Here is a 70,314-nt window from a genome sequence, read left to right on the forward strand (position 1 = left end):
CCACCTGTGCTTTCTGCATTGCCTTTCCTTCTGACCTCATTGTCTGCACACACAGGAGCATCTGTGTACAGGCCAACACTTTAACACAGGCCATAGGCCACAAAAGCCCATGCCATAATAATTTGCAATCAAGCCACATATAACTGCTGCTAAATCATCTTCCTTTGAGGATTCGGCAAGCAAATATTTCAAACGGCTATTACTGTGATGCTCCTGACTTTTTAACATTCTCAGAAACTTCTGCCCTAAGGTACGTTTTGAAAGAAGACATGAACACAATGCTTCCAGATGCCAGCCAGTTCCACCCCACCCTTTCCTACATCTTTCATTGACCACACCCTTTGATTTTCTTATCCCTCTCCAAAAAGTTTGGAACTGTATAGGAACTGTTTTTAGACGTTTTAATTCCTTTATCACTTGCGTGTTTGTAGCCCCGCGCTCCTGTGGCTGGAAAGGCGGGGTTATAAATTTAATAATGTGCAATATATTCGTTGCTAAGCCTTCAAGGTGCCCCCATATCTCTCTTCCACGCGACAGAGCACACCTGCTGCATTCCTACAGGTAAAGGGTAGCTTTTCTTTTCTTTTTAAAAAGGAAACCCGTCACGTGTGAAGGCGCCTCAACCATGCGCAAGGCGAGGAGACCACAGAAAACAAAGAATGCCCAGCGGCCCTGGTTTCCTTCCTTCCCTCCCTGGTCTTTTTCGCTCACCTGGGCAGCAGGTGCAACCAAAAAAAAAGACCCGAGCCGCGAAATATGCCCAAGAGGGCAGAACTACGCATGCGGGAAGGAGAAAAGCGCGCGCCGCTGCCGTTGTGCGCGGATGGGGTCGGGTACCAATGGGCTTCGAGCGAGAGGGCGCACGAGCGCACGCGCCGCCTCTGGCTGACTTTAACTAAGTAGACCAAGCGCAGGCGCGCGTGCGCGCAGGTGCCGCAAGAGCGCGTTCGGGGAGGGAAAGGAGGAGGCGGGGGCGGGAGCTTAGGCGTTGCCTGGCAGCGGAGGGTATATAAGCTGCAGCCCGGCCGTTGCTTTTGCTTGTTCGACGCCATCTGGTCTGTCGCTTGGATAGACTTGTGAGTGGGGCGAGGTGGGGCGGGGGGGTGTGTTGCGGCTGGAGAGGGAGCTTTAGGGTGGGCCACCTGGGGGGTGGTCTGGATTTTCCAGTCGACCACGGTGGGGTGGGGTAGAGTGGGGATGCTGGGAGGGGGAAGGGACGCCCTATAGAGAATGCTAGCTGGGTGGGTGGGGGCTGCAAGGCAGGGCGAATGGGGATTATTGCTTAATTTAAAAATCGATGCTCTTGACATTTATTTGCCTGTTAATGCATTTACATCCTCTGTATTCAGTGCTTTTAAATTGGTTGTTGCCTTCTGAAGACTTTTATTCTTTCTTTACTTACCTGTGTGTGGGTTTTTTGCACTCCTATTTCTTTCTCAAGGTGCACATGGTTCTGCTTCGGCACCTCACAAACAACCCTGTGAGGTAGGTTGCTGGGGGGAAAGAGTCCCCCCCCCCCACCTAAAGTGAGTAGCTGAACCTCCATTAGGACACCTGCTCTCTTAGGTCCCTAATCTGGCACTCTAACCCCTGAAAACCACACTAGTGGGCTGAGGTATCGAAAAGGTGGCTTAGGGATCTTTCCAGTTAAGAAATAGACTGTGGCTGGGTAACTAAAATGGAGGTGGATGGAGAGAAGATGTCTGAGAGAACTGCGCTATGTTGGGGGTTGACCCCAGAAGATGTGTGTCTTCAGAGAAGGGGTGATGTTTTGGGGTGGGGTGGATTGTATGTGTGGTTATCTCGGGAAGTAGCCTTCAAGAGCTAGAGCATTAGGAGAGCTCAGAAGGATGAGTCAACCACCTAGCAACATGATGCTTCTTTCTGCAGTGCTATGAAACATATAGCAGGAGGCTGCTGCTGGTGGGGGGTGGGGGACAGGACAGGCCTGTAGACAGGACTCTTCCCTAAATGGCTTTAGGGCATAGATTGTGGAGGGTGCTGTTGTAGTGTACTGGTTTGGGGACTTGGAGGACAGGAGGTGTGGGGCAAGGGGAAGCTCAGCTAGCGTGCTGTAGCGGTGAGAGTGTTTCACTAAGACATGGCAGGAACCAGGTTCAAACCCGCGCTCAGTCCACTGTATTGGGTGCCCTTGGGTCAGTCACCACCTCTCAGTCTAAGCCTACCTCACAGGGTTGTTGTGTGGGTGAAATGGGGAAGGAGAACCATGCACACCACCTTGAGCTCCTTAGAAGAAACAATAGTATATAAACCTAATAAACACAAACACACCTACCTCACAAGGTTGTTTGGGGGCTTAAATTTGGGCAGGGTGGGAGGAGGAGGGGAGCTATGTGTGCCACTTCAATCTCCTTGGAGGAAAGGTTGGGATATAAAGGGGAATAAATTTCGGGGTTGCAGGTTTGCTTGATGCTCAAATGCAGCAGTTTGGAGAGAGAATTTTGCCCTTGATGGGTGCATGGCAAGGGTGCTGTAAGGAAGCTTTAGGGCTTGCTTTGAAAATATTTGCAGTGGCAAGAATGCTGGATACCAAGGAAGCTTCCCCCATAGTGAGGCGCCAGGAGGGAAGCTTCAGCTACTGCTAGAGAAGGCACTGAACAACTGAGAGTAGGAGATGATGATGCATTTTGTAGTGCTCTGCCTCTGTACCATGGATCTCTCTAGAAATGCAACTGCGTCAGAAAAACCACTGAAGAGTCAAGCCTGGACCATTCCATTTTGAGGACTGTTAGATGAGCAGTTCCTGCCTTTTTACTTCATCAATGGAAGAAGCATCTCCCTTACTGTGTTTTTTTAAAAACTGGAATTTAATGAAAATTCTGTCCCACCTACTCCCTTCTGTAGATATAAGACCAGGCTTCTATCTTTTTTAAAAAACTGCTCATTCCCTTTGAGGAATAATATCACACCATTTTTATTGTATGTACTGGTATTTTGCATAAATCAAAATATAAGAAGTTGTAGAGATTTGTTCTGCTGTATCAATTCCAGATGAGAGAAGGAACTGGCTGATGTTTATATACATTGCCTTTACCCTGGCTGGGTAGTTTTCAATACCTAGGGATTTTTGCAGAGGTGAGGAAGCAAAGACCCCTGTTACCTAGCGATCGAGTTGGTTTCTTCCAGATCAACTGCTAATTGTATGGATCCGTCCTGTTCATGTGACTGTCGCATCACATCGGTGAGATTAGGAAACAGTGATGTCTGCGTGCAGCCAAGCACGCTCCAGCGAGCAGCAGTTGAAAGATGGCCAGGATTCTCCCTCGGGGATTTCAGAAACTGAAAAGCTACTTCCTCACAAATAATGCTATGGTTAAAAGGGAAATTAATCTGACTCTTATTTTTGGTAGGAACTAGGCTGCAGAACCGTGTGCTCATTGGAAGAAAGAGATTCTGCAAATATGCTGCACCATTATAAATTGATCCAGTGCCCTGTTGGCAGAATATAAAGCATTTTTTTATTCTACACTTTTTATATGTTGATAGCCTGTTTAAAAAATCTACTTTCTTGCAACTGTAGCTCTAAATTTAACTGCACACAATGTCTACTTAAAACTGCAATCATAATGAAATACTGAGACATTGGAAATGAGGCCATGAATATGTTGCAAGCCTGCATTATTGACTACAGCAGGAAAATAGATGGACCTTCGGTAGAGGTGATCTACAGATCAAGTATATAGTCTTTCCGTGAAGGAGGTTGTAAGTCTCAATTGCTAATATGAGCAGACAGCTAACTGTTAACTTGCTCCAGGCTCCCCACAAACAATAAGGAGGGAAACATGCCTTAGACTAAGGGCTAAATAAAGCAAGACTTCCCGTCTCTTGTCACTGGAGGTCAAATGCAAACTGTTTGTTCCAGGAATGCAGGAGGGAGATAAGAGCCCATTTTCTAACTGAAAATCTGGATCCTGGTTGTTAGCATGGGTACACTGCAATGGGTGCCATAGGTTTATACTGAGAAATCTATAGCATGATTAGAACTGTGAAACTAGCTCTAGGTCTGACTAAGACCATTGGAATCTATGAGCTTTGGCACATCTAACTGCATAGGAGTAGGGTGTGGGCACTTCTCTGCTGCACCATTACAGTCTCAAGGTCATAGCGTCTGCAGCCAGGACGTGATGGTTGTAAAATGCTCAGGGGCTGTGAGTATGTGTCTGCTGACGCTGCTCTGGGCTGTGGTTGCTGCTTAATGTACTCTTGGATGGGTTTGGGACTCTGCTGTTCGCCACAGAGCGTCACTGCAGCAATTAGATTCCTGCAGTAGGATGGGGATGTCCTCACTTTTGTGACGGACTCTTGCTTCTGTCGTGATGTACTAGGTGCACGTATGGAAGGCCAAAATGGTAATGAAGCAATAGAAGAAACTTAATATATCTGATTGATACTCATTTTGTCAAACACCTGTGACTGTCTAAGTTCCAAGCTGTTGAATTCATGGAAGCTGCGTAAACCGGAAGATCCAAGAACACCAAATAACGGTGGCAAAATATTGATGCTTATGCCAATGTCGTTTTCACAGCAGTGCTGCAAAAGTGCTATTGCTATGTTCCCCTTTTTACCGTACACCATTGTGAAAATGCGTTGGCAAATCTGCAATGGGTTGCAAAATTCTGTAGGGCTGCCTGCCAAGGAATCGAAAAGTGTCTCTGTACCGAGCAATTTAGAAATAATACGCTTGAGAGGCTGCAGACCTGAGCTGTTCTGAAACAAAATGGCTCCTGTTCTTCCAGTTGCGGTTGCCAAGATATTTATTGTTTGGCATGCAACATTTTTAACAAACTCAGTGAAAATGCAGGATTTTAAAATAAAATATCAATTGACTAAGATCTTTGCTTCTTTCTTTCCTTGGTTTGATTCATTTTAATATCTCCTTGTATGGGAAGCACTTGGTTGGCAAAAGAGGTACCATTTCCAAGTATTGCTAGTGGAGCTGAAAGTCTGGCAAGCAGTGTTGCTAGAAAGAATTGATGGTGGCTGTAGCAGGGAAGGTTGGAAAACCCCCACTTTAACGTGTTACCGGCATCATCTGCATTTTTGAAAAGTCATCCAGTAACCATCTTTATACAAATGAGAGATAATATATGACTGAGGTGATCCTGCTCAAGGTCGAAGTGGTGAGATATACAAATGTGATACTGGTTTTGTGTTGCAAAGCCACTATAACTCAGTGGGAGAAAATAATACTGGAACCCCAGGATGGTAAGAGAATGTATTCTCTCATTTGCCTTTTTGTATTTTATGGTTATTTTCCTACATGCCGTTGGTAGACGCCTAGGTTAAAATGACCAAGGGAAGCAACTTGTTCTGCTTGCAACAAACCATATAATCATGGTTATATAAACCTGTAGCTTAGGCTCAATACAGATGGGGCCAACAGGATATAAAGCAAACTTGCAGAGTCATCCTGCTAAATGCAAACGAAGGGGCTCAGGAACACAAATGTAGATGGTCATGCTTATGTAACTGTCTTCAACTGTGAAGCTGTGCTCTCTTGATTCATATATAACCTTGGCTATCATATGCTTTCTGGTCTGGGCAGGAGCACTGTGCAAATAGCTGTCCTTGTTTGTCTAGCATTCTGCTATGCCCTCCAGGGCAAAATTTCTCCACTTATTCTTGGTTTATGCACAGGCTGCTGAAGCAAAAAAGAAGATTGAAAGCTGAAAAGACCTTGATAGGCAACTGATACAATCAACTCTGTGTCGTATGGCTATTGCCATTCTGGCATATAAGCAGTATATACATAAAATATATGTTGCATTGTTGAAGTTATAACAAAAAGCCATTTCACAATCTTCAGAATTATCAATGAGCTGCTGTAATAAGGCATTTTTCTGTTGCTACTCTTCATCTTCAGGGATGTGTTTGACAATGTTTTCCCAATATCTGCTCAGTAGGGTAGAACTGGACTGTGGTCCTTCTGAAGATGGCTCCAAAAATCTATTGTTTCAATCTGAATTCTGATAATCCCTCTAAATAACATTTATTATTATTATTTTGCTACCAGTGTAGGAACTTTCAGACTAACATTTCAGACTAACACTTCCAGGAAAGCAAGTTACTTGGAGAACATTTGAAGGTGCACTTCTAAAAATTGCCAGACATTCTTATCTCCCCACTACCTCCATGCTCTTTGTTCTTATAACCACTTTTGGGCCAGCAGTCCCTGATTCATATTAAAAACAGAGTTTTGAATGGGTGGTGAAAAAACAGAAATGCTGGGGAGCAAAGGAATCTTTGATAATAGCTGCAGCAAGTTTAGCCGAGCAGAAGTTAACCAGCCTCCTGAAATCCTCTTTCAGTATTTCTAGGTAGAGAAACGGTAGATAGGTCAGCCAGCAGAATGAATCGCAGTTGCTCACCGCCACCGGATTGTGGCGGCACATCAGTTAGTGTCAAAGTTTTCAGGTAAGCAAATTTATTGAAGGGGTTCTGATGAACTTTTAAATACCGGCAGCCTTCTCCGTGAGTTGGTAAAGCCAATGTAACTAGAGGTAAGATATACAGTGGTAAAAATAACAGTAACGCCTGCAGGTCCACAATATATGGTTTGAAAGTCACCCTGTTCTAAGTCTGTTAAACTTCATTTGTAAATGAAGTTCAACAATGGGTAAGGCAAACTCCAGAACCTCAATGAAACCCATTTAAGATAACATTTCTCCAAGTGAGATTCTCCCAAGCAGATGCAAGTTATTTAGGAACTTTCTTTAGCATGTAGTGTGTGCTTACTGAAATTTGGTTAAGCAAGCATGTTGTATCTGGATATGAAAAAAAATTATTCAATATTTTCACTGTTCTCCATATTGAAGGCTTGTTTACATGTTCAGAAGCACCCAAAGTTGTTGTTCGGGTTAGTGATCCTAGGCGACCAGCCCTCTTTAACGTAGCCAGGAATACTGGAATGTTTTGGAATTGCTCTCATGTATCCTGGCTTTTGCTACGGCAAGGATTCAGCTACTTTACATAGAAGCATAGCAAAATGAATCTCACTCCGGAGAAAACTGTGTTCTGGTTAACCTTGACTTGGAGGCTCCCTTCAGTCTTAAAATATTTGGCACCCCTCCAGGTTTTCAGTCCACAAGGCTATTTTGCCTTGTGATGGTATGTATTGTTACTTTCTGGGGTTCCCCACTTGGCTGTCCTGTGTAATGTGGTCTTACAGGAGCTGCATCATGACACAATTAGTGAAGCTGTTTGCCATTTCCAAGCCTTTGGGGCATGTAGCCTGGCAGAAGTAGCTTAGCAGGCAGCAATTTTAAGATCTTATTCCGGGATGCTTGGTTTAATCCAAGAACAAAACAAAGCTACTGGCAAATTAAGGAGTGGACAATCTTTCAGAGATATGTACAGTCATACATTGGATCTTTAACACCTTGCAACTCAAACATTTTGGCTCCCGAATGCCGCAAACCCGGAAGTGAGTGTTCCTGTTTGCAAACATTTTTTGGAAGCCGAACGTCTGACGTGACTTCTGCGGCTTCCGATTGAGTGCAGGAAGCTCCTGCAGCCAATCAGAAGCTGCACCTTGGTTGTCGAACATTTTCGTAAATCAAACAGACTTCCAGAACGGATTCTGTTCGACAACCAAGGTACGACTGTATACTAAATCGGAAGTTTACATTAATTTCGTTGTTCTTTCCCTGGAATGAGCAGACAAGCTTCCTAATTACACAGTAAATCCCATTTTGAAACTCAGGTTGCCTGGCCCAAAGCAAACCATGTAATATGCATTGCTCACCAGAAATAATTCCTGTAATGAGTGTGTTGTAGCTGTGCATTTTATCTGGAGTAGACCCATTGAAAGTAATAAACCCAGGTTACTTAAACTTAGTTTGATACAACACATTAGTTCTTATAGTCAAGTGAAGGGATTGGATCTGCAAAGTTAGGGTCTGAATAAATATAATGGAAATGGAGCTCATTTTTCCTGCGTGGTAAGCCAAGCTTTCTCCTATCTTTGTAATAAAGGAATACTAGTAGTGTGAATGCTGATTAGTCATCAGTCTTTCCCCTGTGCTTTAGACGGCTATCTTTTTAAAACATCATGTGTAGGGATTAAAATATATATATCAATATGAGCAGCTGCTAAGCTGACTCTGGAATTAATGGAAGTGAAGGGGTTTCATGATGTCACAGGAGCCATCACAGCATTGCTGTGTACAGCCAGCATCTGGTCCAAACTTGAAGCTCAAGTTCCTGAACTCAACCCTGGAGCAGAAATTAATAGAACAAAATGTTTGTGGCATACTCCTTTTGCCCCACGCCTTTCCCCTTGGAAAATCCAATCTTTAGTGGTGAATTGAAACAATCGGCAATTGGGGTTTCTGCAGATTGCCATTTGTTCCACTGTATTGCTAAACAGCGAATTTTCCGGGAGAAACTGGTGGGGCAAGACAAAACCACTCAGACCCATGTCTGGAAAGTGTGGGACAAGTGGAAGAGCACTCAGACCCCCAGGCACAGGACAAGCAGAGGTGTGCACAAGCCTAGAGTTTGTATGTAGACCAGTATCTGGAAATTCTCTTGAGCAAGTAGCGGGTCTCTTCCTCCTTTTGTTGCAACCATGTGCAATGGATTTGAGTCACATGTCACAGTGTAGATCATTGTAAATCAAGGTTGCTGGGAAGGAGACAGATACATAGGACAATATGAAGTCCATCCTTGTTAGAAAAGTCCTGAAGTTAAATCTTTGTGGGTTGTATAAATCATCTAACCGTTGAATAAAGAATGTTGCGGTGTGAGAGGGGAAACGGGAATAATGAATATCCTTGGGTTAACCCACATGGAAGTTTGATGGCCCCTTAAAGAATCTTGGAAATGGTAGTCTAGGGAGGGGGCTGATTATTACTGGCATCTCCTACTGTAGACTTCTAGTTCTGGGGAGTGAGAATGACTTAAACCAATTAAAATCTGTTGAGCCAATATGATCTTTAGTTGCCTCTGTCCAAGCCAGCATGCTTACTCCTTTCTGATGCTTCCAGGCTCGAAATAAGTGAAGGGTCTCCTCCAAAAATCTCTCCAGAGCCGACAGCTACCCCCGAGGCAGAACCACCTACCCCCGTGCCAGAACCAGGTACCCCCGAGCCAGAACCAGAAGCTCCGCCTCCTCCGCCTCCACCACCTCCGAAACGTATGGCTGAATTTCATGTTGGGATCAATGGGTAAGGATTTTTCAAAAGGAGTATTTGCTTGCTGGTTTTTTTTTGTTGTAACACAGTATAATACAGTGGGCAGCTAGCTCAGTGAAGAAACTGACAGGAGTTTCTTACCAGGGATTGTTAGGAAAGGGATTGAAGATAAAACTGCCAGCATCCTAGTGCTGTTACAATAATCTGTGATGGGGCTGCACTTGGAACACTGTACTGTGTAAAGTTCTGGTTGCTGTACCTCAAAAAGGATATTGGAGAGATGGAAAAGGGCCACCAAAATAATATAGGCTGGAACAACTCCTCTGTGAGGAAAAGTTACAAAATCTGGAGGGTTTTTTTCAGTTTAGAAAAAAGGCAAGTAAACAGAGGGACATGATGGAAATTATAAAATTATGCCTGGGTGTGGGGAAAGTGGATAGAGATAAGGTTTTTTTAACCGTCCCTCATAATAACCAAACCCAGGAACATTTAATGAGCCTGAATGTTCGATGATTCAGGACAGACCAAAGGAAGTTTTTCACACAGTACAATGTGTGCCAATGCATAGTTATAAATTATGAAGCTTTCTGCCACAAAAATGTAATAATGACCACCAATGGGGTTCAATGGGGGTTTAGACTTACTAATTCATGGGATAGAAAGCTATCGGTGGCTATTAGTCACAGTAGCAGTGCATTAGCTCCAATATTATTGGTGATAGGTCTCTGAATACCATTTTTAGGGAGTTGGAAGGATTGGATCATGATTTCCAAACTTTGTGCTTTCAAGGAATCTTTCTTCCTACACTAGTCTGCTTGAGGAGCTTCGTACATGTCCACCACAGAACCCTTGCATGTTGCAGAGGATTTTTGGGCCTGCTCTTGGACAAGTGTGATCAAACATCAGGCTTGTTGGACCCACGACAATGATGAGGTTCACTGTGCAGAATCATGTGCAAAATGGTGGCTTGAAAGCAGAGCCAGCTGCCTGTTGTGCCCCAGGAGCAATACTCTAGGATGACTAGCACATACAAGTACTAGTCTGTATTTGAGTTACTACAGATTAGGGTTTCCTAACAGCTTAATTTGTGTGGGTGTTCATTGTTGTGGTGAAACAACTGGGGCATCTGGAATTCTCACCAGTCCATTGTAAATCTTCCAGTAATCTGCTAATAGATTCAGATCTACCTTCTGATGACCCCTGTTTTAGGCAACATGCTTGACTCATGTTTCACAGGTCTTTTAAGCCTCACAGTCACTCGGAATGTATAGAGTATACATGCATGCTCCAACAGACCCAATGTTCTCCTGTGCTGAATCTTGCAGAGAAATAGAGCTATTGATGAGCAACATTTTTCAGCAGACTTGTCTACTTTTACCGATCATCGCCATTGGAGAGCTTTCTGATAAGGTTCCAAGCAACCCTCTAGATCACAGTTTCTAGATTGGTTAACCAAAAGGTGGCTTCTTGTGCAAGAAAGCAAAATGCAGAGCAGGAATATCTTGTCTCTGGATGCTCATTTCAGTGGTAGCCAACATGGTGCCCTCTTGTGGAGTACAACTCTCCTTAGCCGATTATTGCCAATAATCGGGGATGATGGGAGTTGCAAATCACAATATCAGGAAGGTACCAGGTTGGCTACTCCTAAGCACCCATGGGCTTCTAGCAAGGTTTTGAGCTTAGTTGCTCATGCTCTGCATCCTGATGTCAACTATGGGTCTCAGTGGGAAAAGGCTTTTTAATGTTGTGGAAGCTTTCATAGCTGCCTAGAAGAAGGCCTATTCTAGTAACATGTTCTGCTTGCTTTAGTTATATAGAAAGGGCTGGGGGGCATTTGTAACTCTAATGGATTGAGTTTTGTCCTTTTGCAGATTCGGGCGTATCGGGCGCTTGGTCCTCCGAGCCTGTGTGGAGAAGGGGGTCAAAGTTGTGGCTATCAATGATCCTTTCATTGACGTCAAATACATGGTAATGGCTTAATGGTGTTCGACTCAACTCCAAACATACAGTGGCCCTTAGTCTGTTTCCTTGGTAGACTGAAAAGGAAGGTTTTAGGGAGTGGTGGTGGTGGTGGTGGTGGTGAATGGTCAAGATTATGCTGGTTGGTCCTTGGCATCCTGGCACCATCTCCAAGTGAAATGTACACAGACGCATTTATACCCCATTTGCATGTTAGTTTACATAAGTAAATCCTAGTGCAAATAGAGGTGAAGTGTGTGAAACTGCAATCAGAAAATTGGAAATGTACAGATTTCTGCACTTACTGTATGTAAGGCCCTGTACAAGCATGATATTAACATATGGATACCATAAGGGGTATTGGGTTGGGGTGATCTGTACCATCCTCATGCATTCTGCATAAGCTTTTATTTCTAGCCAAAAAAGCAAAAGTAAGTACCGGTAAATAAACTCAGTGCCCTCTGTTTGGCACAATATGGTTGCAGTTAACACTTCTCTTCCTCCTTAGGTCTACATGTTCAAGTATGATTCTACACATGGGCGCTTCAAGGGAGAAGTGAAGGCTGAGGACGGCAAACTAGTAGTGAATGGCTCAAAAATCTCTGTATACCAGAGGTAAGTGGGGATAAAAGTCAGGGTCTTGACTAGAGGCGTACCCACTCTTGGCAATAATCTGCAGCAGGCTTCTGAGATTTTTGTCTGAGGTTTGTGTAACTGATGAGTGGCCCAAAAACATGTGACTGGTCCAAAGACATGTGACAGATGCATTTTAAAGGATTTTGCATATACCTGTGCACCATCCCTATCCCCCACAGAAGACTATATCTCTTTCTCACGGGCACATTGATAAAAGGCTTATCGTCCTGCAGCAGGCCGTGATAGAGTTGGCTGCAGAGAGCCAGTGTGCTGTAACAGATGGACTGGAGAAAACCACATTTAAATCAACCTTGTGGCTACATGACACTGGACTAGTCACTATTTTTGAGACTTAACCCACCTCACGGGGTTCTTAGCAGAACTTGGGGGTTGGAAACCACATACAGTGCCCTGACCTCTTTGGAGAAGGCCAGGATAGAATGTTACGAATATCCTGTTTTGCTTCCCACCTCCCTCAGGTCCTCCTAGGTACATAGATGTGAACCAGTCTGAGACTGACTTTGCCATTAGCCCGTTGATTGTACCAGGGGTTGTAAAAAGCAATACTCTACCATTTAGTCCTCACTGGAATATTTATTTATTTATTTATTTTATAAGGAATTTATTAAATTTTACCAATAAAACACACAATACAAAATACAACAAAACAACAACAAAAAACTACAAAAATACAAAAATCTGACTATCCTTATCTTATTTATAACATTATATTGGGACTTCCTCACATCCTCTCTTCTGCGTTCATTTCTAATCTTCTTTAGTAACTTTGTAACATTGTAAAATCCTCATTCTCATCTAATCTTAATCTTTATAACCAATTATCATAACTCTAATCTTAATCCTAATAAAAATAAGCATAACATATTTCTAACTACTTCTTATACTCACTGGAATATTTAAAAGCATCAGTTCATTACACTTTACAGTTATATATGGACTCTAAAAGCATTTCGTCAGTGCAGAAAGTATCAGTTTATTCATACCTCAGTTTTACTAAGCTCTTGATGAATAGTTTTAAAGATGGTTAATCAGCAGCCCAGTCCCACAAGTACATGATTGCTAACCTACCTGTGTCCTCTGGCAGCTAATACTTTTGTGAGATATTTCTTTGCACCTCTACATACTAAAACAGCTGCTGACAAAAAGGCCTTACAATCTTGTATTTTGCAGCATGAAACCAAATGAAATCCCATGGGGCGAGGCAGGAGCTTTGTATGTAGTAGAATCCACTGGAGTCTTCCTCTCGGTCGAGAAAGCTTCGGTAAGTACCTGTGTAGCTTGCTTGGAAAAGGGAAGCAATTCTTGGGCCTTTCCATGATGCTATGCTGGACTCACTCCATGGATACTTGGTTTCTAAATGCACAGGGCAGATCTCTGTGCTGGAGCATGCTCCCCTTTGTGTGCTGTATTTCTATCCTACTTACAATGCTTTCTGCATGGCCTGAGTTTGATCTTCATTGACTGACCAAAAAAAAAAACCCTGCCACCTTCCACAGGCTCATCTCACTGGTGGAGCCAAGCGAGTAGTGGTGAGTGCACCGTCTCCTGATGCACCAATGTTTGTTATGGGAGTCAACCATGAGAAGTACGATCCCTCCAGCATGAAGGTTGTGAGGTAAGGCTCCTCTCCACCCTAGCGTTTCATCTTCTGAGAAGTAGTTTGCTGCATGGCCACTCTGGGGATGGGTCTCTGTGGATGCTTTCCATCGAAAGAACAATCATGTAGGCAAGGGGCTCAGGTATAGCTGAGCTTGTGTTGCAAAGCCAGGTGCTAATGGGGGAGGTATAGTAATTCATAGCATATCCCCTGATGGTTGCTGGAGCTTCTAGCCTACCTGGAAAGCTGATGATTTACACAAACTTGTTCAAGATACCCAGATTAAGAGAAAAGCCTGGAAAATAGGACACTACAATCAAAGCTTGGGGCATGAACTTTACCTAGCTTTGGAGACAACCCACAGGTCTTTGCTTGCAATGCAGGCTCCTGGGTGTGTTACACACAAAAAGGTTGTGCTTTTTCCTTTTGCATGCATGATTGGCTGGTTGTCAAGTCGGCTTAATGTGTCCCCCTTGCTTTTCAGCAATGCTTCCTGCACCACCAACTGCCTGGCACCTTTAGCCAAGGTCATTAACGACAACTTTGGCATTTTGGAGGGCCTTATGGTAAGAGCAACACAGGATTGCCTTTGAGAATGGAACTTGCATTCAAGAGCAGGACTTCGGACAAAACCTTTTATCACCCTGGTGTCTTCCTATAGATAGTGTGGTCTAGAAGAAACTGAACTTCCTATGCAGTGCACAACTCCTGTAGCTTTCAGTTACTGACTATAAAAAAACTTTTATCTAATCTGGTGGCTGTTTGAGGATTCAAAACAATATTCTAACTCCTTAGAGGCCAGGCTTCCAGATAAAATGATTGGGAAGTTGAATCCTGTCTGCAACTGTTGTGTGATCATGTATTGATTCTTTGTGGCTAATAGAAGTGTTGACTCTCTCGTGAATCACTTTTGCTTTCACCAACTGCCTGCTGATAGGCAAAAGGGGCATTTTCACTACTTGAGCGTGCAGCTTAGTTTTTAGGTCTCTGAATCCTGTCACCAGTCAAGATTAGAGTTGCTCTCCCATAAAGTTAACAAATGTGCATCTCGTGTGAGTCAATTCCATGTTTTTACATGTAAAGCAAAAGTTTAGGTTTCCAAGAAAACCTCAGATATTGCTTGTTAGACCAGAATCTACTCTAAAATATCTTGCATGTCTCCTTAACTGGCTTCTTCTGTTTGCAGACCACAGTTCATGCTTATACTGCCACTCAGAAGACTGTGGATGGTCCCTCATCCAAGGCTTGGCGTGATGGCAGGGGTGCCCACCAAAATATCATTCCAGCTTCTACTGGTGCTGCAAAAGCTGTGGGCAAGGTCATTCCAGAGCTTAATGGGTATGGAATATATCTTATTCTCAGAGGCCTCTGTAGAAACTAGTTCCTGTGTCTTTGTAGTTATTGCAGCTGCTCGTTGACTACAAAACAGGTTAAGCAGTGTTGGCAAGTTATGTTAATTTTGTGCATGCAGAAGAGAAAAACATGAAACATGACATTGCCCAGCATTATTTTCTTAGGTTAGTTGCTTGAGATCTCTCAACATTTCTTTCCCATACCTTCTGCCCTGGCTTTCTGATGAGAGCCCAAACACTTGGCCCATACATTAGATTGCCATGAAATGGATTAGCAGTCTTTAGCAGAACAATTATGGCACTTTTTTCATGACTTACAATAATAATAATTTTTAATTATTATTTATACCCTGCCCATCTGGCTGGCGTTTTTCCAGCCACTCTGGGCAGCTCCCAACAGAATACTGTATTAAAAACACGATAAAAGATCAAACATTAAAAACTTCCCTAAACAGGGCTGCTGTCAGATGTCTTCTAAAAGTCAGATAGTTGTTTATTTCCTTAACATAATTTTGGCTCCTATTTAGTAGTAATCCTCCAGGATACCCCCCCCCCCCGGTTAATGACTAACACCCTCTTTTAACAGGAAGCTCACTGGCATGGCGTTCCGTGTGCCAGTATGTGATGTCTCAGTTGTTGACCTGACCTGCCGCCTTTCCAAGCCAGCCACCTATGCTCAGATCAAAGAAGCTGTCAAGAAGGCAACTAAAGGGCCAATGGAAGGAATCCTGGGGTATACAGAAGATGAGGTGAGTATGGATAGTTTCCTCAGCCGAACAAGCTGTGGAGGGAGAGAAATCCCAAGGCACACCAGTGAGCCACTTATAGGCAATACAGTTCATCAGAACAATAATAATAATGCCTGCTTTGAGCTACGCTGCTGGGGGATGCAGTCATAGTCTACTTTCTAAAAGTTTGTTTTTAGCAAAAAGCTGTTTTATTCTACATTAGGTGTGGCATTTAAAGTGTATTTTTGACTGTGGAATCCAACATCCAAACTTTTAATCGCTTAGCCCACTACCATTCATTCACTAGTATAATAAAATGTGGAGTTCTCTGTTCAAAGTATAAGTAAAGCATGACCCGAGGGATTAGGCAAACAGTCTTTACCTGCTGGAGCATCTTACCAACATATCACAATGCTGGAATCCCAGGGTACCATGTTGACATCTGTGATGAACCAGTTTTTTTTGTTCTCTTTTGTATATAATTTAATTCTCACACTTCTTTTGCAGGTTGTTTCTACTGATTTCATTGGTGATAATCGTTCCTCTATCTTTGATGCTGGAGCAGGGATCTCCCTCAATGATAACTTTGTGAAGCTCATCTCCTGGTAAGAATGAGCAGGTGTTTTTCCACACTGGAGCATAGTTGGTGTGTCGCCTGATAATCCCTTCTCAGAAGGAGAATTTGCCACCCTGACTTGGCCTTGCTCAGGTAGCAATGCTGCTTCCTTTGAAAGCTAGCAAGGAACACCCAATTTTGACCAAGCAGGGATGACTTGAAGAAATTGGAACATTTTGGTTTTGTCATCTGCTGTGAACAACTTACCAACTAGGCTCAATATTTGTATAACCAGAGTTATATTGTGTCTACATGAGAGAGAGAATATGTCATAGGCATTAGGGCTGGTTTTCAACATCGGAATATACTGATATACCACAGTATCTGAAATAAGGATAGAGCTATGTAGAGGCATTGGCTGACTTCAGGGTTTTGCCCACAATGTGATTTTTGCAAAACAAACCCACCCACCCACATCTCATGATTTGTGATATATTACCAGATCAAAAACTATGAAACCGATATCACAATACGGACTTCAAACCGGTTTGGGACACTATATTGCCCAGCCCTAGTAAGTGTTTCTATAATTGAAAACTGGGGTACTCTTGGCTCACTGTCACAGGCACCTGGAAACTGTGGATTTGTGTGATTGAGTCATTTGGGCTATGAGCATTACTTAGATGCAGTTTTCTTTTCGTTCCGTAGGTATGATAACGAATATGGCTACAGCTGCCGTGTAGTAGATCTCCTGAAGCACATGTACAGCAAGGAGCACGAATGAGCACTGCCCACACTCTGCATTCCAGGCTATCCGACAGAGTGGCCTCTCACCCCTTTAGTCAATAGGTTTGATCTCCTGGCCAGTTCTTCGCTTCGACCACAGAACCCTGAACACTGCACCTTTTGTCACTGTAATGCTTTGTGTGTATGTGTGTACATGTGAGTGTGAATCCTGCTTTCCACAGCAGCTTGTATGAGCTTTAAAAACATAGTGAAGACAAATGCACCGAATTCCCCCTGGAGAAAAGAGTCTAGCTTTTGGGGTTACACATTGGTTTGTGTGGCTGTAGTGTCCTTGAGATCTCGTAAGCATTTAAATAAAACCACTGAAGTTATGTGAACGTGGAAATGTTTTCATGGGGTTTTATTTTAGCTCCCTGTGGGTCTGTTGAATTGCGCATTTTGACCACACCTGTGTATCAACCGGACATCTTTTGAGCATTCCTAAATCTCTCTATCAAAGGAGCATTCTAATTAAAATGCTCATTTTTGTGAAGATCAGAATCCTGGTTTGCCATTAATCTGGAGCTATGTGCAGGACTTGTGTAAAACAATGTCTCCTCAGCTATAGTTGGCTGAGGAACTTAAGAAGACAGGAAGCTGCCTTTTTACTGAGCTTTTAAATTAGTCCCTCTAGCTTAAGCATGGGCAGACTTAAAGCTTGTGGGATCTACTTGGTCCACCAGTCAGAGCCAAGTGCAAAATAGTGGCTGGATGGTTGGAGGACAGCCCAAGTGCAAATGGTGGTGGTGGAACCAGTGACTGCTGGAAAGAGCTGTGAGATGAAATAAATAAACACACACACCCATCCATCCATCTGAGTTGCTACCAACTGGGAGGAAAAAATGTTTCTATTACTGTGGTTGAACAGGAGCTGATGTGCAAATCATCCAGCAATCTTTTAAGCAGGGCCAGGTTTACCTGCTGTCTGCCTCTGCTGTGGCCTGCTGCATTCTGTTTAGTGGCAGTGGCTCTCTGGTGATGCTGCAAACTGATGGTGGGACCTTTCTGCATGCAAGCACAAGCTCTACCACTGAACTTTTTAACCTTTTTCACTACCACCATGAGAATGTAAAAAGTCCTGCTGTTCAGAGTATCTGCCTGGTAGAAAGTCGATACTTCCCTCAAGAAGGCTGTCAAACTCCTAACTTAGGCTTTTCTATAAACCTCTGTAGCCATAACTTACGATCTTTTCTTAGCATAAGAATCAAGCCTTTCAGAATGCTGTAACACTTTTGATGGTTCATACCATTTCACAATACATTCATCAATCCTTATAACCCCATAATGTAGATATTGCAGGAGAGCAGCTAAGACCAAAAGAGCGCACCCAGGCTAGCCCTAGTGAGGTGGAATTTGAACCTAGCTCATAGCCTCACCAGATTTCAAAGTATACCAAGTTTATTTGAAAGGCTGCATGGCTTATGGAGGTAATCACTCCCTGGCTGTACGTAAGATGGATTCCATTCTTCCATATTGTAAAAACTGCTGCCATTGTTTCTGCGGGGGGGGGGGGAGTCTTTGAGTTGTCTTCCCCCAACAGAGCCAAGTTGGATTCACAATATAACATGGCAGCAGCCAGTGGCGTCGCTAGCCTCTGCGCTGCTGGGGGCGGCGGCAGCGCAGAGGCACCCCCCTGGGGGAGGGGCACGACGCACGCGTCGTGACGTCATCATGACGTCACGACGCGCGTGTATGCAGAAAGGGGGGATTTCCCCCTTTCCGAGGCTTTTTTTCGGCGGGGGGTGGTGACCAGCGAGGAGGGGGTGACAAGCGTGCCCCCCCTCGCTGGTCGGGCCCCCCCCCCGCCGAAAAAAAGCGGGCGGAAAGCCTGGAAAAGAAGCAGAGCGGCGCTTAAACGCGCCTGCTCTGCTTCCTTTCCAGGCTTTCCCCGCCCCCCCCCCCGCGGTTTTTTCCGGCGGGGGGTGGTGACCAGCGATGAGGGGGTGACAAGCGTGACACCCCCCCCCCGCTGGTCGACCCCCCCCGCCGAAAAAAAGCAGCGGCAGCACCCCATCCGTGTGCTGCTGCTCCCGGGGTGACGGAGGGCGCAGCGGCGCGTGGGAGTGGCGGGAGGGGTCGCCCCCACCCGCCGCTGCTCACCCTGTCACTGGGGGCGTACCGCCCCCACCGCCCCTCCCCAGCGACGCCCCTGGCAGCAGCAAAAAAAGGGAAGAGTGACCAGGGACAGTTGCCACTTCAAACAGCTTGCTCAGGGACAATTTCAGCATGTCCTGGGCGCATAGATTGCCTGCAACAGATGTCATGAGATTTGGGTGCTTCTGACCAGGCAACAGATGCATGAACACCCACAGGATGCAGAGCTGTGGAACAGGAATAGCCAGCAACATGATCCTCCAGTTGTTGGACACCATCCAGAGGGCACACTGACCAGCCACAAAGTAGGGGAGCAGGTAAGTGCAGAGCTGACCTTCCATCCACATGCCCTGCTTATAATCTTCCAAAGGCAGCCAGCTGGTCACTGTTGTATCCAGTGCTGCGTTTCACTGTAGCAAAAAGCGCTTCCTCTTGCGCAAGGGAGTACCCTGACCCTCTGCTAATCCACATTGCCCATTGTAGCCTTCTGAAAAGTTCCTCATGAGGATTGGGATCTTGTGTTAGTGGGAACAACCCTTGGATTCCACCCAGTGTTGAGAGCAGAGCAAGCAGGCAGAGCAAGCCTCTCTCCTCCCAAGTTTCTTACATTGCCCGTGAGGCTCTCCCCAGGCCCCACCCCTCACTGGTTCTACTTTGCATTTTCCAAGAGTTTTTGCCTTGCTGAGATGAGTTACTGAGCTGTGGCGAAGCTTCTTGCCTGCCTGGATGGAGAGTTAGGGATGTGCATGTGAGCTAGTGAGGGGTGTGGCCTGGCTTTTGCAGAACTGTAATGTAGCCTGTGGTACAAAGGGAAAAGTCTTGTATGTGACCCTTGGAAGGTTTCCCACAAAGGAATGCTGAAAAAGATACCTGACACCTGGACTAGAGGAACACTTTCAAATGCGTTGAGCAGCTGCCTTCAGGTGTTTTCCGCATGGCAGGCAAAGACTCATGCTGCACTTATTGTGTATATGAATGGACATCTAGTTCTGCAGTTTTGTAACCTTTTAATGGTTGCTAACTGTCTATGCAGGCATTGGCGTCCTAAACAACCTTGTCAGTGGTTTCAGATGAAGTTGTCCTGCCCGCTGCACGTCAGTTTTCTGAACAGAGCTATCCAGTGTCTGCGGAGAGCTTGCTTCCAAATGCAAAGTCATGTCAATGACAGAGGCTCTCAGTTCTTGGCTTGGCAAGGAGCACATTCCCAAGTCAAATGCCTCAACGCAGCCCATTGTTACAGCTCTGGCAAATATTTCCTGCCTCCAGCATGGGATGGAATTCTCTGAAAACTGTAGCCTTATAAAAAAAAAATTTGCGCTGCTTGCACAATCTAATGCGAAAGCGAGAGTTTTCTCTTGTGCATCTTGTGTGAACTCGCTTGCATTTAAGTTTCAGCATCCAAACCAAAATAGGTGGGAAGGGTAAGAAGGATAAGATCACACCGGAAGATTTTGCATGGATGGCCCTCCATATGTTGTTGGACTACAGCACCTATAATCCCTGACCAAAGGTCATGCTGTCTGGGGCTGTTGGCAGCTGGAGTCCAACATCATCAGCAAGGCCACAAGTTCCCTATCCCTGCAGTACAAATAAAGACTAGAATGGAATAAAGTGATAAGAGAGAGAAGCATTTAAGAGCTTAGGACATGAAAACCATGGCCTCCCCTTGATGTATGTCAGGCATGTCCAAAGTCTGTTTCAGGGGCCTAATTTGGCCTGCCGGTAGGTTTAATCTGGCCCCTGTGGCACTTGATCAAATCTGGCTCTCTGAAAAAACGTTTGGGCACCCCCTGTCATCAGCATCTCTCATTCTCAGGTGATGCTTCCTCCCAAAGCTGACGGGAGATGTTGCCCTCCAGATATTTTGCACTACAACAGTAATAGATATCTGCCTTCCAGCCTGAGGGCCTCATACTCTTCTCAGCAACCTTCTGAGGGCCACAAACTACGGGTGAGTGGAGCCAGAGGCAGCAATGGGCAGAGCAGCAGCTGTTAATTTCACTTTGTACGGTGGGCTTGTTTCTACATGCACACACACTACCCTCCACCCAGGGAAGCAAGAAGCATTGCCAGAATTCAAGGACACCTTCCAGCTAGGCAAAAACACTTCGGTCCGGCCGTAAAGCAGGTCCCATGAGGGCAAAGTCCCTGGGCTGGAGCTCCCCCACAGGTTGTGGGAGGCTGATAACAGACAACACTAAGGCAGGTGGACCAGCAGTCTGACTTAAATGTAAGGTCACTGCCTATGTACCTATCCAGATGGGAGACAAAATCTGTCCTCCTCTCTTTGGCTTTTAATAGTATTTGTCTGTTTGTATGATATCTGATCCCCCTCCTACCCAGCTTGGGAAGCATACCTGTTGTATGATTTCTAGTTGCTGCCTTGTTTTGACTATTTTGTCTGCTGCTTGTTTGCTTTTATTATTTTCATTTTTTGTGATTTTGTTGGGTACCTTTCAGCTTACACAAAGGATAACTAGCTGTGAACCAAGTAGGACAGTTCCGTTTCCCATTGATATTCTTCAAGTAGGGAGTCAAAGATTTGCCACAACCCAAGGAATACACTTTTATATCCGGGTCCAGTGGCTTCTAGTTTTCACTTTGGTTGGAGGGGCTAACCTGTATGCTGTGTCGATCGACCGGGGGCAGAAGATGGTGCTTGTACCATCTTGTTCCGATCTTATCCTGCTCGAGTGCTTCTCATTAGGCTTCACGATTCATTTGAACTTGTGGTGTGGAATGCTCTCAGATCTGATGCTCCCTTTCGAGTTGTTTGCTCTGCTCAGTCAATTGTGACTGAAAACTGCTGTGACAGATCAAAGGCAGAATTATATATGGCTTCCTTGTTGTGATTGAGGGAATTGCTGGAGGATGAAGCCAGAGACCTGTCCAGAATGCCTGCAAAGCCGGGTCTCTCCAACTGCACAATTTCTTGCATGCATTTCATGCAAATGTGTTTGGATTAAGCCATAGGCAACTAACGTCCTTGCAGGGAACATGCTTCCCTCTTTCCTTTTCCAGAGAAACCCACAGACCTGTTGCAACTCTTCCTCCTCGCCATAATGCAAGATCTCTTAATGTACAGGTGAATGCCTGTGTTTTCATGTGATTCATTATTGAATTTGCAGAACAAATGCAAAACAGCAGGTTGGAAGAAATCCCAGTACTGTATCTTTCCCCCGACAGGGTTTGTGGTCTTCCAGGCTCCTGAGCTCTGGGTGAAAACTAGCGATCAAGGTTGAAATCCCTGTCCAGGTGCCCTTTTTGCAGTTGGAAAATATGGGCTCCTCAGTATGATTTAGTATACAGTCTAATATTTGTGATGGAATCATATCGCCCAAATGTGGATGCCGAAACTCTTCATCCATAGTGCCACCTGGAGGCATCTCCTCTCATTGCACCCAAGCCAACCCTTTCTGTTCTGTTCAAGGTCATCCTGTATCATTGGGTGCTGCTGCCTAGGAGTGGGAGGAAGAGGGCGGTGCCTGATCCACTTATGAGAGATCACGTCAGCAGGGGGATGATGAGGTCCTTTAGCAGAGAGATAAAATCACTAAAGTGGAGCAGCTGACTTAGGAGCTGAACGTGCTCCTGATCCATGATCACAAAAGCAAATCTCTTGCTACATCCCCATTGACCAAAACTGCCTCCAGTTGGGCTCATGGAACAGATTAGAGGATTAACAACCTAATTAAACTGTATTCTCCTACCCTGTTGGTAACGAAAGGCCTGTTGTGCTTGAGATCACATACCTGCCAACATTTCACAAATGATAAGGGGGAGATGCTTGCATGCCCTTAAATCTTGTCCTCCTCCAAGCATGTCATACTGCTACCACTATCACAAACTGGTGAAGCCTGTAAATTTCCTCTGCACTAATTTTAGGAGCGAAGAAGGCCCCAGGTTCAATCCCCGGCATCGCCAGGTGGGACTGGGAAAAGACATCATCTTTGAAATCCTGGAGATCTGCTGCCAGTCAGCATAACTGCTGCTGAGCTGGATAGAGCAATGGGCTAACTCTGTCTAAAGAAGTGTCCTACGTTTCTAACTTCCAGATGCTGTTGGAGCCTGACTCCTATCTGCCCCAGCCAGCATGGCCATTGGTCACAGATGATGGGAATTATAGCTCAGTTAAAAGAACCAACAGGGAATGGAAATAACTCCGCCTGAAACTCCAGAAGAAACCTAACCTCTTCAGAGCCAGTGTGGTGTAGCAGTTAAAGTGTGGGTTATTATGACATGAGAGACCAGGGTTCAAAGCCTCACTCACCCATGAAGCTCACTGGGCGACCTTGGGCCATTCACTGCCTCTTAGCCTAACCTACTCACAGGGTTGCTGTGGGATTAAATGAGGAAGGGGAGGACCATGTTATGCTATCTTGAACTCCTTGGTGCAAAAGGTGGCACATAAATGCAGTAAATAAATAAAATATCTGCCTGGATTACAGCAATTATATTTAAACCTGCACCAGCCCAGATTAGATTAGAATATGCAATTTGGACACACTTTTGTGTGTGTGTGATACATTTCCTCTTGTTTGGCCATCCCTAAGCGGCAACCTTTGAAACAGCTACAGGCACAGCCCTTCATCAGTCAGCTGATTTGCAGTTTAGGAGGGTTGAATTGACTCTCCTTTCTGGATGTTTTTCAAACAAAGCAGCACCTTGCCCTCAAAGGACACTTTTGTTGGTGTTGGGTGGCTGGTGGTTTAGTTCAACAGGAAACCAAGCAATCTGTTCCAAGGGGGTGAAACGAAGGGATCCCAGCATGGATGCGTTTATGGCTGTTACACGAAAAACTATCTGGTAAAAGCAGAAAGAGAAGGGTCCGTCTTTGCGCCAGTCTATTCTCTGCCCCTACCCTTCCAATCCTTCCATCTCCGCCTTAATAAAAGGGTCAGAGATACCGTAATCTGTTTATGCAAGGGGATTAGGCATAAGGAAGAGAGAGAATCCCACACAGCTCCTGCAGCATCAGCAGGGAACATCTGGCCATGCAGGGCTGGATTTAGTTGTCTTTGGCTTTGGAAGGGCTGAGGGCAAGAGGAAATGGGGAATGCAACAGTCACAGACCTGGCAAGTTTCGTTCCTTGCCATCATAAATTCATAGGCTTGACTCTTGAAAAGCTTTCCACTTTTTAAACTGGCTGGCCCTCACTCTGTGGCTGTTCTTATGGACCATTTCTCACCCCCATGGTAAGCTGCAGCAAAAGCTTAGAAACCACTGTTGTTCAGTCGTGTCCGACTCTTTGTGACCCCATGGACCAGAGCACGCCAGGCACCCCTATCCTCCACTGCCTCCCGCAGTTTGGCCAAACTCATGCTAGTCGCTTCGAGAAACCACTACTATCATTAATTGCATTTATATCTCGCCGCCTCATCCAAAGAGCTCAAGGTGTGGTGTACATGGTTCTTTCCCTCATTTAATCCCAACAACCCGAAGAGGTAGGTTAGGCTGAGATACGCTGGCTGGTCCAAGGTCATCCAGTGACCTCATGGCCCAGTAGATATTTATTGCAGCAAATTATTATTATTATTATTATTATTATTATTATTATTATTATTATTATTATTATTATTATTATTATTATTATTATTTTATACCGCCCTATACCCGGAGGTCTCAGGGCGGTTCACAAATGCTTTTATGAACAAAAAAGAGGTCGTTGTTATGTGTACTGTACAGAAGAGAGGGGAGGAAAATGCAAGCATTTGATCACCGGGGCCGAAATGCAAGAAGTATAATGTGCGGCGTTTTTGCACAAAGGACACGCGTGCAACAGGGACAGTCTCTGTAGCAGCAGGAACTCTCTGGCTTTGCCAAGTGAATTGCGCCCGTAGTTCCAGAAAGGGCGGTGGAGAAATACGATTCCCACCACGCAACTGTCGCCGCAATGAATCTATCGAACCTTTCTGTTGATTCCAGCGAGAGTTTATGGATGTCACCGGAAGGCGGCACTCGCCGCCCTTCTTTGCGCAACGACACGCTTTTCAAGGCGTGCGATCGCCTTGCGAATGAAGAACTACGACGCCCGCCATGCCCTTGGGGCTCCGCTTGCGCGGTGCACCTTGGGAGTTGTATTGCGCCCTTTCCGAGCACATGATAGACAGGGACTCGACAGAACTACAAACCCCATGATCCAAAGTAACTTCTAGGAATGGAGGGAGGGGGCGTGCGAAGCTGCACGCATGCGCAGATGCAGAGGGGGAAAGAAGGGAAGACGTGAAATCAGTAAGTACCGGGGGATCAACGGGAGTGGAGGGCGGTTGAAGCCTCTAGACCCGTCTACTCAGGAGTAAGTACCGCTCAGCTCCATGGGGCTTGCTCCTGGGTAAATGCTCGCTTTCCCGCAGCAGAAGCAGAGGCCACCTGTCATGGGTGATCTTGCGGGGCTCCCTGGACCGTCAGGGTCCCTTCCAACCCGACAATTCTGTGATAGGTCCCCCTTTGCCCGACCCCGAGGTTACTTGAAATCATGGCAGGGGAACCTACGGCTCTCCGGGGCTCGCTGGACTCGCAACTCCCATCATTATCCCTGTTCGCTGGTCATGTGAGCAGGAGGTGGGCGGGAGTTGGAGCCCAGCAGCCCCCAGGTGGGTTTCGGGGGTGGGGGAGTCGGGACCCCTTGCCTCCTTGCTGGGTCAGGATGTGGGAGGCTGTGCCTGGTTCTTTGCTGTGCTTTTCACCCTCCCCTTTCCTTCCTTCCGGAGGCGGCAGGTGGGACGATCTTGAGTCTCGATCCGCCAGGCTGGCTGCGAGATGACCCTCTTCCACTTCGGGAATTGCTTTGCCCTCGCCTATTTCCCCTATTTCATCACCTACAAGTGCAGCGGCCTGTAAGTGTTGTGTGTGTGTGTGTGTGTATGCGTATGCGTGTATGTTTGAGGGGTGGTGGGAATGTGAGGTGCATTGTTGGGGGTGACGTGGGGAGGTTCTGGCCGAGCTGGGAGGGATTTGCTTCACCCTTTATGAGCTGTGCCTTAAATCAGTATCCTTTCGAGGGGCACATAACGGATGGAAAGCTAGAATGGGAGCAGGGCTTGCATGGGATGGTGTGGCCTCCAGTGCGTAGGAAGGGCGGGGCGTAGGGGGTGCTTTGCCCCGGGTTCAAGGGGAGGGGGGTGACACTCCCCGGCCCCTCCCCCACCACCCAGCACCCCATCTGGACGGGGCAGCCCCACGAGCCGCCGCTCGCTTATCAGCTTGCCACGGGAGCAGCAGCGCCAGCCTGGATGCATCCGGCTGGCGCTGCTGCTCCCGCAGCAAGCCGGCAAGCGAGCGGTGGGTTGTGGGGCTGCCTGACCCGCCGCTTGCTTGCCGGCTTGCAGCAGTGCCAGCCAGATCCACTACGCATGCCTGGAACTTCCGGGCATGCGCAGTGCATCCGATGCGTCGTGGCGCCACGACGCACGCGCTGTGGTGCCCCGCCCCCAGGGGGGTGCCTCCACGCTGCCGCCCCGGGTGGCGAAAAGGCTTCCTACGCTTCTGGTGGCCTCATTTGTTTAGTAGGGGTTGTGGGGTATACAAAACAGAGACTGGTTGCTGGCAGGCCAGACTTCGTGCGTTTCAAGACAAGCCTCAGCGAAACTCACCCACGCAGGTTGATCTGGCAGTTCCACCTCTGAAGGTGATACTTGTGCCTTTTAATGTATAGGAACACAAGAAGCTGCTTTATATGTCCATCCACTTCAGTATTGCCCACACTGACTGGCAGCAGCTCTCCAGTGTTTCGGGAAGGGTTCTCTCTCTCTCTTCCGTTCCTACCTGGAGATTCCAGGGATTGAACTTGCGATCTTCTGCATGCGCTCCTTTTGTAAACCGCTTGGAGCCTCAAGCTTGTTGTTGCTTGGGAACTCTAAGAAGCAAAAATATCAGTGCAGTTCCAAAGGTTCAGCCCACTCTCTTGATTTGAGAGAGGCTCAGATTGTATCCAAATGCAGATGAGCACTTGGTGCTTGATCTCAGGCGCTGCATGCGAAATTTGGTTATGATACCTTCAGAGGTGCCCAAATGCGTAGCCCAAATTTCCAAAATATAAAGGGTGGTAAATAGTGCTGGTCCTACTCAGATTGCATCCACTGAAGCTAATAGACATGGCTAACATAGGTTCATTAATTTCAATTCGGAGTAGGGCTTAGCGCCTATTATGGGCTGCATGCAGTTACGTGAACCGTCCCCACTCTGATGCCCTCCAGCTGTTTCGGATTACAACCCCCCCTCATCTCCAGTCATTGGCCATGCTGGCCAGGACTGATGAGAACTGGAGTCCACAACATCTGGACACAGTACTGCCCTTTCATCTCATTTTGTGGGGCCAGAGACCAAGAAATAAAAGCTCTGGCGGGGGGGGGGCAGTCATTAACAAGAGAGCTCCTTCTGCTTCAGCAGTATCCCATCCCACAAAGGGCTGTCTTTTTTATTTCTGCCCCTTTCAGGTCAGAGTATAATGCCTTCTGGAGGTGTGTCCAAGCCGGAGCTACCTACCTCTTTGTCCAGCTTTGCAAGGTATTGCCCGATCCCTTCGCTGTCTTGAAGCTTTGAGGAAGTAGCACTTGAGAATCTGGATGCTGAGAGTGTGAAGTCCATTGCAAAGGAGACACACAACTCTCTCTGCAACACCCTTGTGCTGCTGCATAGTTTGATGGGTTGTGCCGTGGACTTTCTGAGTTTGATCCCAGTGTGGTGTCCAGCAAGGCAGGACTGGGGAATGTGGGGCCTTCTCAGTGTTGCTGTACTCTAACTCCCATCGGCATCAGGCAGCATGGCAAATGGTGGGGGATGATGGGAGATGAAGTTCAGCAACATCTAGGAGGTCTGTCACTGCAGCAGTGAGAATATATATTCTTGTTCGGGCCGTAATTCTGTATCCACTAAGCTGGGAGTAAGTGCCATTTTAGTCTGTCTGACTTCACTCTAAACTGGGCAGTACTATATGTGTTAAAAGCCTGATTCTGAAGATCACCCGCAGAAGCTCAGAAACTGAATAGAGAAATTGTTACTTCCCGCTCTCAAAGCGCTAGAACTCCGAGTCTGTCAGTGAAGCTGGATGTTGCAAGATTCAGGGCATACAGAAGAAAAAGTGCTTCTTCACACAGCACAGAGTTAAACTGTGGAACTCTCTTCCACAGGAGGCAGGAATGGCCACCAATTTGGATGGCTTTAAAAGATCCATGGAGGATAAGGCTATCAATGTCTACTAGCCGCCATACACTTCTGAATGCCATTTACTGGGGAAAACAGTGAGGCAGAATGTTTTCATGCTCAGGTCTTGCTTTGGGGGCTTGTCACAGGCACCTGGTTGGTCACCGTGAGAACAGGATGCCGGACTAGGTGAGCCATTCGCCAGATCCAGCAAGACTCTTTGTAAGTTAGAAGCTGGGCATATGAAGCCAACTAACACTGGGCACTCAATGGACAGTCTGTATGTGTGATTTCAGTATCCTTTCTAAAAAACAAAAGTGGTGCTGTGTTAACTTTTTCGCTCTTCCCAAAAGGGACAGGGCCTTTTCAGTCGTGGCCCCTGTACTTGTTGTGAAGTGCCCTCGCTGGGAATAGTGCCCCCCCCACCATGACCGCTGCCTTTCACCACAATCCTTAAAATGTTAATCGTGACATTTTGCTGCTCATTCTCATGAGCTGTGATGTAAGTTTGAATTGGAGAGTGTTCTACATTTTCCGGGTTCTGGTAGAACTTAACTTCTATGCCCACTGTACATTTCCCTCCCTGTTTTTATAAATGTTTTCATTCATAAATGTTGGTTGCTGCCTTCTCTCTCTTACAGATGCTGTTCCTAGCCACTTTCTTCCCGACTTGGGAGGGCGGCGCAGGGGCTTACGACTTCATTGGAGTAAGTCTGGCACTTGGGCAAGCAGGGCAGGGGGCAGCCTACAAGGATGGAGGTACAACTACCTGTGTCACATACTACTGACTGTCCTACATAATTGGGAGCATCTGTGCTTGCATAACTTGAGAGATGTGGATTCGGGAGGATGGGGGGGAATCGGGGTTTGCCTGTCTGCTGCTCTGAAACCTTTCCTCTTGTACCAGGAATTCATGAAAGCCACCGTAGACTTGGCCGACCTGGTGGGCTTGCACCTGGTCATGTCGCGGAACGCAGGGAAAGGGGAGTACAAGATCATGGTGGCTGCCATGGGATGGGCCACGGCGGAGCTCATCATGTCCCGGTGAGTTGGGCCTTAGCCCCGCCTCAGGGGGTGGAGCCCAGAGCTAGTCGGGGAGGTATGTGGGCGGAGCTCAGTTGGAGCCACCTATCCCAGTTTAATGCGAGGTTCTGATGTGGCTTTTTATGCCTCTCCCTCCTTCATCAGCAATGTTGAGTGCTTTTCTTTTTTTTTAACGTGCTTTTAATCCACATTCATTCATATGGAGAAACTATTAAACCCCTCATTCAAATGAACGTAGCAGGTAGTAGTATTCTGCCTTTGACCATCAATTGCATGATTTGTTAAAAAAAACCACCCTATTTTTGTTTCCTTTTTCATCATCACCTTACAATTGCTTAACTCCACCTTCCTCTTCCCTTTCAGCCCAATTCTTTGCACTTTCAGTTTTCTGTAAAATTCCCCACAAGCCTGTTATGTTTCTGCAACCAGCTGGAAGAAATGTTATCTTTTCTTTCTCTTCCCCCCAACGATTTAAATTACTCTTTTAAGTTGTTTAAAGGGTGTCAAGGGGTGTGAGTTCATTCTCATGTTTCTAAACTGATAGGCGCTGGGAATTGAATCTGCCTGGAGGGACTAAACCTTATGCTGCCGCATAGCTTGAATTGTTGTTGCTTCATTGCTGAGGCCGACACACTCTGCACATGCTTGTGGGGACTTCAGTGTGTTGGATGATCCCCAAACTGAACTTTGACACGGAAAATTAGGCTCTGGTGCTACATTCTAGGGAGCCTTTGTGATGAGCAATCCTGAGTGTGCAGCCCTAAGTTTCATTTTGAATTTGGAAAGACTTTCATGGCTCATAATTACAGGCTGGTTCCTGATCCCTGGTTGTGCAAGAGTTTTTGGAAGGTTGCTCTTTTTCCTTTTCCTTTTTGCAGCCAGTGTGTGTGTGTCTCTGTGTCTGTGTGTGTATGTGTAACGTCTGGTTTCGAGATCCTTGGATGTAGCTGCACGCAATCAGCGCTGCTGTGACAGACCAGCTCCATCAGGTCTCCTTCTGCCCTGCTGTCATCTTGGAGCAGCCATTTTGTCATGCTGCCTCTGTGGGAGAGACAGGAAGCAGAAGGCTCATTCCATTACCTTTGCCAAAAGCCCAGCTCCATCACTCACCTCCTTACCAGCTGGTCATTGTCAGAACAGCTGTTTAAAATTGGTGCCTGAGTTTGACTTTTTCTTCTTCCCTCCTTGTCCCTTTTCCTTTGCATGCCATGCTTTTTTAGATTGCAACCCTGAGGGTAGAGATTGTCTTGTTTTAATTGATTGCCCATGGGCCACTCTGGGGTTCCTTTTGACTGAAGAGTGGGTACCAAATGCTCTGAATAAATAAATGAATAAATGAATGTGTGAACTGTGCCTGACGCTGCTGTGCTTTCGACAGATGCATCCCGCTCTGGGTGGGAGCTCGTGGAATTGAGTTTGACTGGAAATACATCCAGATGAGCATTGACTCTAACATCAGTCTGGTAAGCACTGACTCTGCTGTTGCCTGTTGCGAGCTTCTCTGAAGCAGTGCCCCTACTGGTGGGGAGGAAGCACGACATTTGGATAGTCTACCCTGCTTTTGTTTTACAGTGGTGCCTCGCTAGGCGAAAATAATTCGTTCTGCGAGTGTCTTCGTATAGCGAATTTTTCGTCTAGCGAAGCACCAAGGCAGAATAGCGGTTTTCACGATGAAATATTTTTTTCCCCGTCTTGCGAGGCAGCCCCATTGACTTTTTCGTCTTGCGGTGCAGCCTTCCGCTAGCGAATGCCTTTCGTCTAGCGAGTTTTTCGTCTAGCGAGGCATTCGTCTAGTGGGGCACCACTGTATTCCCTTGCTGTTCTAGTGGTGTTGTTTTTATAAACACAGCAGTAGAGTTGACAGAAGAAATACACTTTTGTGTGTGTGGCTAAAACTGCATAACTTTGCATATGGGACTGAAGGCGCGTGAGAATAATAATTCAAAAGAGTATAACTCTCAGTGTTAATGTTTCTGCATTAAATCCATGTTCCCTTCTGAACTGAGCTGCTCTTAAGTGACAGTGGACTAGTTGCATTTGAAAATAATGCATTTTAATAAAATCCATGCCTGCTATGAGGCTTGTATAGCAGGCAGCCTGGAAATTTTACATGTGTATACTTACAGCAAAGTCACTGAGTGTGAATCCATAGGCAACCAAAACACCACTGTCTATATACAAAAGGGAAGTATTGCATCACATAATTTTGGATTGCCCTCTTCTAGACACCCATCACAGAGATCTCCTAGTGACTCCCTTACAGCTCAAAATACAGTCAAACCTCGGTTGTTGAACGTAATCGGTTCTGGAAGCCCGTTCGGCTTCCAAAATGTTCAACAACTGAGGCGCAGCTTCCAATTGGTTGCAGGAGCTTCCTGCACTCAAGTGGAAGCCGTATCGGACATTCGGCTTCCGAAAAACGTTTGAAAACCGGAGCATTTACTTCTGGGTTTTCAGCGTTCGGGAGCTGAAACGTTCCAAAATGGAGGTGTTTGGGAGCCGAGGTTTGACTATCAATTTGCAAAGGCTCTGTAATCCAATATTTGTTGAGGGGTGATACTACTGAAACTACCAATATTGTTTCGCGGTACTTAGCCGAGGTCTTTAAAGCTAAATCTAAAGTTGCCTGATTTATTCAATGGTGGGTATCTAGTCTTTTATATATTGTATGTGTTTTGGATTATCAATGTATTTGGCTGACTTTGTATGATTTTGTGATTTTACTGTTTTAACTTATGCCAATAAAGGCTAGTTACAAGTTACAACTATGGATAACAGTGGTGTACAGGGTGTATGACGTAGCCTGTCTAGGAGAAGAAAAACTCTGGTGGGATATGCCACAGAAAGGATTTGGAATCATACCTCTCTCTGTTTGCTCCCCTCGCCCCCCCCCATTTTTCTTTTTCCAGGTCCACTATATTGCCACAGCCGCCCTGGTATGGATGTTTACACGCTACGATTTACCCAAACACTACCGTCTGCCCCTCACTTTCCTGCTGGGAGTCAGTGTCTACAAGGCTTTCTTCATGGAGTGAGTCACTGGGTGCTCGTAGCTTGGAGGTGGGACTTGGGGCTTGTGCATTTCAGGCCGTGGCTTCCATTAGCTGACTGAATATAAGGCAGCTTCTTCGATTCCTACAATACCTTGTTCAGTATTGTCTACACCAGCCTCCCAGAGAATGTTGGACTGTGACTCCTATTATTTTATTCATTGCACGCACATCCCATCTTTCCTCCGAGTTGCTTAATATGGTGGTTCTCTTTGTCCCCATTTTATCCTCACAACAACCCTGCGAGGGAGGTCAGGCTGAGAGTTGAGGGACTGGCCCAAGCTCACTCAGTGAGCTTTCATGGCCGAGCGGGGATTTGAACCTGGGCCTCCCAGGTCCTAGTCCAACACTCTAACCACTGCGCCACACTGGCTCGCTGTTAGCCTTGGTCAATATCATCCCAGTGGTCAGGGATGCACAGGGTTGGTGAAAGAGGGGTCTACGCTGACTAGAAGAGGCTCTCCAGGGTTTTAGCTAAGAGTCTTTCCCATTCCTACCTCGAGAGCCTAGTGATTAAATCTGGGCACGTTCTGCATGCGGAGCATGTGCTCTGCTGTTGAGGTATGACCCTTTCCCAAATATATAAGCATTAAACATTGCAGGATGTTTTCTTTTAAGCATGGGAGTTTTAAGCATGGAAGTTAAGTGGGACCACCTGCTCTCCTGCCCCACTAAATCCTTACAGCCATGGAAGGACTGTAGTTCAGTGGTAGAGCATCTGCCTTGCATGCAGAAGGTCACAGGTTCAATCCCTGGTGTCTCCAGGCAGGGCTGAGGGAATGCTTCTGTCTCAAACCCTGGAGAGCTTCTGCCAGTCAGAGTGGACAGCACTGCGCTAAATGAACCAGTGCTTTGATTTGGTAGAAGGTAGCTCCCAATGTTCCTCTGCTCCTTACTAACCCTCTCCCTTTTCTTTTCCTTCTCAGGTCTTTCGTCCATGTTTTTCTCCTGGGCAGCTGGACAGCCCTCCTGGTCAAGGCTGTCATCACCGGCCTCCTTTCCCTCAGCTCCCTGACTCTCTTTGTCACTCTGGTACACAGCAACTGAAGGTTCATTCCTTCCCACTCGGGGAAGAGACATTGCCTTTGCATCCCGGCAGGACTGTCCGGCCAAGTCGCTGTCGCCAAGTCGAGACACGGTTTGATCCTGCCCGCGGTGAGATCAGCCTCAGTGCGGCCTCTGCTTGCAGGCGAGGGGAATAATAATAATAATAATAAAAAAAACAGGTTTTGGTATTTCTGTGGTTTGCAATGGTTAAGTTCCTTTTTACTTCATTGGAAGTTTTTAAACGGAGGTTGGGTGGCCATTTGCCAGGGATTCCTTAGCTGTGATTCTTGCGTTGCAAGGGGGTTGTAGCACCTTCCGGTGCTACAATTTTATGATTCTGTGGCTGTTGTCTGAACAGGCCTGTTACGCTGCATGGGAATAACATCAAACATGGGTCTTTGTTTTCTCCTTGAAGTAGGCGTGATCAGTGTCAAGTCAGGGGTGGCTTTGCAAGGAGGTGACTTGAGTTGTCACATAGTAAGGTAGGGTAGGCGTAAATGCATTGTAGCTGCTGAAAAGCTTCTGCGTTAGACCCAGGAACCCAAATGCCTGCTAGTGTGTCTTCTCATCTGTCTTCCCCTTGTCAATTAGAGGGCCCCACCACCCCAATATAGGTTTGCTTTGTGTGAAAAGGGTAAACAATTGCTTTCTGCAAATCTCTAAATTTAGGGTGGAATAATAGGAGAGTCTAATAGCAGTAAGTTACAATTACATGGGTGTGTGCACTCAAAAGCTTCATGGGGAAGGGGTGTTCTTTCCATCAGGTTGAAGGGAGTTAAGCAAACTCTCTCTCTACAGTGTGATATTTTCCCTAGTGAGTTGGTTGCAGGTTCTTGAAAATGTACATACCTATAGCAAAGTGACCCTTTAACTTTCCATATAAGCTGGTGCACAGGGCAGTGGGTGACTCTGCTCCCTGTTGAGGGCGATTGCCATATTTTGATTCATGCAGACCCTGCAATTCTGCATGCTGCCGCAAATATTTTTGATGCGCATCACCAAATTCCAGCGACGGTGTATGAAGAAATAATTGCGCAGCTCATGGTTGAGATCTGCTATGGCGGGGGGTGGGGGTGGGACTGGATCTGGCTGACAGGCCAGGTCCTTATCTCTCCCACGGGCCAGGTTTTACAAGTGTCAGATCACTCAGTGCCATCGTGATGCGGTGCTTTGAAGAGCCAATGATCAGCTGGTGGCCGGGGCTTCAAAGCACTGCTCAGAGCTCTTTGCACAAGCGCTCGCAGAAAGCCCTGTCCTGTGCTTTGATGTTCGGCTGGTTGGCATGCAGGGGGTCTGGAGTGCCCAAGGACCTGCTGGTTGGTGGTGCTTCAGAAGCCCTTTTTGGCCCAGCTCAGCCCCATTCCTGCCTACCTACTCCTATATTTGGGGTTCGCAACCTGGGGTGCAGACCTATTCCAAAGGATCAGTGAAGAAGTTATCCCACCCACACCGCCTTGCCACCTGCCCCTTTGCATAAAGGAGCAGGGGAGGATCCTTCAGAGGGCGCCTTTGGCAACATAGCAATTTTAGTTAATTGTACCCTAAGACAAAGAAGGAGAAAAACATCTGCAAAGGTGCCCGGTCAGCTGGAGTAGACCCTGCTTCACCATGGCTAGCTACAAGCCCATTGACACCTAGTGGGCCACCTCTTTGGCAGCAACACAGCTGTGCAAATTTTGCTTGAATCAGAAATCCTTCGTATGATGACGGACTGCAGCACACACCATCACTGACTGACTGCCATGCTTGATGGGGTTGATGGGAGTTGTAGTCCAGCAACATCTGGAAGGCCATGGGATCCTGGGCCTCAGTAAATAATGCTGACCCATCTGCATTCATTGGCTTGTCTTATGCCATTTTATTTTAATTCTGTTTCTCATGCCTTGCTCGCCCTCCTCCCCTCTGCTCTGTCACATAGAGATTTTGTTGGCATGCTGCTTTTACATGTATATTTACTGCTTAGTATTTAAACTTAGTATTTATTTTTTTAAAAATGCACATGAAAATTCTCGTGATCTAGAAATCCTGTGCCAATTTGTTACTCGGCTGTGATCTCAGCACCTGCAATCATACATATATAATTTCCCTCCACTCTGCACATCAGCACCCTTAAATCATTTCTTGATGAAGGGCTAGCTATCTTCCCCCAAAGTAGCTGAGTGGGAACTGTCGTAGCCTGAAGTTTAAGCTTTATCTTAAAGGTGTTTGCATCAACAGAAGTATAGTGTCCAGATCAAGGGAAGTAATAGTACCACTCTATTCTGCCTTGGTCAGACCACACCTGGAATACTGTGTCCAATTCTGGGGACCACAATCTAAGAATAATATTGACAAGCTGGAACGTGTGTGGAGGAGGACAACCAAGATGATCAAGGGTCTGGAAACCAAGCCTTATGATGAATGGTTGAGGGAGTTGTGTATGTTTAGGCTGGAAAAGAGAAGGATAAGAGGAGATACGACAGCCACTTTCAAATATCTCACGGGCTGTCACATGGAATATGGAGCAAGATTGTTTTCTGCTGCTCCAGAAAGTAGGGCCTGAACCAATGTATTCAAATGACAAGAAAGGAGATTCTGACTAAAAATTAGGAAGACAACCTTGGAAGGTGGTGAGCTCTCCTTCCTTGGAGGCATTTTAACAGAGGTTGGGTGGCCATTTGTCAGGAATTCTTTAGCTGAGATTCTTGTATCGCAGAGGGTTGGACTGGATGACCCTCAGGGTCCCTTCCAACCTTACGATTCTATGGTTCTGTGGTGTGAAATGTGGCAGGCTTGGCTCAACAGTACTGTTGTTGATGACAGACGCAAATCCTTGATTTCCTTGTCTCTGTTGCACAGGAAGGGAAAACGAGAAAAAGCTCCGTCCAAAAAAAGCTTCGCCTTTAGTAGTAGAGTTCTTTGTCCCACCAACCTGGAGGAAGGGAGAATTTTAACGATTAATTTGCAGCATTTGTATCCCATCCTTTGGCCCCAAAAGGCTCTCGCAGCTGCATGCAAAAATCCGTTTCAAAGATGTCCTCTGCCCACAGGCTCATGATTTAAAAAAACAAGACAAACGAGGGAAAAAGTAACAGGATGGAGGAGATAAGAAAGCAAGCTGAGGAACAATTCCTTAAAAATTACAGCCAAGGTCAGTGTCAGTTCTGACTGTCTTGCCCTTCGTTCAGATAAAAGGTGAGTAAAAATTGTAGATTAGTATATAAAATCACACATGCCATGCAGAAGGTGGATAAAGAAAAGTTTAACACTAGAACTCGTGGGCATCCAATGAAGCTGAGTGTTGGAAGATTCGGGACCAATAAAAGAAAGTACTTCTTCATGGAGCACATAGTTAAATTATGGAACTCACTCCCACATTGAGGCAGTTTTGGCCACCAAATCAGATGGCTTTAAAAAAGGAATTGGGCAAATTCACGGAGGACAAGGCTACCAATGGCTTCTGGTCCTACAACAGGAATTCAGAGGCAGACTGCCTCCGACCGTGGAGAGAGACCATTGCAGGCTTCCCTCACAAAGCCCAGGGAGCTGGAGCATCACATTCCTGCCTGCTGTTCTGAGTGCTGCTTTGGCCGCCAGATGCAGGACCAAGACCAGAAGGTTCACCCAAAGGTCAGTAGCCACAACAGGGCAGGAGAGTGTGCCTGAAGACCCACATGTCGTGTCTACATTGGCAGTTGCAACAGGTGAATTCTCTCCCCGCCCACGTCACTTACTTCCAGGGTGTCTCCGGACTCCCAACTTTCGGATTTCATCGTAGACGAAGATGAGAAGGCCATAGGGTAGCGGCACCAGCCACCACTGGAATCTAAGCAGGAAGAAGGGTGTTCAATGCTGAGCTCAGTTATCATTACATTGGGTTGGCCCAAGGCAAGACAGGAAACCAACCTCAAAATGAGGTAGCATCACTAGCAGGACAAACAAAGGGAGGGGAGTCCATCCAGCTACATATAAGTGTTTATTGTAATACGTTTCAGAATTTCCCCCCTCAAGGATTCTGTAAATATGCAAATAACATTGGAAAAAGGGTAACTGTTGCAAAATAAAAACAGAGTGAAATCTCTTCTGTAATCTAAAAATTAACCAGATTTACCAGTAGAGCTCAATTTGCCCTTTGCTGGCCTAGGCCCTAGGAGATGCTTCCACTAGCAGAACAAAGCTGCTGGGCTGCTGTCCATGGTGCTGAATGAAAGGGAGCCCTATCTATACAGTGGCTGTGCTCATCTGCTTCCCCCCTTTTCAGGCTAGCGTGGAGAATTAGGAAGGTGAGCTGGATGGGTGAGTTAAGTGGTGGCGTCACAACTCTGTACAAGGTGATTTCCTAAGTCATACCAAGTCAGGCTACCTTGCTCCATCTATCTGGAGGTGCCGGACATCCGCTCCAGTTGGCATAGCAAAATGGTCAGGGGTGATGCTGACCAACAACATCTGGATGGCTCTCCATTGACTGCTTTTTGAGATACATCAGTTCAAAGAAGCCCACTAGCTTTATTAGATCCAGCTGCCCTGCTCTCTTCTACAGAGTATCCTCCACTGGGTTTCTTTTTTTGGAGTGGAGTGGAGGGCTAAATCTGCCCCATGGAGGCATGTGAGGTCTTACCTTATAGGCATAAAGTTGAAGATGTTGGGCATCCCAGGGCAGTAGCAGAGGAAGCAGCCCAGGCAGAGCTGGAACACGATGGCTATCACCAAGACTTTGTTCCTGAAAAGGGAAGGGGGTGTTTCAGGGTGGGTGGAGAATAGGAAGACCTATGGCTGCTCTTGGTTCCAGCAAAATAGGTAGCATGATTGAGGGGAGATGGGGGCAGGGTGCTTCTATCACAATAACTTCTGTTACAAGAACAGAAGATGCAGCATATTGTATATCACAGAACCATGTTTGGCTTGGAGATTCATTCGGTTGCCACGTACCGGAAGAATCCCTGCTGGAAGACAGAAAGGCGTCGTGTTTTGCGGATGAGCACGTCAGCGATCTGGCACATCTCGATGCTGATGAAGAAGACGGTGTAGCAGGTGTACTCCTGGTACAGGCGCTGCCCAAAAGTCTGCAAGTGGGAAGAATCGACCAGCGAGGACGGAGTGATGCTTGGCCATCTTCCACCCTCTCTCCCTGCACCAGCTGTACTCACCAGCCTAGGGGGCCCAGTGGCGCCTCCTGCAAGGGAAAGGCTGGGCTTCTCATTCCCTACACAGGATCTGGGTCCTGATGGAGAACCTGTGGCCTTCCACGTGCTGTTGGGCTGCAACTCCCTACTATGGGCTATGCTGCCTCCTTTGTGAGTCATTCCAATAAATGACAGGGGGAGCACTTCCATTCAGGCAGACGGGGCACTGCCCCACCAACCTCAGTCTGCCTGAAGCCCCCCCCCCTCCTGCCTCCCATCTTATGTGCAACCTGCCCTAGGTGTTGGTGTGCCTCCTGCTCGGTCCCAGTGCTGCCTCATGTGGAACTGGAGGAGGAGGAGGAGGACAAAACCAGAATGAGTTGGCTCTGCCTGCCATTGGATCTCTGGCTCCACCTACTGCTGGCCTCTCTGCCTTACGCCCTACCAGTCCTCAAGGGCACCAACCACCACTGATAAAATACTATATATGATTTTAGTGATTAGCTGCACCTGACAGGATCAAGGGCAAACCTTGATGCTTTAAACCTACTCTATCTCTCCAAACACAGCTGCAAAATTCCTGCCTGATTAGGGCAATTTAAAGTTGTTGTTTTAAATAGTAATTTAACTGATAATTCAATCAAACATTGTGGGCCACATTCATCACACTGTGATTTCTAGCAGCTGTGATTTCTAGCAGTGGAGTTACAGAATCATAGAATTGTAAAATTGGAAGATATAGTGCAACCCAAGGTAGAACACAGGCATCGTAGCAAATCAACGGTGTTCTTTCTGCCTCCTCAGTAAGCTGGCTAAGTGCTGCAGGACCCTTGTTCTCCTCATGGTTCTTTGTCTTTAAACGGGGCAGCCTTTCAGAGACAGGACTATCCCTAACAAAGCAGGACACCTGGCCATCCTGCCTGGATGCCAGAAGCAGCATGTCTCCTCCACTCACCCACTCTTGTCCGTAGCTATCCTGAACATCTTGGATATGGTCGTTCTCCCAGGCTGCCCGAAGGCCCACACACTTCAGCGGGTACCAACCCTCCTGGGCCATGGCGGTGAAGTAGTCGGTGAAGCCGGCAAAGGACTGGATGGCTCCTGTGTGGCAGGGAGGCACAGGGGAGTTTGTGTCAGTGGGCGGCCAATGCCAAAGGCTGGTCCATTAGAGCACATGGAGCCACTGCCCCCATGACTCAAGCTGCCCCCAAGCATTGCCAACCTGCCTGCCTGGTGTAGTGGGCCTGGGGTTTTGGGAAGGGTCGTGGACCTGCTACCATTTCTGCAGCAGGGTCTTGGCAGCATCCCTTTCTCCAGAGTTCCAGGGCCACCCAAATCAGCACGAAAGGGGAGCTTTTAAGCCACTGAGAATAAGTGTTACCACCCTTCTTACTGATTGGAAACAATCGGAGTGAAAGGAGATGAGTTGCTCACAGAGGATTGGTTCCTTGAGTCAACCCAGAGAAGGCATGTGGGAAGAAAGCCGAGGAGGAGAAGTTGTTCTGTATGCTCCAAAGCTGAGCACTGAAAACAAGGCACTTCAGTTTCAAGAGAACAGTGTGCAAGTTCTGGAACATACAGTTGACCTTTATGGAAAAACAGCAACTTTAGTCACTCTGAAAGAAGAGCTGCTTCAGATCATTACCCTGCATGCACTTGCACAGAAAATAGTAGATCTAGAGCAGGGTTTCCCAAATTTGGCTCTCTAGCTGTTTTTGCACTACAATTCCCATCATCCCTAGCTAGCAGGACCACTGGTCAGGGATGATAGGAATTGTAGTCCAAAAACAGCTGGAGACCCAAGTTTGGGAAACCGATCTAGATGAAAGGTGTCCCGCGGAGATCTGCACGGATGTCTGCAGTGGATCCCAAATTATTATTGTATAATTATATGTTTATTTATAATCTTAGAAGGTTGTATAATTTCAGAAGGGGCATGGCTGTGAGGGAGCCTGGCTGCGATCATCACGAACGGATCCTGCGCTTCTGAATTTGCCACTGAACAACCGTCCATCACTGCTCAGATGATGTGCCTTTCTCCTCCCCATGTGGTGGCCTCACGGGATAAGGCATGATGGGGGCAGGTATCTAAGCCAATTCCTTGCCACTCCCTATAGAAACTCCACTCCACATGGAGCCCACCTAGGCTTCCCTGCCTTGTCTCACGCAACATCGCTTGCTCCCCCCCGCTTTCTAACCTCTAGGCTCCCCCCTTCCAGCTCTAATACGCACCGATCTGGAAGTAGGAATAGACCGCTAGCGCTTCGTTGACCAGGCGGTCCCGTCGAGGGTTGCGTGGCTTCAGGTGCATGATGTCGCTCTCAGCCCTCTCATAGGCCAGGGAAACTGAGGGGAACTGAGAAGAGAGATGAGATAGGGTTTTTTTTTGTTTTTTTTTTGGAGTCGGGGGCATCAGTAACAAGACCAAGGAGCCCTGGGAAAGAGCCTCTGCTGGATTGGTGTTGGCCACTCACAATGTCTGTGCACAGTTCAATGAAAAGGATGGTGATGCAACCCAGGGGGAGTGGGACACTGACAGTGATGTAGATCAGATAGGGCGTCAGCTCTGGGATGTTCTTGGTTAGGGTGTACGCGATGGATTTCTTGAGATTGTCAAAGATCAGGCGCCCTGAAAGGAAGAAAAGAATGAAAAAAAGATGGCGGTGGGTTTAATGGACGACTCCTGTTGTTGAGCTGGGATTCCTTCCACCAAACTTTTCTGGATGTTATCTGCCAGTGTGGTGTAGTGGTTAAGAGTGGTAGACTCGTAATCTGGTGAACCGGGTTTGCGTCCCCGCTCCTCCACATGCAGCTGCTGGGTAACCTTGGGCTAGTCACACTTCTGTGAAGTCTCTCAGCCTCACTCACCTCACAGAGTGTTTGTTGTGGGGGAGGAAGGGAAAAGGAGATTGTTAGCCGCTTTGAGACTCCTTAGGGTAGTGATAAAGCGGGATATCAAATCCAAACTCTTCCAGGCCTGTGATTCTGTGTCCAGCAAAGTTTGGAATCTAACAGATGAAGCTGTTGAGCCGGTCAGACCAGCCTCTTTGTAAGGAAATTGGCCTTAGCTGACCAGTTAAATGCTTTCATCAGCATCTCAAAGAGTGAGCCTTGTTGTCATAGTGATAGCAAGAGGATGATGCTGTCCAGGAAGGGGGCAGGCACAGCACTGTGTTCTCATCAGCTTCCCAGAACACAGTATCAGCTTGCTATGTGACCACCCAGCCCCTAAATGGTAAAATCTTCTGCTTTCTTGCATGACACACAATCAGGGTTCATGCATATCTAGTAGACCCCTTTAGACATCCCTGGCTAATTGCTAAGATCTCCGGAGGAGGGACTGCTGGCTTTTCCATGAGTAGTGGAATGCCACCTTCTGACACTTAGGAAGCGGGTCTTCTCGGTGGTGGCACCTACCTTCCCACACGAAATTGCCACCATCAGATGCTGATATATGACCCAAGGGCACTAACCCGCCCCCTTGTGCCACAGACTCCCAAGAACAGACCTTGCTCGACGCCAGTGACGATGGAGGCGAAATTGTCATCCAGCAGGATCATGTCAGCAGCGTTCTTGGCTGCGTCCGATCCGGCAATGCCCATTGCCACACCGATGTCAGCTTTCTTCAGCGCTGGGGAATCATTCACCCCATCTCCTGTTACTGCCACAATAGCACCCTGCGAACAAGGAGAGAGAGAGAGAGAGAGAGACATGGGCCTCCTCCTGCAGATGGGTGTTTTATTGCTGGGGCATGCTGTTAATACATCCGTGACACGATCTTAGCGTGTCCGTGGTGGATTTATCCCACTCTCGTTTGTTCTTTTATGTTTCCCCAGTGATCCCACATTTCCTGCTGTCCTGAGCAGAAACAGTGCAACAAAAGTGGGAGGAAACCAAACCAGAACATTTTTTATATAAAAGGTTACAGGATTGCAGCAGTAAGTTACAGGATGCGCAGCGATTGGCAACGAAGCAGTGTGACTGCCCCCAAAGCTTTTGCAGGCACAAACAGTATTGAAAGTGGGATTGTGTGTGACATTATGAGCAGAAATCATCACTAACGTGCAATAGAAAGGATGTCTGGATGGGCTCATTCAGGGATCTACAGATGGAACCTGCAACAAAATGTTGCCGTATGGAGTTCCAGCCAGCCAGGATATTCCATTCCACTCCCCCCATCCAAAGTCAGCTATCATTCCATGTGGACTGAGCATGCTCAGTTCTCATTGGGCTGTCCACACACCCTGGACAGCTTAGTTTCCCCTCCTAAAGTTTTTTTGTACTTCTGCACACCTTGAGGTGCTTTGTCTTGTTACACAGGTAGTGATATTTTTTATGCACAACCATCAACGCTCATGCCTGGAGACTGGAAATGGAGGGAATGATAATCGTATGAAACAGCTGATCCAAATTCACCGTGGCCACAATACCTTCTGCAGTTAGGGTTTTGTGCCCCTTACCAATTTCTGACAGCTTTCCACAATGATGAGCTTCTGTTGTGGGGAGGTGCGAGCAAAGACCATCTCTGGGTGCATTTTGAGGATCTCCACCAACTCCTCAGTCTCCATGTCTTTCAGCTGGCCCCCGTTGACCACACATGCTCGGGCGTCCCTGCATGTCAAAGCAGAGAAAGGGTCACATACATAGACAGGGCCTTTGTAGTGGCGGCACCAATAATTGTGGGAAAAGTGGCATGGGTGGGCCCTTTTCTGATTGCCTTTTTGCTGGCTGGTCAAGACATTCTTATTTCAGCAGCCTTCTGTCTGCTAAGTTCATTTTGACGTGTGATCAATGCCACTGTTGTTTCAATTGGGTCTTCAATGCGTATTTTATGGATTTGTATAGTTGCAAAACACTTTCCATTTTACATGGTCCTGCAATTTTACATTGCTGAAATCTGCCCTGAGTGATTCATGGGCACTAGAAGTGGTGAGACAATTTATTTTGGTATAAATAAAGAGCCTCAAGTTTTCAAATGAGAGCCTCTCTTCAGCTACAACAAGACGTAGAGTTGGTGGTTTCAATGCCAGACAAACACAACTCTGTCCTTCCTTTGTTTCAGTGCGGCTGGCTTACCACATTTTGAAGGTAGTGACCCTCTGTAGAACTTCCTCCTGTATGGTGACTATTATACCCAAAGTCAAAAGTCACCTAACTGCACCGCGGGGTGCTTCTGAGCAGGGTGGATAAAAATCAATGCTTTAATTTTTATTTTTTTAAATCAGATTTTTAAAATTTTAAATTGGATTTTTAAAAATTTAAATCAGATTTTTAAAATAAAATGCTTTTGGATGAAAAATCTTTCTAAAGATAGTTTTCTATTTAAGTTACATTATAGTCCAAAGGCTATTCATTAGGAAATAAGAATTTGTTTTAAGTTTTTCATGTGTGCTAAAACTCAGTCTTTAACCACATCAGTTAACAAACATGGATACATATGCTATAATGTTATTGTTTGAGTTAAATAAATTGTTTAAATTGCTTTTAAGGAAACGATTATTTTTCTCCTTCCAATAAAGTATAGCAGAAAAGTTGACCTAATATAAACAGTTAACTTATTAAAGCTCACAATAATTTCATAATTATCTCTGCCTTTGTATTTCTAATAGTACAACCAAATCAGTAATTTTTGATATAACTGTAAAAACTACTCTGAAAATGTATTATTCCAAAAATGAAACCTTCATCTGGTTGTAAATATGAAGGCTATACCAGCAAGAACGAGCCTTTCTGTAAAAAAATGATTTAAATCAAGTCTTACTGACTAGTGATTTAAATCGATTTGATTTAAATCAAATCCACGCTGCTTCTGAGGCAAATCTCTCTGTGTTTAGATACTCACCGCTTGTTGACCTGCTCCACGGGAATGCGCAGGCGGGTGGCAATATCTTCAACCGTTTCACTGCCCTCAGAGATGATGCCCACACTGGCAGCAATGGCCTTTGCAGTGATGGGATGGTCTCCTGTCACCATGATCACCTGGAGAAGACAGGGCAGTGGTTCAAAATGGCCGTTCCGTTGCATCAGCACAGATCGAATAAGCCTGACTGAAAAATGCTGATGAGAATGTTGGTCTAGGTTCGGGGGGGAGGCACCTGCACTATACCTTTAAAGCACAATGAGACCACTTTAAACTGTCACGTCTTCCCAAAAGAGTCATGGGAACTGTAGCTGGTTAAGGGTGATGCTAGGAGATGCTCCTCCTCACCACAAAGCTATAATTCACAGAGTGGGTTGTGGGAATTGCAGCTCTGTGAGGGGAATAGGGGTCGCCTAGCACCCCTCAAGGCCCTGAACAAGCTACAGGATTCTTTGGGGGAAGCCAATGAGTGTTTAAAGTGGTATGATATTGTATGGTGCAGATGGGGGTCCTGGATTCAAATCCTAGCTCATCCATAAAGCTATTTGGATAGCTGACCTTGGCTCAGTCACAGTCTCTTAGTTTCTCTCAAGGGAGGGTAGGAAATACATGTGGTTTTAATGTCAGGCCCGACCTTAAAAACGAAACAAAAATATTTCCTCGTGAATCAGAATCGCATCATTTTATATTTGGGACTTATATTTTAATTCTTTAATGATAGTTGGTTTTATTATTAAGTTTTTATCCCACCTTTCCACCAAGGAGCTCAAGGTGGCACACATGGTTCCCCCCGGTTGTATCTTCATAACAACCCTGTGTTGCAGGCTTGGCCCAAGTGAGGTTCATCATGACCGAGTGGGGATTTGAACTCTGGCCTCCCAAGTCCAAGTCTGACATTTTGACCACTAACCCACACTGGCTACACACCACTGCAACTCTATATAGATGACTAACGACCACTAGAGATATCATCCCTATTGCCCATACAAAATGTAAATTATTATTTTTCGCCAAGATGCTTGTTACTATGGATGACTTAAGACATTTTGCAGCTGTAGTGAAGAACAAGATAGTGCCCCCCCTGCATGCCTCCCATTTCCACAACCAGAAGCTGGCTGAACTGGCAGGTGAATCTTATTCCAGTATTTCTTAGCCTCGAATCCTCAGATGTTGGACTACAACTCCCATCATCCCTGACCATTGGTCCATTCTGGCTGGGGCTGATGGGAGTTGTAGTCCAACAACATCCGGGGGACCAAGGCTGGGAAAGGCTGCCTAACTCAGTGTTTTTCAACCACTGTTCCGTGGCACACTAGTGTGCCGCGAGATGTTGCCTGGTGTGCCGTGGGAAAAATTGAAAAATTCAAGAGAATTACTTTATATATAGTCAATATAGGCACAGAGTTAAATTTTTTAACATTTTCTAATGGTGGTGTGCCTCGTGATTTTTTTCATGAAACAAGTGTGCCTTTGCCCAAAAAAGGTTGAAAAACACTGGCCTAACTTCAATACTGGTGACAGGATAGTGCGGGTGCAGAACAGACTGTGTCCTGCCCTCCAACAGAGGGGAATGTCACACAATCTCAGGTGAAATGCTGCCACTCCTCCCAGCATCTGCCACCTGAGGCAGTGACCTCACTCTGTCTAACGATAGGGCCGGCCCTCTTGGTTGCTGTTAGTTCTTCCAACGGAGCCAGAAACATCCCGGAACAGCTGGCAGCATACCCGGATGCCAGCAGTGCGGCATTTCATGACGGCGTCGGGCACAGTGGCTCTGGGCGGATCAATCATGGAGATGAGGCCTGCAAAGCAGAGCCCACTGGTGGGGAAGTTCATCTCGTCACTGTCAAAGTTGTAGCCGCGTGGGAACTCGCTCTGGGGAAGGTACAGGTGGCAGAAGCCTGTGGTGAAAGAGAGAATCACGGTGAGGCCTCTGCCAAGGGTGAACACTTAGAGGCATCGTCAGAAAAAGAGGAAACACATCACCAAAGAAGAGGACATGGATATGCATATAATCTGCATATGGTAATATTATCCTTTTCAGTATTGTTTTACTACTAGGTTGTGTGCTACCCTTGGAAGGAAGGAGCAGGGTGGAAATGCAATTGATAATATGTAGAGATGTTCATTTAGAAATAATTGGGCCACATCCACACCATACATGGAAAGCACTATGCACTTTGAAGAGTCATGGCTTCCCCCAAAGAATTATGGGAGCTGTAGTTTGCTAAGCATGCTGAGAGTCGTTCGGAAACCCCTATATTCCCCCACAGAGCTACAATTCCCAGAGTGGTTTAACAACCAAACACAGGGAATTTGGCCTGTCGTTGTCTCTGGCTCCACCTACTGCTGGCCTCCTGGCCTCCTACCTTTGTGGTCTCATTGGACACTTGCTTAGGAAGGTCATAGCTCAGGGGCAGAGCACTGCCTTGCATGCAGAAGGTCCCAGGTTCAATCCCCAGCATCTCCAGGAAGGGCTGGGAGAGATTCTTTATCTAAAAACTTGGATAGCAGTTGCCGGTCAGTGTAGATGATACTGACTTAAATGGGCCAATGGTCCAACTCAGTACAAGGCGGCACCCTGTGTTTCACGCCAGTTGTAAGGATCAGCACAAGTACCGGGCATTCTCAGGATGGGTGCTGGGCGGCTTGGAGCTGTCATTGACATTCCCCACAATGCCCTTTGACGTTCCAACACCTCAGGCCATTGTGGGAGAGTGAAATGGGGGCTCTATGTCACTCCTGAGAGCAATGACACTGAGAAAATCCACGAGAGGGAGAGAGCGTTTTGCTAAGTGTTCCCTCAAATCTATACAGCTGGCTCTGATGGGACCTCAGAATACAGACCTGGCCTTTATCAGGTCCCAAGTTCTACCAACAGCGCGCACGCACGCACACACACACACACACACACCTCCCTCCTTACCTAGTACACGCTCGCCCAGCCCGCCAAGGTCCATGTAAGCTGTTTGGAAAGCCTCCTTCCACTGTTCGTCAAGGGGCAACTCTTGACCCTTGATCATGATGGTGGAGCACCGTTCCAGGATGCGCTCGGGAGCTCCTTTCATCACCATCAGGTAGCGCTGGTCTCGAGGGTCATCAAGCTCATGGATGGACAGCTGGAGCGAGGAGAGGGAGCAGGAGAGTCAGGAGGACTCGTTCATAAAAACACACCCTGTGTTTTAGCCTCCTTTCTTTTGCCCTTTCATTGAGGAGAGTGGGACTGAGGGCCTAGTCTGGGCACATGGCAGACAACGGTGCCATCAGAGCAGAACTTTGGGGGGCCCATTCTGAAGAAGGATCTCCCCCAAACGCGAGGGGTGGGCTTACGACCTGTTGAAGTAAGTGATGTCATAGGCACTGCTATTCAAAATCCAGAGTCCAAAATGAACTAATGGTACACACTGACAGTGGAACTGGTAGACTGCACCGCTTCAGGATGTGGGTAGCTCTCTCCATTTTTGAATGCATGTGAAAAACAAAACAAAAAAGACAAGCATCCCCCAATGAGGAGAATTCAAAAATGCGACCTTGCATTCTGAAGCGATGTAGTCCACTCTACCACCTTGGCACCCTAGCACAGGTATGGAAACCTTTTTTGTTTTTAGACTGAGGGCCACATTCCCTTCAAAGCAACCTTCTGGGGGCCGCATGCCAGTGGCGCCGGGGGGGGGGGGAGGGTCTGAGGCAAAACCAGGAACAGCAACCCATGTAAATGTTTCCTATCCTTCATCCACGCCATCAAGAGGCATTCTCAGAGATGAAGGTTGCTTTGCAGGCAGGCAAAAGCCCTCAAGGAGGGTGCCAAGTAGGGTTGGTGAGTACAGAAGAGAACTGGGCCAATGGGTGGCTGAGGCTGGCAAAGGCCTAGTCAGCCCTCCGGAGCGGAGTCAGCAGCTAACCTGGAACTTGTTGGTGGAGTTGAAGGGGATCTCGCAGGCTTTCTTGTAGCGCTCCCGGTACTCCATCACGTTGCCCAGGGTGATCTCGGAGAACTTCAGCAAGGCCGTCTCCGAGGCGTCTCCGATGACGATCCGCTGGGGTCGGATGCCAAAGGGAAAATGGACATAGGTCAGCACAGCTGAAATGCAGCGCCATTTCAGGGGTGAGGAGAGAAAAGGCACGTTTTAGGACCAGCCCTGATGATCTAGAGACACCTTCTCCACAAAAGGGACTGACAAGTTTACTTACAGATTGGCTGGAGATGGAAGAGTCTCTGAGCATAATAAGAAGGCACCGTCCTGCTATTGCCACACATGTAGGATTGGTGGGCAGGGTGCAGGCTCCTCCAGGCTTGATTTGACACAATCAAGCGCCAGAGATGCACTCGCCCCCCAACCCTGGGTCCTTGGGTGCTGTTGGACACTTCCCAATCCCATCGTCCCTGAGCATTTGCCAAGCAGGTTATGGATGATGGGGTTTGTAGTGTTCTCTCTCTCTCTCCCTCCCTCCCCCTCTATATATATACAGTATTATATTGTGAATCACTTCAGGATATTTTATGGGAAGCAATTCACAAATGGAATAAATAATAATAGTTCAACAGTGCCTCTGTCTGCTTATCGATGGATTTGGTTGATTCAATAATATATGACATTATTCCTCCTTAAGATTCATTCCACCCATGAGAGTAATGGCTTTTATTTTATTCTGTGTTTAAAGGCTTCTATTTTTATTGTACCAGCCTGATGTGTGTAGTTGTAGTGTTGTTGTTGCTGCTGCTGTTGTTGCTGTTAACCCAAGGATGTGTTTTCTTTAACTCGCTTATCTTGCTTTAATTACAAAGTATATTATTATTTTAAGCAAATATTTTTAAAATTACTATTTGAAACATTAGCTTCAGCTAAATTGCTGCATTGTGTACATTTACTAGCAGAAACGTATCCCAGCCATATCCCATTGCTCTTCCTTACCTTTGGGACAGGCACGCTATCCTGGCCTGATTTGAAAAAGGCTCGGTTGCAGAGGCTCACCACTTTGCAGAGAGCTCTCCACGTCTCAGAGGACTGGTCAAAACTTTGCCCTGGAAGGCACAAAATGAGACTGAGTGAGAGGAGGTGACACTAATAGTTTTTTTTCTGTATCAAATGGCTTAGGACCAAGTTATCCAAAGGATTGCTTTCACCCATATGAAAGCATTTAATGATTCTAACGAACTGATGTATTGGTGTCCATTATAGTTCAGATATTATTGATTTTTTTGAGGTGCCTGTGGTCCCTACTCTTTACCCAAGAGTCCTGGGGAGACCAACTGTTACATTAAAATAACAATTGACATGGTGACATTGCATGGTGGTTCCTGACATCAAGGAGCAAGTTTCTGGTTGTGTTTGGAGATGACTGGTTGTGCTGGGTAGCAGGTGCCTATTGGCATTGGTAGGCTGGAAGGATGGGAGGCCAACAGTAGATGGCACCAGAGCCAATGGTAGGCAGAGCTAGCCAATTCTAGTTTTGTCCCCATTCTCTTCCCTACTGGCAAAATAGAGCAAAATAGGGCAAAATAGAGATGGAGGAGGAGGGAGCTGACAGCCATGGCCACCTGCTGGACTGGTTCTAAGTAGGAAGGCAGGCAGGTGGGGGCTGACTGAGAGAAGACTGAAGATGGTGGAGCAGTGCCCTATTCACCCTAATGGACCAGCCTCCATCAATAGCCAACACACATATTTCTCATCCCTGATTTAAATCAATTGACGCTGCCTTTCCTGGCCAACCCTATCCATTAGTCTCTCGGACACAAGTGCCTCTGGCCCAGCACTTGTGAAGCCCAGACTCTGCACCTGACTGATCTTCTGTGGTGTCCGCTGTATGGATCTGGTTGTCAAACCAAAGGTGGGAGACAGTCATGCGGTTCTGAGTGAGAGTCCCTGTTTTATCAGAGCAGATGACAGAAGTTGAGCCCAGCGTCTCAACGGCCTCCAAATTCTTCACCACACAGTTCTTCCGGGCCAGGCGTTTGGCTGTGAGGGAAAGACAAACCTATGAAGAGAGAGAGAGACAAAGACAGAGAGATGGAAATGTAGAAAACTTCAGCTGAAAATACATATAATGAAGGAAAGGTTACCATGTTTGGAGCTGTGTACACACTATAACACTAAATCACATTTGGAACACATTTCTCCCCTCAAAGAATTCTGGGAATTGTAGTTTATCCCTATAGAGTTGCAATTCCCAGCAACCCTGGACAAACTACAATGCCCAGAATTCCTTGAGGGGCAAAATTTGCTTTGAATGTGCTTCAAAGGAATAGCGTGTACTCAACATTTGTTAAAAGTGAACAAGAGGGGCATGATAAATCTATGAAGATTATGCATAGTATGAAGAAAGTGGATAGGGGGAATTTAGCTTTCTCTCTTTCTCATAAATCTGTAGCTCTGAGACATCAACTGAAGCTGAATGTTGGAAGATTCGGGACAGACAAAAGAAACATGTTGAGGGCTACAGGTTCCCCACCCCTGCCCTAAAACCAAGGGAGAGCGATACTTACGGTGACAGTTGCCAGAAGGCCCTCGGGGACGTATGCCACCACAATGGCCATGAAGAAGACCATGGCCTTAAGAAAGGGGTATCCAATCACCATGGCGACCACAAAGAAGGTGGCCCCAAAGAAGATGGCCAGGCCGGCAATGATGTCGACAAAGTGCTCTATCTCAATGGCAATGGGCGTCTTCTCATTCTCCACACCCGAAGCCAGGCTGGCTATGCGCCCAATGATGGTACGGTCCCCAGTGTTAATGATGATACCCGTGGCTGTGCCTGAGAGGACACAGGGAGATAAACAGAGCTGGTACGGGTTCATAAATGTGGACCCCCCCCAACTTCTTTACGTGTCCAGATGGCCAGGCCCCTCTGAGTGCGTTCTTCACAATGGGAAACCATTTGTAAAGACTCTGTGTGGATTTGCACCAGGCCCTGCTAGCTTTGTAGATCACGGGAAGCAGCAATGGTTGAGCAGCTTTTAATGGTCCTCCCACTGCCTCACTCAGGATGAGGGCCCTCAAGGAAAGTGGTCATGGACTGCATACTGGCAGTGGGCAGGGCCAAAACCCAGAGTAAGTAGGACCATAATATAGATATATGCACTCCATTCAAACACACATTATTCTCTCTCTCTCTCTCTCTCTCTCTCTCTCTCTCTCTCTCTCTCTCTCTCTCACACACACACACACACACACACTGCCCACCCATTCACACACACTCAGACACCTTCCTACCTTCTAAGCACATGGTAGAGAAGAAGGCAATGTTTCTAGTTTCCAGGGGGCTCTCGTGGGTGCACTCGGGGGCTCTTGTCTGAGGCTCTGATTCCCCAGTCAGAGATGAATTATCCACCTGGATGGGAGAGAGAAGCGTGATTCATGCATGTGGCTATTTGTCACGGAACGGCACAGGACTGCCTCTCCCCACATTAACTGACATGGACCTCACTGAGATCATCATCTGAGGCCCTTCTTTGTGTGCCCTCTCCATGGGAGACAAGAAGGGGCCTTTTCAGTGGTGGCCCCCTGCTTGTGGAACGCTCTCCCCATGGAGGCATACCTGACAACATCTTTATGTACTTTTACGTTACAGGCAAATATTTTTCTCTTTATCTGGGCATTGCTCCTTAATTTGAAAGGTGGCATGGTGGCCTCTATTAGAGGGGCATATCTGCATAACTGCTTTCTCCCTTGGTTTTATAAATGTAATTTGTTTTGTGCCACTCTGTGAGAAAAGGGACTAATGAATATTGATATTAATATCAAAAGCCCTTCTCTACCCCTCGCTTTCCTCCCTGAAATTTACTCTCCTGCTCCAACCCGGCATTCCAGAAAGGTGGGTTTTATCCAATGTTCGTTAGCCTCAGAGTAGACCCTTGGAAATTAAAGGACACCATCGCCTTAGGCCCATCAATTTCAGTGGGTGTATTCTGAGCAGAATTGAGTTGGATACAAGCTCTGTGCTTGTAATGAACAGGTGAGTCTGGACATCTGGATAGGTGAAAATCTGCTGGCAGGGAGGGATTTGTTTAGGTAAAAGCGGCTGGTGGGGGAAGGGGGAAGCACTGTGCTGCAATTGCATAGGAGAAGGGGAAGGGTGAAGCGCTGTGCTTCTCTGCTGCAACTGCGTAGAAGTGGCTATCAGGATTCCCATACAGTGGTAACTCAGGTTAAGAACTTAATTCGTTCTGGAGGTCCGTTCTTAACCTGAAACTGTTCTTAACTTGAGGTACCACTTTAGCTAATGGGGCCTCCCACTGCCGCCGTGCCACCGCCGCACGATTTCTGTTCTCATCCTGAAGCAAAGTTCTTAACCTGAGGTACTATTTCTGGGTTAGTAGAGTCTGTAACCCGAGGTACCGCTGTATTGCAAGTGGCCAAGTAACATGTCAGCTCCCTTCCCACTGAATATTTCAAGAAGAACCATGCTGAATCAGACCCAAGTCCCATCTTATCCAGCACTTTCTTCTCACAGTGGCCAACCAGATACTTCTGGGAAGTCCCCAAGCAAGGTTGGAGCCTTCTCTCACTGTCTTTCTCCAGCAACAGGCGTACTGCCTCAGATAGTGGAAGTGGTACATAGCCATCATACGTTGTAGCCATTGGTAGTGTTATAAGAAAAACTGCTCCCTTTCCTTTATGGGGTATTCCGGAGCCTGTATAGAGCCCCCTATTGGTAGGAGAAAACAACAGAAGCCAACCAAAGTACCGGTATATTGAGAAACAAAGCGGCTAGTAAGCCTAATCTTTATTCAAGGAACTGTTGCAATAGGGTCCCCACTCACCACATGCAGGAGGGAGGAGGAAGCCAGAACAATGGTGCGCAAGCCCTTATATAGACTTTTGAAATTGCCCACCCTGTAGCCCAAGACAACCCCCCAAAAACTTCATACATCCATCACAGAAGAAGGTGGTCTACAGCAGAGGAGACCGTCTACAGCAGAAATCCTGCCTGCCAGGATACCTGATAATGGTCACTGATTGCATTACCTGGCAGCCTGGCCATTCTTTTGTGATGGTTAATACTTTAGTTCCTGAATCCAGGTCACAGGCTCACCCTATTCATACACAAATACGCCCTTAAGAAGGGATTTGCAAGCGAAAAGACAATGGACAGCCTTTCCCCATTTGCCTCCCTTACTGCAGAGGAATATTTGAAGTCATTGGGAGAGTCAAAATGGCTCCAGGATTGCTCTCCCATACTATTTCAGACACATGGTTCATATATTTAGATATGTGCATTTATGAATATTTATTCTGTATTTGAGACATTGAAATTCTTATAACAGTAGCCTTGTCTTCCTGAATTTATCTACTCCCCAGGCAAACAAATCAGACTTTATGGTTTGCTTCATCCAGGAGAGGGCAGCAGAGGCACAAGCTTGTGAGAAAGTAAGTTTCATTTAGACTTTTCCCCATTCCCCAAAAAGGTCTTATATACCTTGCAGCCTTGAGAGGTGATAATCCTGATGTCTGCTGGGACTCGGTCTCCCCCTTTGATCTCTACCAGGTCGCCCACTACCAGCTGATTGGCGTTGATCTGGAACTTGTCGCCATCTCGAATCACTGTGGCTTGCTGTGGTCGGGAGGAACAAGAGTTAAAACTTGGAAACCTATAAATCAAACCACACCTTGATAAATCAAACCACACCTCCAAATGGGACTATTGTAATGCGGGATGTGGGTGGCGCTGTAGTCTAAACCACTGTGCCTCTTGGACTTGCTGATCAGAAGGTTGACGGTTTGAATCCCCGTGACGGAGTGAACTCCCGTTGCTCTGTCCCAACCTAGCAATTTGAAAGCATGCCAGTGCAAGTAGATAAATAGGTACTGCTGTGGCGGGAAGGTAAATGGCATTTCCATGCGCTCTGGTTTCCATCACGGTGTTCCATTGCACCAGAAGCGGTTTAGTTATGCTGGCCACATGACCCGGAAAGCTGTCTGTGGACGAACACCGGCTCCCTTGGCCTGAAATTGAGATGAGCGCTGCAACCCCATAGTTGCCTTTAACTGGACTTAACTGTCCAGGGGTGCTTTACCTTTACCTTTACCTATTGTAATGCACTGTATGTGAGCCTGCTACCTCTGCTGAAATAGTAGCACTGGCTGGTAATTTGCTGCCCGGCCAAGGCTGTCTACACATTACTGCTTATTCTGGTTCCGGTGTTCTCCCACTGCTGGTGTTTGAAGCTGAATACTCATGACATTAGCCACAGTCCATAGGTGTCTTGTAGTAATCTCACAGTTTATCCATCAGCATCTCCTGCCTCATCCCTTTAATTGAAGATGCTTGGGATCAAACTTATTATTATTATTAATTAGATTTATATCAGCCCTTCATCACAAGATTTCAGGGCTGTTCGCAAAATAAAATACAGGATAAAAACAAGTTTAAGGTTCCTGCTTGGTGCAATTAATAATTCTTCCTTCCATATGCTAACAGAAACCCTTCCCCAAAAGATAAATAGATGTCGGGGAACTCTCAATTTCCTCATTTAATTGTTCTTAACAAAATAAGTTACTGACTACAGAAGAAAGCACTCAAAGCATGAGGTCTGCTGCTGAGCTGTGATTTCTTTCTTTCAACTATTTGGGTGCAGCAGGAGTAGAAATGATCAAATGCTCCCTCTTACATTCCTCTAGTCTCCATGGCTATTTTTCATTAAAATGTAAAATCAAGAACTTGGAATTGCCAGTTTCACTCCTACAAAATACAAGAGCCTGATCTGCGGTTGTGTGTGCACACCTGCATAGAAACCTGGCCTGATCCTTCACTGCCTTCAGCCACATTTGCAACAGCAGGTACCCAGGAACTTTCCCCTTACCTGTGGCACTAGATTCTTGAAGCTCGCAATGATGTTGGTGCTTTTGAATTCCTGATAGTAGCCGAAGCAGCCGGTCACGACCACAACAGCAATGAGAGCAATAGCCAAGTATAGCTATATGGGAAAGAAAGCAAAAAAGAGCCTATGACCTTTCTGTAGTATTTTGTCACTCCAGCAGCTGTTACGCCTTCAGTTTCCATTTTAAAATTCCGCATTTATTGGAGCATCACTGCTGGGTGACCTGAACCTCACAAACTTTCGCTCACCAGTTTTATCTCTCGCCACTGTGTCCTCCTCCTAGCATCCTTTAAGTCAGAGATGCAGAGGGGAACGGACAACAGGGCCCTCCAGGTGTCATAGGATTCCAGCTCCCATTAGCCCCAGCCAGGATGGCCAAAGCTCAGTGATGATGGGAGTTGTAGTCCAGTCACACATTGAGGGCCTACAGCTTCTCTCAGCCCTGCTTTAGGCACTTACGTTGTCTGCACTGGTGAGGTCACCTTGCCCGAGCTGGATGCCGAAGGCAATGAGGCAGATGGCGGCTGCTACCCACATGAGGCACTGCAGCCCCCCGGCCAGCTGACGGGCAAACTTCACATACTCAGGAGTGCCCTTGGGGGGCTTCAGCTCATTGGGGCCATCGCGAAGAAGGATCTCTCCTGCCACAGTGCTGGTTAGGCCCTGGAAGTAGAGAGAATGGGAGGAAGGACCATTAGAAATGCTCCCCCCCCCCCAGGACTGGAGTTGGGGCATAGACAATCCCAAGTTTGGGGCATAGACAATCCCAAGCTTGTCCTCTGCTTTGACGCTCACAAATATTTGGGTCCAAAAAGGCTACCTCCCTGAAGTGTAGGTGGGTTCCCATGAGGCAAGACAGAAGACGAGAACCATTGTTGAACTACATAACTGCGAAACAGGGGCAAAGCCTGGGCCACTCCCACTCCCAACATGATTGGCTGTCTAAACTTCCAGACTGCGAATCGCAACTCAGAGTTTAATGGCCAATGGCAGAGGCCCAAATCCTGAAATGTTCTTTGATTGGACAATGTGTATCAAATCAGAACACAGGAGCTCAGAATCCTTAATGCAGACTCAAGCTCAGGCAAACGCAGACCACGGAATACACAACACTCCCCAAAGCCCATTTGGCGGCTGTGCTGTAGTTGGAGGCAGTAATGCTTCTGAATCAACAGTTTCTGGAAGCTACAGGAGGGGAGAAGGCTCATGTGCTCAGGTCCTGCCTGCGGGTTTTTCCACAGCTATCTGGGTGGCTGCTGTGAGAACAGGATGCAAGATTACATGGGCCATTGGCCTGATCCAGCAGGCTGTTCTTATGTTCGTTTACTCCCAAGACTCTAAAGCTCCTTCCAAAGAGAGCATGAAAGCAAATGCAGGTTGTGGTGGTGGGAAAGCTTCTTCAACTTTTCTTTTACAAAAATGCATAGTTGGGGGAAAAATGCACCTTGAGATCAAATCTCAATATGGCAAAATAACTGTTTTCAAACGGATTGTGTTTCTAAAAGTTCTGACACAGTAGCTCAATATTTGCCAGAAGAGCTGGGACTTTTAGCCAAAAGAAAACACAAATTGAAACTGAAATTGAATTGTCTTGGAAATAAAGTTAGTTGGATAGTTTAAGTACTCCTTCTTCTTTAAGAAGCATAATATAAAGTCCAGAGGTAGCATAAGTATCAATTTACAATGGGGTGGAAGGTTTGCAGGCTATGAAGGACTCGCTCACAAATTTATTGACAGCGGCATGGATTATGATAGCTAGGAAGTGGAAGGGGCAAGCAGAATATAAAATAGGAGAATGTTCTAAAGAGGTGTGGCGATATAGCTATAAATGATCAATAAACATGTGCCATTAAGGTAAGATGGGGAATATACAGGAGAAATGATTTTGAGGAAATATGGAAGTTGTTTGTAGAATTTGTACTGTTAAAACGGAAAGGGGTCAAACCATTGCAAGAGGTGTTGAAATTTTGGGAGGTTGGAATGGTCGGGGGCGGGGGTGCACATTTCTATTCTTATTTATTTATGATTATTACTTTGTCAAAATAAAAAATAGAAATAGAAAATAGAAAAAAAGAAGAAGCAGAATATGCCACTGATGTGAGGTACTATGCCCTTTGAATATGAATTTTGACATTTTGGACGCATTTTTGAAATCCCTGTAATATTTTGTTTCAACACTAGATGGTGCGCAAACATTCAGATCTGGAGGACTAGTTGCAACCCCTGACAATAATACGCCACCACACTCAGATTGTTCTTTAAAGCTGCGGGCATCACCTTGGAGACGCTGGTCCGATGCTTGAGCTCCAGGTCTTCTATGGACAGCTGGTGATCATCCTAAAAGGGAAAGCAGACCCAAAATAAAGAGAGAGTGACTTCAGAGGCGGGAGGGAAAGGGATCTTGGGTGGCAGCGACTGTCTGCAGCTGCTGCTGCCTCACAGCTACCACATAAAAGGTAAAAAAAGAGAGAAAAGGTAAAGGGCCCCTGGACAGTTAAGTCCAGTCAAAGGCGACTCTGGGGTGTGGCGCTCATCTCGCTTTCAGGCCGAAGGAGCTGGCGTTTGTCCACAGCCAGCTTTCCGGGTCATGTGGCCAGCATGACTAAGCCACTTCTGGCACAACAGAAAACCATGATGGAAACCAGAGCGCATGGAAATGCCGTTTACCTTCCCTATTTATCTACTTGCACTGTGTGCTTTTGAACTGCTAGGTTGGCAGGTGCTGGGACAGAGCAACGGGAGCTCACTCCCTCACGGGGATTCGAACCGCCGACCTTCTGATCGGCAAGCCCAAGAGGCTCAGTGGTAAGCCTACAGGGGCCCCTCAGAGCAGAAAGGACCCCCCACCCCCTTAAAGCAGCAGCCATCTCTGTCAAGGTCACCTGACCTGAGCAGAGATTTAAACCTGCACCCTTTGCCAAGTCACCAGGTTGCCTTTCCAGATAACAAGTGCGAGGCTCTTTCCTCTGTTGCTCCTCTGTCTCAGGGAATAAGAGAACGTCTGAATCAGCATTCAGCCACCCCAACTTACCACATCCATCTCTTTCTTCATACTCTCCAACTTCTCTTTCTTCTTTTCCCCCTTCTTCATCTTCTTCTTGATCTTGACATCCATTTCACCACCAGGATGTTTCTCCATTTCCACCGAGTACATCTCATACTTGTCCTGAAGCCAAGGGGGGGGGGGGAGAAAAGAGAGAGTCGTGAACTTGAACTGATGCACCATGGCGATGTAATCAGCTGAAACTTTAGTTGCAGGGAAAGGCACCCTGCACATGCTCAGAAGCACATTCTTTTATTAACCGCAAGGGGAAGGAACTTCGCATATGAAGAGAGGCATTATCGTCTATTAACTGCCAGGAACGGCACTTCATACATGCTCAGAGGCGCTTTCTTCCATTAATTGCTGGTGAAAGGGTTACTTTGCACATGTGCAGAGGCACTGCCTTTCATGAATGGGGGAATGCAGTTGGCACAGGCTGAGAGGCACTATTAATGGGAAGAGGCCCTGTCCTTTATGGTATTTCGGAGCTCAAACCCAACAAGCAGAACAGATACCTCCCTTGCAGTGGAGACTGAATTCAAATTCCACTAGATAGGAGATTTTCTCAGAGTTCCTGTTAGGGCACCCTTTCTTTGTGCCTGGGGGGGGGGGGGAGGGTAACAAGCTTGGCTGGATCTGTTCCTCAGCATAACAGAAAACAACCACAACTCGAGTTGCACAAATGGATCTGCCTGCATTAGCTTAGGAGAAAAAGATCAGTAGTTCTAAGCGGGGGCGGGGGGGGCATCCTTTCTTTGGGTTGGATGCAGTTTACTCCAAGGGTAAGTGGATTTAAGAATTGCAATCAAAATTAATTGAACTCTAGCCAAAGCACAGGTCATCCCAAATCAGTTCGATTGGTTCAGGATCCAGGATTTTTAAGCCCTGCTGATTTCAGTGGGATAATGTACTCGAATGTGGGACATCTCTCTTTCTCTCTCCTCTCTCTCTACACATAGCAATTCTGCCAAGATTTCTCCTCATATTCTTCTCTCTAGTTGGGAGAGGGGGTGTTGTTGATATTAATTTTTTGTATCTTTATTTTTATATCTTTTTAGAGTTATGTGGGAAATGTTCTATTTGGTTGTTTACTTTTTGATGAGTTTTATTTATTGTTTATGACCACTTTTGTTATGTTTTTTTTTTAAAAAATATGCACATTTTTTTCATATTGTAAGCCGCCTTGAGCATGGTTTTTAACTATGGAAAGGTGGCATACAAATAAAATGATTACTTAATTAATTAATAGTTATGAGGTTTAGAAATTTCTTAACACCCTTGCCGGAAGCTCACATGGTTGGATTCCTAGTTCTACCCTGTTCGATGTTCTGCTGCGAATTCACTGCCTGGATAACCCCAGGATATGCGAAATGAAGCCAACTGATGAAATGTTACATCTGTGCAAGACTCAACAACTGGCTCAACTTCCTAAACCCAGAATGACAGAAACTATATTACAAATTGTCGTGATTGTTCTCAGCCTTGCTATATCGGTCAGTTGCCACTTATGCAACATCTAATCTTCTATATGGGTGGTGCATTCACAATTAACAAGAAGGACTAGAACCCTCACTTTGCCTCAAAGCATGCATTGAAAGGTGGCAACACCTCGCCCCCTTGGCTCTCTTTCACTAGCTAGATGTCGAACATGACAGGGTGATTTATAAGATGCCAAGGGCAGAAAGAAGCAAATCTGCCAATTTCACCTTCTCATTTTCCACTCTTTTTTTTGGCTCTCCACATTTCCGCATCACTTTGCCCATATGTATTTTAATACAAGCTATACCCTAGTAAATGCAATTTTGTACACGTCACTTGGCTGGAGAACTGCATTGAAAAATTCAGAGAAGCATATTTTAGTTTTCACTGTGTTGAACGTTAGGGGGATTTCCCTTTAAATATGAACTGGGTAGAATTTCTCCCTCATCTCTTGTCAAGGGGAACCTTTGGAAGCCATAATAGCAGAGTGCAGGTTTAACTCTGGCACTGTTGCTTTTCTGCAGATTCGTGCATGAATCGAGTGGGTAGGGTTCTCCAGAAGACGGTGGCACCAAGAAATGCAGAAGTGGAAGGACCATATAGGACTTGCAACTGCAGCATCCCTGACTGATGAGCCACCCAGCCTCTGCTTCAATACCTCCAGTGAAGGCGACCCTGCCATCTTGCAAGGCAGTGTGTTCTACTATCACATAACTCATTCCATTAGGAAGTTTCTCTTAATGTATAGCAGAAAGCTGCTCTGTTGCCTTTCCCATACATTCAGCCTATTCCTGTCCCTTGAAGTAGCAATAAGCAAGTCACCCCCCCCCCCTTTGCATGGCAGAATTTCAGATATTTGAAGGCAGTTATCATGTCTCCCCTTCATCTTCTCTTCTCCGAATTAAAAGCAGCCAACGCAACTGTTCTTCATAGAACTTGCTTTTCCAGATTCTTCACCATCTTTGCTGGTTTATTTTGCCCCGCGATATTTATGCAATAATAGTGAATTAATGGTGGGTTCAGGCTGGGCCACCCACAAACCATTCTGCTTTATTAGCTGTACTGCAACACATCTCCAATGTTACTGCCACCTGGAGGGCAGTTCTTGCACTGTAACAGTGCAACAAAAGTGGAACACCCCCCCCCCCACACACACAACAGAACATTTGTGGTATGAAAAATTACCAGATTTCAACTGGAAACCAAGTGTTTGGAAACCAAGTGGTATATCTGCCCTGAAACATCTGCAGCCACAATCAGTATTAGAAGTGGGATCACCTATAATGTCCCTGATCCCACCATGGTCACAGATCATAAAGAATTCACAAGAAAAAGGAGGCCAGAGATGGAAACCCAAAACCTCTATAAAACGGTGGTGTCTAGGACGTGAAAGCAGAAGTTCCTTACCGCCTTCCCCATTTTGATTCCTTTGGGCCTGGTCTTCTCTAAGGCCAACAAGACAGACCCAGGTGGGTCTCAAGTGTCTGAGGTTGCTGCAGGTGCTCTGTGGCGCAGGGAGGGTAAACGGTGACCCCTCCCGGGTGTCCCCCTTTTATCAATTCCTCTGGGTGCCACCTTGTCCCAGGAAGGAGAGGGGATGCCAAGCCCTCTTGCGTGCTTTTTTGAAGTCACGCACCAGGAGGTGACAGCTTCGGAGGGGAGAAAACAAACACCCAGGAGAGCAGGCTTCACCTTGGACTCCCCTTTCCACCCATGGCAACTCCCTCTGGAGCAAACACATCCAGGCATTGAAGGCAAAGACCTTGAAGGTGAGGGGGATGAAGGAACAGGCCATATAAAAGGACGGAGCTGGTGGCAATGCTGTGGCTCAGTGGTAGAACATCTACTTTACATGCTGAAATCAATCCCTGGCATCTCCATGTGTGGCTGGAAGAGACCTTTTGGTTTTCCACACACACCCCACTGGGCATGCCCAGTTCACACCGGGCTGTTTTTGGGTCCCCCCTCCCCAGGATTTGGTTATATTTCTGCAAACCTTGTATATATTTCTGTTAATGCCTCCTCCCTCTTGTGCTGTTTTGGCCGAACACGAGCACATCACACTGCAACATTTTTGTGGCAGGCCGCACTATGTGCTTTTATTTCAAGATGTGGGGTGCGGTTTATTATTATTTCTGCATGTAAGCACCCTCAATCGTTGCAACAGATACCCTCCCTGGTTCCAAGAGGGGAGACAGGAATAGTAAGGTCTGGTCAGTAGGCCAGTAGTTATGAGCTGTGGATCTGAGCCATGAAGGACCATCAACGAGGACTCCACCCCACCCCCCAATATCTTGATGATGCCGCCGTGGCAATGACACATAAAAAGAAGGCGATGGAAGTATGGCAATTACAATGTTTGTTAAGAGTGCTGAGAGTTGATGGGAGACTCTGATTCCCCTCACAGAGCTACGGTTCTCAGAGTTCCTCGGGAAGAGACAACGGTTGTGAAACAACTTTGGAAACTGTAGTTCTGTGAGGGGACTAGCAGTTGCCTTATTTATCAGATTCATCTAGCATCCTTCATCCCAAGATCTCAAGGCGGTTCACAAGATAAAATTACAAGGTAACTCTCAGCACCCTTAACAAACATCAGCTCCCAGAATTCTGGGGGGCGGGGGCGGGGGGGGGGAGGAAAGCTGTGGCTGTTTAAAGTGCTTTTAATAGCGGTTTTGCGGCATGGTGTGAATGTGACCTAAATGGAAAATGAATCAAATTTCGTCCCCCTTCCCTTTCTCTGGCACGGAACTTCGGGAAAGAACCACAGCTGTGATAGCCACGTCAAGTGGAAACTGCTATCGCCTCGCAGCTATCGTCCTATGTGGTCAGCCTTTCCGTGGGATTTGGAGCTGAGCATGCCTCTCAGCTTTGAGCTTTCAGTTTGTGGTTCTTGAGTGGGAGAATGGGAGAGGTTTGAGGGCAAGTGACTTCTGCAGCTCTGCTAGCATCTGAAGAGATTTCTCACCCCCCCTGTTAAACACTTTATTTAACCAACAAACAAAAAGCACAACCCCCCCAACCCCACTGTGCATCATGAGGTATGTTACACTTCCCTATTTGAAAGAGATAGAGAATTCCTAGGAGGCTGGATCTGCTGCCCCTATTGATCCTGCCACCTGAAGGCTGTTGCCCCAATTTGCCTCATGGTTGGGCTGGTCCTCACTTAGACCATTCTTGCATTGTACAACTCTCCTCATCCTTCCAGGGATTGTTTGTTTTGCAGCTACTAATGAGCTACTAATGTTGATAGAAATATAATAATAATAATAATAATAATAATAATAATAATAATAATAATATAATTCAGACCTGTTAGTTGTGTTACAGGAATTTATGTAAAGGTTTTTGGGTGGGGTTGCCCCTCCAGCAGACATCACTCTCTCTCTCTCTCTCTCTCTCTCTCTCTCTCTCTCTCTCTCTCTCTCACCGACTACGAAACTCAACACAATCACTCCTGCAAATGTCCCCACAAAACACTTCATCACAGTTTCCCCCTATCTCTATTCAACAAATACAACAATTCCCTGATAAATGTGTCTATGCACTGGCTCACTGGGAAAACTTTAGAAAGTCATGTAAAAGTGCTCCATTATGGGTTTGTGCCATTCCAACTTCTGTTCTGTTCAGGAAAGGAATTGCTACCAAGGAGGGAGGAGTTTGGGATGTGGGCAGCCATTATCCCTGAAACCTGGGATCACATATACACTAGCCTTTTGCACAGGAGATAATTTCCACCCTCCCTTCCGCAGGTGGGTGGGGTTTGCGGCACCCGGCGCGATCACCTGGCCGGGTTCCTCCCTTCGGCTCAGGTTGGCCCTTGACCCGCCCCTGGTTGGGGTGGACAAGGGACAGTGGCCAGGGGTGGGGTCAAGGGCCAGATAAAAAGCAGCAGAACCGCTCAGCCAGGCCCTTTCGGTGTTTCCCAGTTGCTTTTTACGCAAAAAAATCTCCAAGCAACTTACAGCATATTTAAAAACATAAGCAGAAAGCACACACCACATGCTCTTTTTAGGATTTGCGCTCATAGAATTGCAGAGTTGGAAGGGACCTCAAGGTGGTGGTGTGAATGTGGCTTTTATTTTGTTAATAGACAATAACGGAGGCTCGTCACGTCCCACTTTTCTCAGTAACTCTTAGTGGGCTGCCCTTTCCCTCCTGGTTCTTCACTGCCGTTCCTTTACCCCCTCAGGGACCTTGACAGGACCTTGCACTAAAATGCCCCAGCCTTGCGTCCAGAGCTGCCTCCGGCATGTTCACAGACCTTCGCTTTGTGCTGGAGCCAGAAATCTCTGGTGAACAGGGCCCTCCCCCAACCCCTGCTTATCAGCTGGTGACCTTACAAAGAGGAAGGAGAGATAGGGAAGCTGAAGGATTAACGTAGACAAACACAATTTGCATAGGTGAGATGTGAAAGCGGCAATTTGCCTTCTCCGCTGTTACTCAGTGTGCCGCCTGCCCAATAGTGTTCTATTCCAGGTCACATGCTACAAACTTGTGGTAGGAGCCGTGCTGGGAACCATGTAACCAATGGCAAAATACCCCATTCTAAAATAGCTGCATTGACTTCCAGTTCGTTTCTGGGCCCAGTTCAAGGTGCTCATGCCAGGACTTAAAGCCCTAAATTACTTGGATACCACATACCAGGAAAGCTGCCTCCTTCCCTCGGAAGTGCAGGGTAGTGACCCAGGAGAGGGCTTTCTCTCTTGGCAGCTCCTTAACTGTGAAACTCCCTCCCCCAAAGATCCTCCAAATGCCCCTATTTTCCAGGGAAAGTCCTGGATTTACAGAAGCCATCCTGGTTTTCTATTTGATCCCAGAATGTCCTGCTTTTCCTTAGGAAATCCCTATTTTCATTGGAGAAATGGTGGAGAGTATGGAGTTATCCAACCCCCGAGACATCTGAAGGCAGCCCTGTATAGAGATTTTTTAAAAAAACGTTTAATGTTTTTATGTATGTTGGAAGCCAACCCAGAGTGGCTGGGGCAAACCAGTCAGATATATAAACAGTATTGTTATAAACTGGTATATAATATTGGTATAAATATTATTGTTATTGTTATTATTGAATAGGATGTCCCTATTTTCATTGGAGAATGGTGCGTCTGGCTTCTTCACTTTTACAGCTTTCGGCGAATGCTGAAGATGGACCATTTACCCTGGCGTTTGACACCTGAGATGTATGTTTACTGGGCTTATCCTATTCCTGTGATTTGCTTTTCGCTGTTTTCAATTCTGAATTTCAAGTCGTCGTCTACCACCCTCAGACCTGCTGGCGAAGGGCAGATAATTAATTCATTATAATAGATGGGAACATAGGAAGCTGCCTTGTAACCGAGTCAGGCACCTGGTCCATTAAGCTTCATACTGTCTACACTGACTGGCAGCCACCTGCCAGGATTTCAGGCAGGTTCTTTCCCTGCCCCAGATGGAGATGCTGTGGATCAAACCTGAGGTCTTGTGCATGCAAAGCAGATGCTCTCTTGCTGAGTTATGGCCCCGCAGAATAAGTGAGAATAGCACATGTCTGTGAGTTGTGAAATGTGTAACCAACAGCTTGGATAAGAGACTTGGATGAAGCTGCATTTCAGATTCCAGAAGCATATGTAGAATGCCTAACTGGCGGTGGCAGAGGCAGCGAGGGAAGTATTTCAGCCAGACCTTCCCTTCAAGGAGCTCAAGACAGCATACATGGTTAACTGTTGGAGATGCAATAGGGATAATGTTTCTCTAAAACATATGCTTTTTCATTGTCCTATATTGAAATATTTTTGGCAGAAGGTGACTGAAACCATCCACAGAGCTGTATGGAACAACCTTACATTTGCAGAGCAAAATATCCTCTTGAATTATATACCCAGCACATGGAACCTTACAAAGGGACAATATGAGGGGACTCTCCATGCCCTTGCCAAAGCAAAAAGACAGATCCTGATGAATTGGAAAAATAAAAATGCGGCTCCCTTCTACGACTGAATTGAAGACCTGTACAAACTCGCATCATATGAACAACTTGCATATAAACACAGACTTGCCATGGACAAATTCAATGATATTTGGAATCCAATCTTACAAATAATGTAGTAGGTTAAGATGTGAAGTACAATAACAACCTTGTAAAGTATACAGCTTTGGGTTTCCCCCCTCCCCGCTTTGTTTTCCCTTCCTCATGGGTTCTCTTTCTCTTTCTCTTTTTTGTTTGCAGCTGACCATGTTTGGTGCACATATAGTTATGTACCTTTTGAACTTTCAATAAATACCAAAAACAAAACAAAAACAAAACACAAAACAGCATACAGTGGTACCTCGGGTTAAGAACTTAATTCGTTCTGGAGGTCTGTTCTTAACCCGAAACTGTTCTTAACCTGAGGTACCACTTTAGCCCACCCCACCTAGCAGTTTGAAAGCACGTCAAAGTGCAAGTAGATAAATAGGTACCGCTCTGGCGGGAAGGTAAACGGCTTTTCCGTGTGCTGCTCTGGTTCACCAGAAGCGGCTTAGTCATGCTGGCCACATGAGCCAGAAGCTGTCTGCAGACAAACGCCCGCTTCCTCGGCCTATAGAGTGAGATGAGCATGCAACCCCAGCGTCTACCACTTTAGCTAATGGGGGCTCCTGCTGCCGCCACACAATTTCTGCTCTCATCCTGAAGCAAAGTTCTTAACCCGAGGTACTATTTCTGGGTTAGCAGAGTCTGTAACCTGAAGCGTCTGAAACCTGAAGCGTCTGTAACCCGAGGTACCACTGTACATGGTTTCCCCCCTCCCCATTTTGTTTTTACAGCAACCGTAGTTAGGCTGAGAGATGGTGACTGGCTCATGGTTGCCCACTAAACTTTGTTGCTGAGTGGGGATTTGAACCCTGATCTCCCGGATCCTAGTCCTGCACTCTAACCACTGCATCACAAAGGCTTTTGATATGGTTTCAAATCACTTCTCTGCCTTGAAGCTCACTCTGTTGTATCATGTGTCAACAGGAAGGCAGATATGAACGCAGCCGTCTGCAGGTTTCGACTCTCCTATGTTTCATAGATTATCTCTGCACCCTTGAGCTGAGCCAGTTAATACACCATACATTGCTATCTTTCTTTCTGGAATTTTGTTTCCTTGCCTTGTGACTTTCCTTGCATTGTACATGGCCAAATTGTTCTCAAGGCGATGAGCTCAAGGCTGCTTGTCGAGTCACTGCTTGCATCACTACACAAGGCCAGATCTTCAGTCCAAAGAGAGGACCAATCCACAGCACGGGTGGTGCTGTGGTCTAAACCACTAAGCTTCTTGGGTTTGCTGCTCAGAAGTTCGGCAGTTCAAATCTGCTTGACGGAGTGAGCTCCCGTTGCTCTGTCCCAGCTTCTGTCAAACTAGCAGTTTGAATGCACACAGGTAGATAAGTAGGTACCGCTGCGGCGGGATGTTTAATGGCGTGTCCATGTGCTCTGGTTTCTGTCACGGTGTCCCATTGCCCCAGAAGTGGTTTAGTCATGCTGGCCACATGACCTGGAAAGCTGTCTGTGGACAAACACTGGCTCCCTCAGCCATAGTCGTTTTTGACTGCACTTAACTGTCCAGGGGTCATTTACCTATTTACCTTAGCAATCCACATAACCCATGGGCTAAGCAGTCAAACCGGTGGTTCAAGTTGGGTTCATCAGCTGCAAGTTCCCATAGCTGCTGATTGTCCAACATTCGTTGGGCTTGCAAAGCCCCAAAGCTACTTGACCTGATTTAAGGACCCCCTTCAAAACGAGGACACAGCTATGCACAAACTTTGCATGTGTTATTTCGAAATGCAAATTTAGAAATATCATTTGATTTAAATAGAAATGCAATGCATCTCCTCATCGAATCATTGAGTTGTAAGGGACCCAATGGTCATCTAGTCTAACCCCCTGCTATGCAGGAATCTCAGCCAAAACATCCATGGCAGGTGGTCATCAGAATGGGAAAGACTGTGATCAGATGGCCTGGGAGCCTAGTCCAGGAGCTAACTGTTGATTGGCACCTTCAAGGCCTCTGATGTCTCTCCTTAGGGTCCTTTGGCTGTGTATACACCATACATTTAAAGTACATTGAAAACAGGACCTTCCCTTCCAAGAATCCTGGGAACTGTAGTTTATCATACACAGAGCTACAATTCCCATAACCCATAACAAACTACAGTTCCTAGGGATCTTTGGAGGGAGGGATGTGCTTTAAGCATGCTTTAAATGTTTGGTGTGTGCACAGTTCTTTATCTTTAAAACCACACTTGGACCTAGCAGCCCTTAAAATACTTCTTCAAATAGAGGATTACCCTCTGTAAAATAGGACACATGGGCAGCCTAATCCTGCTACAAATATAATTACTTGACTTGCATGAAAGCAGAATATGTTTGCCAAGGTCAAATTAGCTGTGAGTACAGTGGCAGCTAAGGGACACGGGTGGCGCTGTGGGTTAAACCACAGAGCCTAGAGCTTGCCGATCAGAAGGTTGGCAGTTTGAATCCCCGTGACAGTGTGAGCTCCCGTTGCTCAGTCCCTGCTTCTGCCAACCTAGCAGTTTGAAAGCATGCAGTGCAAGTAGATAAATAGGTACTGCTCTGGCGGGAAGGTAAACAGTGTTTCTGTGCGCTGCTCTGGTTTGCTAGAAGCAGCTTAGTCATGCTGGCCACATGACCCGGAAGCTGTCTGCGGACAAACGCTGGCTCCCTCGGCCAGTAAAATGAGATGAGCGCTGCAACCCCAGAGTTGTCCGCGACTGGACCTGACAGTCAGGGGTCCCTTTAACCTTACAGTGGCAGCTGCGGACATGCCACTGAGATTGCCAGTGCCAAACACTTTAGGGAAATATGGAAATGCTTGTACTGAACGGAGAGTACAGCACAGCACAGCATGGGTGCGTAATCAACTGCTTGCATATTCTCCAAGAAACTTGTGGCAGGCAGCAGTGCACACTATTGGCAAACACAGCTGCTACGTGGTCACTGGTGTTTCACCACTGCTGTGTGGATGACATGTAACAGGGATAGCTGCTATAATAATAATAATAATAATAATAATTATTATTATTATTATTATTATTATTATTATTATTTATACCCCGCCCATCTGGCTGGGTTTCCCCAGTCACTCTGGGCGGCTTCCAACAGAATATTAAAAACACGACAAAACACCAAACATTAAAAACTTCCCTACACAAAGCTACCTTCAGATGTCTTCTAAAAGTCAGATAGTTGTTTATTTCCTTGACATCTGATGGGAGGGCATTCCACAGGGCAGGCGCCACTACCGAGAAGGTGCTCTGGCTGGTGCCCTGTAACCTTGCAGTGAGGGAACCGGCAGAAGGCCCTTGCTTTCCACATAACCTGCCTCACAGGTCTGATGTGAGGTTAAAATGGGGGTAGTTTGGTTCCCTGGAGGACATAGGAGTCTTAAAACGAGGGGCAGATTTTTCAGGAAAAGATGCTGATATAATGCTGAGGTTGCAGGTTCAATCCCCATAAGGGACAGCTGCATATTCCTGCATTGCAGGGGGTTGGATTAAATGATCCTCAGGGTACCTTCCAACTCTGTGATTCTGAGTCAAGAGCCCTAGAAAGGAGCGTCCAGATGGAATGAAGCAGTGATGGGAAAGCTTACTAGTCAAATGTAAAACTTATATTGGTTGCCCCACACCCTTTTGCCCCAGGCACTTCCTGGAGGCGTGTCCAGAAGGGAATGTGACCTTTGGGCTGAAAAAGGTTCCCCTCCCTTTCCAGAAAGCAAAGAGGAACCAAGGTTCTTGTGTTTGTGGTATTTCCAATCTTCCTGCAGCCCTTACAGCCATGCCTGTGATGCAGATGCAGTGACTAAGTGTAAGAGACCAGAGTGCCTGGAGCTATTGGCAGAGGTGAGGTTCGAACCAGGTGCTCAGCCCCACATTTGCCAAGGCAACAAAGGTGCAGGGGAGCAACACTCACCGCATAGGAGAAGCGAGCAGAGCTTAAGAACTATGCTGGTTTCCTAGTTTCCCTGAGCCTCCAGTTCCTCTCTCATTTAGGCTGCACACACTATGCATTTAAAGCCAACCCACCCCCACCCCGAATCCTGGAAGCTGTAGTTTGCTAAGGAAGCTGAAAAATGTAAGAAATGCAGTTCCCAGGATTTTTGGTGGGCAGTGACTGTGCTTTAAATATATGGTGTGTACAAACTCAAAGATGTGTCTAGAGGGAGTGGGTTGTTGGGAAACTCCTAGCTTCATCTCCTAGCAGTTGTGGGAAGCAGGAAATGTCAACATTTTAGTTTATCAGGTGCTGCTTGTTGGGAAAGTCCCATTGTCTCCCCATGTGCTAACCAGGCTGCGAATGGCATAATTGTAGCTTGCTCAAATTACTGTTACACCACATGACTTGAACCGAGTTTGCTTTTGAGGCTGAGCTGTTTCTATGCTCTGGCTAACTTGACCCTTGACCCCTGCACAGGAAGGGTATTTTACACTGGGGATTTGTGAACTTAAGGTGGGCTGGACCCATCTATAATAACGCACATGGAAACGAGCCAATCAATATGGACTCTTAGGAGAGGAAGATCTTAGGAACACAGGTAAAGGTAAAGGGACCCCTGACTGTTAAGTCCAGTCACGGACGACTCTGGGGTTGCGGCGCTCATCTCGCTTTACTGGCCAAGGGAGCCAGCGTTTGTCCACAGACAGTTTTTCCCTGTCATGTGGCCAGCATGACTAAGCTGCTTATGGTGAACCAGAGCAGCGCACGGAAGCGCCATTTACCTTCCCGCCGGAGCGGTACCTATTTATCTATTTGCACTTGATGTGCTTTCAAACTGCTAGGTGGGCAGGAGCTAGGACCGAACAACAGGAGCTCACCCTGTCGC

The 70,314-nt window shown here is 46.5% G+C and overlaps 3 protein-coding genes across 4 annotated transcripts; 2 read left to right on the forward strand and 1 right to left on the reverse strand.

Annotated features, from left to right (window-relative positions):
• The first annotated feature begins 952 nt into the window (after positions 1-952).
• GAPDHS (glyceraldehyde-3-phosphate dehydrogenase, spermatogenic) lies at positions 953-17,136 on the forward strand. 2 transcript variants are annotated; one of them, XM_033158172.1, is made up of 12 exons: positions 969-1,076; positions 6,330-6,435; positions 9,009-9,188; positions 11,027-11,123; positions 11,623-11,729; positions 12,942-13,032; positions 13,268-13,386; positions 13,853-13,934; positions 14,555-14,706; positions 15,307-15,469; positions 15,956-16,053; positions 16,713-17,136. In XM_033158172.1, exons 2-12 carry the CDS (start codon positions 6,371-6,373, stop codon positions 16,786-16,788), a joined length of 1,230 nt encoding a protein of 409 aa, XP_033014063.1. In that variant the 5' UTR covers positions 969-1,076; positions 6,330-6,370; the 3' UTR covers positions 16,789-17,136. The 2 variants fall into 2 exon arrangements, with proteins under 2 accessions (XP_033014064.1, XP_033014063.1); XM_033158173.1 differs by lacking the exon at positions 6,330-6,435 and having other exon boundaries at positions 953-1,076.
• Positions 17,137-25,595: 8,459 nt separating this feature from the next.
• TMEM147 (transmembrane protein 147) lies at positions 25,596-33,359 on the forward strand. Its single transcript, XM_033158174.1, has 7 exons — positions 25,596-25,721; positions 27,321-27,390; positions 28,668-28,733; positions 28,934-29,070; positions 30,449-30,533; positions 31,980-32,101; positions 33,047-33,359. Exons 1-7 carry the CDS (start codon positions 25,645-25,647, stop codon positions 33,165-33,167), a joined length of 678 nt encoding a protein of 225 aa, XP_033014065.1. The 5' UTR covers positions 25,596-25,644; the 3' UTR covers positions 33,168-33,359.
• A 2,517-nt stretch (positions 33,360-35,876) lies between these two features.
• Positions 35,877-58,109, reverse strand: ATP4A (ATPase H+/K+ transporting subunit alpha). Its single transcript, XM_033158175.1, has 22 exons — positions 57,980-58,109; positions 57,226-57,285; positions 55,408-55,611; positions 54,931-55,044; positions 53,547-53,681; positions 51,341-51,458; positions 50,614-50,882; positions 49,907-50,105; positions 49,043-49,152; positions 48,032-48,166; positions 47,056-47,248; positions 45,855-46,030; positions 44,112-44,248; positions 42,730-42,880; positions 41,778-41,946; positions 40,744-40,898; positions 40,502-40,625; positions 39,225-39,370; positions 38,076-38,209; positions 37,765-37,866; positions 36,881-36,972; positions 35,877-36,078 (listed from the first exon to the last, which is right to left on the reverse strand). Exons 1-22 carry the CDS (start codon positions 58,100-58,102, stop codon positions 36,050-36,052), a joined length of 3,075 nt encoding a protein of 1,024 aa, XP_033014066.1. The 5' UTR covers positions 58,103-58,109; the 3' UTR covers positions 35,877-36,049.
• Between the last annotated feature and the right edge of the window lie 12,205 nt (positions 58,110-70,314).

This window comes from Lacerta agilis, chromosome 8, assembly GCF_009819535.1.
Source record: "Lacerta agilis isolate rLacAgi1 chromosome 8, rLacAgi1.pri, whole genome shotgun sequence".
Taxonomy (NCBI): domain Eukaryota; kingdom Metazoa; phylum Chordata; class Lepidosauria; order Squamata; family Lacertidae; genus Lacerta; species Lacerta agilis.

Coding starts and splice junctions, on each gene's coding strand:
- TMEM147 (XM_033158174.1), top strand. CDS start 25,645: ATGACCCTCTTCCACTTCGGGAATTGCTTTGCCCTCGCCTATTTCCCC. Junction 25,722..27,320: donor ACCTACAAGTGCAGCGGCCT/GTAAGTGTTGTG, acceptor TGCCCCTTTCAG/GTCAGAGTATAATGCCTTCT. Junction 28,734..28,933: donor GGGCTTACGACTTCATTGGA/GTAAGTCTGGCA, acceptor CTCTTGTACCAG/GAATTCATGAAAGCCACCGT.
- ATP4A (XM_033158175.1), bottom strand. CDS start 58,102: ATGTACTCGGTGGAAATGGAGAAACATCCTGGTGGTGAAATGGATGTC. Junction 51,459..53,546: donor TCACCTCTCAAGGCTGCAAG/GTATATAAGACC, acceptor TCTCCCATCCAG/GTGGATAATTCATCTCTGAC. Junction 46,031..47,055: donor GCTGGGCGAGCGTGTACTAG/GTAAGGAGGGAG, acceptor CTTTCACCACAG/GCTTCTGCCACCTGTACCTT.
- GAPDHS (XM_033158172.1), top strand. CDS start 6,371: ATGAATCGCAGTTGCTCACCGCCACCGGATTGTGGCGGCACATCAGTT. Junction 9,189..11,026: donor TTTCATGTTGGGATCAATGG/GTAAGGATTTTT, acceptor GTCCTTTTGCAG/ATTCGGGCGTATCGGGCGCT. Junction 16,054..16,712: donor TTTGTGAAGCTCATCTCCTG/GTAAGAATGAGC, acceptor TTCGTTCCGTAG/GTATGATAACGAATATGGCT.